The sequence below is a fragment of the Teleopsis dalmanni genome, chromosome 2, assembly GCF_002237135.1.
Source record: "Teleopsis dalmanni isolate 2A chromosome 2, ASM223713v2, whole genome shotgun sequence".
In the NCBI taxonomy this organism is placed as follows: Eukaryota; Metazoa; Arthropoda; class Insecta; order Diptera; family Diopsidae; genus Teleopsis; species Teleopsis dalmanni.
Window position 1 is genome coordinate 190,066,292 of NC_051847.1, and position 72,089 is coordinate 190,138,380.

Below are 72,089 nucleotides of genomic sequence, written 5' to 3' on the forward strand. Positions count from 1 at the left end.
TTAAAATGATTTAGGATTATTTACAAACCAATCATGGAATTGTACAACTTGATCGCATTTTCGATAGTTAGTTGAAGGAACTTAGTCAACCTGCCATTTTCTAATGGCTTATAATTTCAGTACATATTAATACAAACTTTTTGTCTTTTTCTTTAATATATCACTATTTATAAATAGTAAATTTGTAATTTGAATTAAATTTATAAATTTTAATATATATCCATTTATACAAAAATTTTTAATACATTTTTAAAAATTTTACTAATAATATCTTAATAATGTATCTCTTTGGAAGTATATTTCACATATAAAAAAAATTTATTAAATAATATATTAAATTGGTTTTTAACGTCAGTTATGACGAAAGAAACTCTTTTCTTAACATAAACTATTGTTTTCAATAAAGAGGTTTTCGAATAGTAGTGAATTGTAACAATTCAAAATTTAAGTCATGAATTGCAAAGCAATTTTTATAATTTTTACTAATTAATTTTATAAAATGGAAAAATAAAATAAAATTACTTTAAAATTAATTTGTATAAAAAAAATCAAATTTTAATTCTATGATATTATTGTGCAATTATTAAGACTAAATTTTAACACAATATGTTTTCGTAATCCGGATAATTATTTTCGAAGGATCGTCCGGAACACCGAAGTGTGATGACTTTTATTGTAACCAGTAATGTTAATGTAATATATTATACTAATAGGTTTAAGTTAACAAAATATTTTAAATTAAAATTAAATATTTTTATTTTTATATTACATATATAGTTTTTGAATAATATATATATTGGTATCTTCAAAAATTTGCAAGGAACTTTAGCCTTCGGTACAGCGGTAATATGACAATCATTTGTAGAATTTTGTGTAATATGAAAACAAAAAATAGCATGATGATTGTAGTAATGATTTTGATGATGTTAGTAAAAAATATTATTACTATTATTTTTAATTATATCAATTATATCAAATTTCTTTATGAAAGTATTTTTTTCGAACACTTCATTTTTTAAAATGACTTGAATTTTGTGCAACATTTCACAATAATAATTATTAGCTATGAGGAAGATTAACTATACAAAAATCTTTCATACGAATGAGTTCATTATCAATAAATCAGTTCATTTAAAGCGAAAAACGTAGAATGCAACACTTAAAAATAAATTTCTCACAATGGAAATTAACACAATTTAAAATATGTCTCATATGTTTTTTATATAAAATGTAAACAAAGAAATATTAATACAAACGTTTCAATATATTTAATTATATATTGAATTTTTTTGTATGATGTATTATTAAATTTATGAATGTTCTAACTGTTGCATAAAAATCTAATTTATTCTTTCATTATAAATTCATTTATGCAGTTATAAATGAGTAATTACTTTCTGTCATAAAACATCACAGAAAATTATTTACTATGTCAAAACTTTATGATAATTTTAGTATTAAACTTAAAGTAAAACAAATCAGTTGACTGCTTACGGCACAACTAATTCAGTTTTCTTTTATGACATAATCAAAAAGAAATTTAGATGCTTGTAATTTTATTTCTGATAACCAAAATACGTCTAATAGCATTGACAGACGGGAGATAAATTATCATTAAGGGATAAATTATAATTTATTTGCTTTATGGTCTTTAAATGACCGAATTTAACCCAATTTATTCGTCATTTAGGTTTTTAGATATGGTAATGCTGCATATGCAAGTGAAACGAAATAAAAAATGGAACAAATTTCAAGCTATTTGGTTGTCAAAATGTAAACAAAACATATTTGTAAACATTGGTAAATGTAAGTACTCGTTATATTTTTATATATTTTATATTTTTTTTTATATATTTTGTATTTAATTATATGCTCTTTTTTTTACTTAAAGATGTACCCAGATTTTAATATTCAATTTAATTATATATTGAAAATCGTTAATAATCCATTTAATTGGCATGACTATTAACAATTAATATTCAATACAATGTAATAATTAAAAATAACCACATTTTTAAAATCAATTCCATATGACCGCCTATAGCATGAATTACTGTTCTAAGTAGATTGATAAAGTAGATTCATTCGTATGCCTTACGAATGTGAAATTCCGGAATATTTATCCATTCACAAAGAAAAGTTGCTGATATTATTTTGAAAAATGAATAATAAACAACAATTTTATAAATTTTAATATCAGCTATCGCTACCAGTTTGGAAATTATAAGAGTTTGAAATTGTCTCCAGTGACATTGGACGGCTATTTACATTTTGTAATGTCTTAGGATATTATTATTATTGTAAATTTTATGATTTATATATCTGAAATATATTATCTGAAACTATTTTGTAAAACTGTGTTTTCTAAATACTTATTATACCACACATAACCAAATCTAATTTTCGGTATATAAAAAAAAAACAAGTTTGCTTATTTTATATTAGTTTATTAATTAAATTAATAAAAAACAACTTAATTATATAAACTTGCGAATTAAACACTTTCTTTTGAAAAACCCCATACTTAAAGTTCAAAAATAGAAATTAATAAAAATATGTTAAATACGTCATGAGAATGTCGGAAGATGGACCACAAAAGCGAATACTCCATTTCACGCCATACAACGACCGCATCAGAGGTAAATCATGTATTAGATGGCTCGATAACGTGATCGACAACATCAGAAAAATGTGTGTCCAAAATTATAGGTCTTAAACAAAGGAGAATGAAGGAAACTGGTTGATGCAGCTATAGCTCACTCCGAGCTGTAACGCTGATGATGATGTTAAATACGTAATAATATCCTTTTTTTTTTTTAATAATGATTGTTAGCGTTTGAGAAAATTATGTTTTATAATTTTTTTTCTATTTAATAATTTAAATATCTAATCGATAATATATATCAACTTATTCGGTAAATATCAAAAAAAAACTTTAATTTCCTCGTTTCGTCTATTTTTCCATGGAAGATAAAGCAGTACAACTGTCCAATTAAATATTTAAATTGAAAAGTTTTCGGTATACACTAAGTATATGAAAGGTATTTTAAATTTATCAAGATGTTTGTAACAAAGTGACGAAGACATTAGAAATGATGTAAAATATATTAATTCTTGATTAGTTCGGTGACATTTTTTTTTTATTTTTTTTTTTTCGTTTAAATTTGTGTTGTTTTTATCATTGTCTCGAGATCAATATAGGTTCAATGTGAGTTCTAGAGCCAATGTTTGATGCCAAAAATGGAAACCTTTTCATTTTGTATTGTTATTTTATGAAACATTTTATCCAACAATTTATTTTATTTTTTATTTATTTAATTGCTATTATTTAAACTGATATATGTATATTATAAAAATAATCTTTGGTAATAAATTCTTAATACATTAATGCAAAGATATTAAAGCTTTACCAAAACCAAATCCATCCTTCACTTGTTACTTACCTATTTTGCATTAGTTTATAAATTAGGGTTCCATCATTATATATAGCCTCATTTTGCTATACTTTTACATACAAATAATACTTTTTTATTGGATATGCAAAAAAAAGTGTCAAGTTTATTGGAGATATGAAAAATGTGATAAGAATTTATCCATACTTAGATATTTTAATATTGGAAACATATATACGTTGTTTCCTACGAAATGTTTTTTTTTATAAATTATTATTCCGTTATTATTTTTGGTGGTTTTAGCTGGTGCTTTGACCTTAGTTTTTTATTTGAGCTTTATATATACTTTTGTGCTAAGTTTAGCATTGACTTCGTGCGAAAATAAAGTTAAAATTGATATTTCCTAATTAAAATGAATTTCATTTGATAGAGCAAGTTGTACGCGTTCAATATAATGACTTAATTAATTTAATAAAATAAATGATGTTAAGAATGTTTCAAACAATCTAAAAGAAATTATATTATTATATTATTATTACTACATTACTTTATTATTATTATATTATTATTATTATTTAAAAAATATTTATATATTTTAAATGTCTTATATATCTATAGAATAGAGTTAAGTATTATATATTTTCATAGAACTATATAATTTTTTTTGTGAGAAGTTGCTACTATCCGTAGGAATTACATGTAATATGTATATTGTGCTGAGGGCATAAAATTAATGTACAAATAAATTTTTTATTAATTAAACCTAGAAGTGTATGATGTATGAGTAGGCTTATCTTATCTTGCTGTTCTCTAACATGATATTAGCGTACTCATTGTGGGCATCCGAAATTATTTCAATTCCACTTAAACAATTTTATGTGTGCCTTATTATTTAACTAAAGATCCATTATTGAAAATAACTAAATTGAAGTGTGAGACCCAATCTAATATTGGCTCCTGTATATAAGTCATATCACAATATAAACTAGTACTGTTTATCATGGTTTTATTTTATACATTATATACAATATTATATACAATACTATATTATTAAAAGTTTTTTATCACTGCACTATCCTACTTTCGTGTGATAAATGCGATTATGATTAATTAATTAATTTTATGTATTAAAATATATAGAAGCAAATAAATAATTATAATCAATTAATATTTTTAGATATGAAAGGTTAAACCATATTTGCAATTGATGAGTATAAGTTTCGTCCTCTAACCATTTATTTATCAGTCTTGAAATTATTGAAATTGAAATGCACTAGAAATTCTTTAACTTTACTTTACCAGTACCTGAACAGTTGGTTATTTCAATTTAGTAGATAATTTACATATTAGTACTGAATATTATCAGTATTATAATTACAAAAATAATTTTAAATTCAATTTGCAACTTAATTTAAATTTATTTGATTGTCAAATTTGGGTGAAGTTTTAAAATGCAAACAATGACCTCAAAACAAATATTAAGTGAGCTACATTAAGTTTACTAGATTTAGTCAGTATAGTTTTTTTAAATTTAGATTATATAAAATACATTTTTATTTGTATTATCCGATAACAGATTTAAATGCTCGGTGATACACAACAGAAAGAGATCGGAGCCTTTTTTCACCGTTTCCGGAGTATGGAAAGGCTCCCTCCTGTCTCTTCTTATCTTTCTCATTGTCATTGATGATGTTACGAGACAGGCAACACAAAACAAACCTCGTGGTATTATCTGGCATCCTCTACATCTTGCCAGTCTTTAGATTATGCAGATGATAAAAGTAAATTAGCCAATATACGAAGCGACATGCAAGACAAGATAAACTCAATGATCTTGGCCATGAATTCTCGAAGGTTGGCCTTTTAATCAACGCTGCCAAAACAAAGGAAATGCGAATCACCGTAATGTCGAAGAAACCATTAAATCTTAATGGCGCACCGATAGAACGTATCGAAGAGTTCCAATATTTAAAAAGCATTGTAACGTCTCGTGGAGGCAATGTTGCTGTTGTAGATGCAAGAATTAAGAAAGCAGTTGGTGTGTTTACTCGAAACTATAAAGTATGGTCATCTAACTTTTACAGAGAGATGTGAGAGATATAAATATTAATATTTGATTGAAAACTACAATTTTGAAGCAAATAACAATTTCTTTATTAAGATTTGGGTTTAAACGTTAATCAGTCTAATAAGTAATATTCTTCAAATGGCATTTAATGTGCTAGAACGCATCATCATTGTAAACAAAGGCTTTACTCATCTACGTAGAAACTAAAACAGGAATATATGAAGCAATTATTCTTGTAAATATTTTTACAATATATATACATCAATATTACGATTTGAAGTATAGACCTAAAAGCAGAGCAAGTTCGACTGAATTTGAGAAATGGATTGAAAGTTCATTAGGAAAATTGTTAATTCCATAAGAAGAAGCAAGAAGGTACCGAATAAGAAGGTTGTTTTATAAGATATACATTTTAAAGCTCAAATAATGTTTTAAAGAATCGGATGAGTTTGCTAAATAACACATTAAACACCCTAATTATTAACACGTAAATTGTGCTTTAAAATTCCATATAAAAAAAACTGTATGGTGTCTCCGATTTGTTGCCTTAATAAGCTTGAGAACTAATTTGAGACAATATGTTGTCAATGACTGCAAAGCTGTTCAAAGTAACTATAAGAACTTGTACACAATAGATCAAGCTAGTTGTAGTGCATAAAGGCCTAAGCCAAACTCATAATCCATTATCAACTATAAGAACTGGATGAGGGTCGTTAGAAAGCTCAAAGCCCTACTTTAGCTATAATGCCAATTAAGAAGAAGAAAATACATTATTTCAGTCTATATACAATTAGTTTCTAGTACCTCTCTTTAGCTTTAAAATTTTATTTTGAACTAGTAGTGCCGATTTATAATCACCAATGCAACCAACATTTTTTTCGTTATAATTTGTCAATTATTTACTGCACAATTTTTTTTTTTTCTGATCTGCGCTTGTTTGCCTTTGAGGACTTATTTCACTCGCGCACCTACAACAATAAGAAAATAATCATTTTAACTTTGCTCAACTTATTACTAAATTTATTTTATTTATTATTATCATAGTTAAATAAAAAAAATCGTCGTCCCAGAGACATAAATTTTTCTTGTATCACAAAAAATAAAAAAAAATTAATTGTAAAATTTTGCGTCTTTGCACGATAATTAAATTAACACATTTTGGGTTATTGAAATGAAACATATTGCTAGTAAAGTTAAAAGAAAAAAAGACAAAATATTATATGTGTCGATTAAAAAAATAATAAACGGAATATCTGAGTTTCTGAGTTGTTGGATTATTTATTGATATTCAATCAGTTCAACTATCAAGTGAAATCCATGGTGTGATATTGTGACACATAGCGCAAGTAAAATTAAGCCGGCAATGAGTGATTTTTTTAAAATAAAAGCTGAGTCATTAAATATTTAATAAATAAATGAAATTCAATATATATATATATATATAAATATATATGTGTGTAAATCATAAAATTGCTAAGTGAAAAGAAATCTCAATTGGCCAAGAATCTGGAGAGACACCAAAAAATTTCAAGGCCAGAAGTATAAAAAGAAATATCATTTAATATATATTAAATAAAAACCTATGAGTGTTTCTATTGAAATGTGAAATGTTTCTATTATACATATATATCTCATATTATAACATAATAGTAATATATAATATAGTATACTATAATAGATATATTATATTACATGATATTTATACTTAAATGGAGATGCTCATAGAATAGATACTCGATACTCATGTGTCATATAATAAATATATATATACCTTTACATACGAATTTATAATATATATTTGGTATTGATATTAATATTATTTCCCAACTAGGTATAAAATTGTTGCTGCTTTTTATTGTTCATATTATTATTATTTTTTTATAACAAAATAATTAAATATCATCAACATCAAACAGTTCATAATATCATAATCAACTTTTGTAGTTAATTTTGTTTGGATTAGTCTATAACTCAGAATCAAAGACTTGAGAACCATATAACTCGAAATATAATACAAGTAACAACATTCATATATTAGGTTAGCAAACTAGTTTAAGTTTTCAATAAAGCTTAAGGATTTTCTTAGGAGTGTAATATTCTTATTAAGTAAGCGTCTGATTAATGTTCGCAGATGGATCATCCGAAACCTTATCTTTTTCTGCAACATTGTTTATCAAAGATTATGCTGAAACTTTCCAATTTTTTATAACATAAAGATCTATCGTTAAACCTACAATCAAAGTTTGTTATAGAAACTGAACGTTAAGAACATAAGAGCGTTAAACTTATAAAAGGGTGCTTTCAAACAGTTAACCACTCTCATCTATTGTTAAAACAAATTGATCTAGAGCTAATAATATAACCATGTAAGCACAAATATACTAATTAGGTATTCTTAATCTTATTCTTCCTAGCTCCCTGGAATTTTAAAGCGATACTTGCCTAAAATCAAGTATTTTTGTTTTTGCTTTGTAATGTTGAAGATGTCGATCCCGATAAACAACTTACACAAATATCTCTTATATATATATATCTCTTACAAATATCTCTTATATATATATTTATATATATACTCTTTCTAACTACAGTTTTCAGAATATACAATTAAAGGGTGCAGATAGGATATTTGCAGATTCTATGATGTGTAGAGTAAAACATCAATTTATTCTAAATGATGCTATCTTGCTGTCAGGAAAAGGGTCTAGTACCTGTGTCTGACTATAACTAAAACGAATAAGTTCACTTAAGGGATAGCTGTGTCTAGCCCGCTCTGGTGCTTTCCTGGATGTATCCCTGGTGCTACCGGTTTATATTACCCTAGAGACCATTATGAGAAGTACCTTCGTCTACTTTTTGCAACTTGCCAATAACAGATGGAAAGCACTTAAGTCATGTGCAACTTCCAGGTTGGCCCACCTATAAAAATAATATATGCGCGGAAATCATCAAAAGAGACCGCGTGAACACTGCCAGGCTTACTGTAGTTCTTTTTGATCATTGGTGAATAGGAACCCATGCAGAGAAACTGCGCATTTCTCATAATCTTCACTGCAGAAACCCACAGGAAAAAGAAACCATAATACATTTTCTCTATGAATGCCCGGCTTTGGCATTTAGGAAATATAGGTACTTAGGAAGATACTTTTTTGATAGTTTATCAGACTGTTCATCGGTGAAGACGAAAGACCTATTAAATTATCTAAATTTGACAGGATGGATTTAGTATTTACTCTTCTATACTAGGATTCTTGCAAGGAATTTGGTTGCGAAGCGGCGAAAAATCGCTAATTGAGGTACATGGAAGTTATCTAATGGCCTGCCACTGCAACCAACCAACCAAGATCACTTACACAATATGTCAATCTCCATTTCCTTTGAGCTAACGATCTATCATAAGTTTTATTTTATTTAAAACTTTATGTATTTCTATATTACCCAAATATATGTTTTCACTTATTTAAGTACTACCTACTACTAACAGACTTACCAACACCGCGTTATCACATCTCAGAATGGTTACAGGCTCCTCGGCGAGGTATGCAGATCTGAGGTCAATTATTGCTTAGTCTGATGAAGTGATAAACAATAATCCAGTCAAGGCGTAAAGAGAGGTTTTCAAAATACCTCGGGTTAAGAAAGAGTAAAAGTGCTCAAGTGCACTGGCTCAAATAGAAATAAATAAATATCATCTTCATGTCTGTTTACCATGCCGGCTTTATGTTTTTGATAATGTGTAACATTCAGATATGATACCACTTTTTTAAATCTAAATTTGACGAGACAGCTGCAAATATCAGATATCTTTTGTAAATATATCTTATGTTCAGTATTAAAATAATTATTATAAAAATATTTATACATTAATGTAAAAAGTATCATATTACATCTCATTTCACAAAACGAATTTTGCAAACTGGAGTTATTTTAACCGCATTTACATAAAATATAACATGGAATAATATGTCTTTCTCAGAAATGCTCACACTTCATATACATGATAAACAATTACATTCTACATATCAACATTTGTATAAACAATATATTAATAAATAATCATTGATAACAGTAAACAATAATGTTTCAATGTATTTGTTTATATGAATTTGATTTGTCATCCAACAATTCACTTAGCAAAATTTTATGATTATTCTATGGGTTAAAGTGTTATCAATTTATGTCTATCAAATGCGAGTCCCCAATGATATGAAGCTAGAAAAATAAATTTAATATAGTATTATATATAGCACACTTATAGCTTTATATATTTTAATATATATCAATTTTTTATTTATTTCAGAATGTTTTGAAACAATGTGCAGGGTATATTTCTTTGAAAAGATACCATGAAAAATTTAGATTTTATTGGATAATTTCAACTACTCTGGCCCCAATATATAGTGATGCATAACATAAAGTACTGTCTCAAGTTAGCATCTCAATCATCTTTTACGGCTTATTTCTAACAACCTTAGAAAATACTATGAACTAGTGGATTGTAACGTAGAAGACAAATGAGAAATACAAGGCCATTGCATAAAAATTTTTAGAGATCATTGGTATAAACTAGTGGGTATACCAATATACTTGAGTATATTAGTCATTCGATATTGTAATGCAGGTGAGATAGAATTAACTGTTAATTTTATCTCAACATTGCGATAGCAACCCATATTTCACTTAGCCATAATCTACATATTTTTTCCAAGAAACTCTGAAACTCTGCACTACGCTTTTTCGTAGAGTATCGATATTAGTAAAATGAACTGATTTATTCATTTAATTTATTATGAATTTAAGATTATTATGAATTTCAATAACTGCAAAATATATATCAACAATAGATATGTTTCTCTATTTATTTACAATAGAGCAATTATTGTGTAATGGACAATTCTTTAAGTTGGTTGATTTGACTTGGCATTAAATAGTTATAACTTTTAAGCGTGGATGAATATAGATAATAAAATTTCACTGGGTAACCTAAAGTTTTGTATATTATCAGGGGAATATTTATATATCTTTCTTTTATATTACAAGATTTTTGTTTTATATAATTATAAAACTGTATTATAACACTCTTATAACTTTGTACTATATTATAGGATTTTTAATATATATTATAATAGAACTTTATTATAGTACTGTGATGGGATTAATTTTCTTCTTGAGAATGGAAAGCTTTGTATTCGCAGATCTGTGTGTCTATCTACCATTCCGATCTACCATTGAAATTCAAGGATTTTCTTCAACGCTATGCTTACCATCCTTTCAGCTCAATGATGGTTTATTGGTTACTTTACTATAAGCTATGTTGCTATATATTGTAATGGGTTTGCTGATATGCCTTTAGATTCTTACTATGTTTTTTATAATAACTCTATTACTCTATAAGTGAATTGTTCAGAATTTTTTAGTTACTTAATCTCTTACATATGTTTTTCATGTAAAGATCTGCCGAGTGTAATTTAAATTGTTATCCCAATTTGTGTTATTGTTCTGGATCTAAAAAGGGTTTGCGGGATATGAATATTGTATTTTTTTTGTTAAGAATAAGCTAGGTTTTCCCACATTTAGAAGTAATCATAGTGTATTGATATACTTTTGAATTGTGTTTCTGATTTTATTCGCGATTTTGTTTGAATATACAATACAAGTGTTGTTTGCCAAAAGTGAGAATATAGTTCCTTCCATTTTGAATATATCTACAGTGAAGTTTAATTAAGTTTAAACTAATTAAGTGAAGTGAAATTTAATTTACCCATTTTCCAATTACTCCTATTATTATTACAGTTTGTTTCTAAAAATATATTTTTTTTTAAATATTTTTTTTAATTAATGTAAATATTGTATTTAATTAAAAAATATTTTTTTAATAATAATATTTATTAATAATCGGCAATAATTTAGATAATAAACAAAACAATAAATTTAGAAATAAATGATTATCTTTTAAATTTTTTGATGAACTTTGCACACTTAGTTATCAGCAATAAATTTCCCTATACATGAAAATACTGTACTATATTTGCAAATTCATTATCTTAACGAAACAAATTATTAACGAAACTTATGAATCTATGACCGACTAGTATGGGAGCAAAAATATTCATGGACAATAGTAAAGTATTTATTATTAAAAATTATTAAATAATGTCAGGAATATAGTTTTAAAAATTTAAATATTTTATCAAGTACTAAATAAAATAGATATAATAGATATATAAATAAATCTAATTAAATTAAATATTTTATCAAGTATTAAATAAAATAGATATACACATATAATTATAAAAAAATTTGATATACAAATCATTATAACGATGTAAGAAATGAATGCTACATTGGCAAACTTTCTACAGTAACAGCTCTACTAAAGGGACACTCTCAAAAGCACACATATCTTTTAAACGTGCACTGTTGTTAGTCATAGACGAGTAGCAGTTAAGAACGTCATTATGTCCTTTGAAGAGATGTTGCATAATTTCGTTGTAAGTGGATAGGCAATTGATAAGTACTAAAGTCTAAGTCTATCGAGACTATTACAGAGATACAAAATGTATGCTGTTGTTTCTCTTCTTCGTAACAAAGTTTGCAGCTATCATCTCTAGTAATATCTAGATTCGATAGATGTTTTTTTGCTCCACAATGCCCAGTGAGAAACTCTGTGACAAGTCGGATGCCACTTCTGTTCAGCATTAGTAGCTTCCTAGTTTTGACTTTCTTTAGCTTGTCTGCAGGCAATTGTATTACCTCAATCAGTCTGAACTGCTCTTTCTAGCCACTCATTAATTTTAAATTTGAAAAAGCTCAATGAAGGTCCACAGAATTTTTGTGGTCTAATATAATATGAGACCGTCCCTTTTCTGGCTAGTTCCTCGGCTTTCTCGTTTCCCCTAAACCCGCTGTACCTGGGATCCATATTAAGTGAAACCTGTTCTTTTCAGCAAGGTCTTTGAGAAATTGTCCCTAAGACATAGTTCAATTGCGTGTACTTAGGCCTGAAAAACTTTGGTTTTTTTGACTCTCATACCTTTTCTAGTAATTTAATTGTTTAAATACATTAACAAAAACAAGAATATCACTTATTCCGCTTATTCTATCAAACCTTTTTTTCTATCAAACCTATGAAACCTTTAAATTAACAATATACTCGTATATATATTTATGGTATATCTGTAAAGTTATTATTATAGATGCTCTGTTTTCCTGTGACTATTTGAAGAACCCGTGATAAAAATTTTTAAGATTTTATTATCATACATAATATTTACTTTAAACCATTTTTATTGCCAATGTTCCAGCTTTTAGCTTATAAGAAAAAATGAATAAAAAAGCTAAATAAATACAGTTAATTATTATTTAACAATAGAAATCAAGATAAATAAAAAATATATAATTTTGGAAATTTTATTAAAATATTTATTAAATTTTATACAAATATTAAGCCAATTAAACTCCTTTCAGTTGGACAAATGTTGACTTTAAAACACACTCCTATTAAAAATCAATCCTCTTTATTCGTATTTACGTCGATACTGACTCTCTTAGCGCAAAACTTCTCTTACTTTATTTCTGAGTAGATAAGAAAGAAGGCTATTTTAAACAGTCTTACCAGCTGTGTTGGCTTTGCTAGAAATTAACGTCAATCAACAAAATCAACATATTTGAAACGAGTAGTAGTTAAGAGAACGTATGAATGTGGGTTTTTTTTTATCAGATTGGCCAGAGGAACACGGTTTACGCAAACTAAAAAAAGTTTATACAATTTATTTTGGAAGTGATTGACAAAATAAAATTTCTCTAATAATAAAATGATAATAGTAATATGGGTTTTTATATAATAACAGTGTGGGTTTTTGCAATCATATAATTAATAATCAATGTTATAAACAATAAAAGAGTTTTAAAAAATGCAATGGTATATATGACTTAAGAATCTATATTCTACCAGGGAAAAAGACGTATATAAACAGAAATATATAACATATACATGACCGATATATATGGCGCACAATTAAAGATACTATATTTAAAGATATTTTGTTTGAGTTCAGTTGAGTTAAGAAGTATTTTGGAAAGTGTCTTTAGGCCGTATAGGAGTTCGAGTAAATTGATGTAAAGTAAATTTAAATTTCCTAGGGATTTTTTGCACTGCACCTATGCAAATATTTATTTATTTAATTATTGCACTTTTTTTTTGCCGGGCTTTAGGCCGTGATTTTAAAATTTATATTTTTATATAATAACTTGTATTTTATAAAAAACAAACTTTAGATTAAATAAAATATCACAAAGTTTAATTTATGTAATATATTATTTTATTAACAAATATTCCGGTCTACTTCGTTGACCATCTTCAGTGTTATTAAAATTATACAAATACAATTATATATAAAAAATTAGTTAATAAAATAATATATTACATAAATTAATCTTTGTGATATATTATTTAATCCAAAGTTTGTTTTTTATAAAATACAAGTTATTATATAAAAGTATAAATTTTAAAACCACAACCTTAAGCCGGGCAAAAAATTTTAAACATAAACATTGAGGTCGACACCAATACGAACTATTTATTATTTTTAATTAAAAGTTTTCAATTTTATTTATTTATTTATTAAACATCTTATAATATTTTCACAATGGTAACACCTTATTTACTTAATTTTTATCTAATTTATCCTACTCGAAATTCTGGTAAATACCAACATTCGCTGCCATATCGATATTATTTACTATTTCCCTTAATTTACCATTAATTTACTCGTACTATTTGTTTGTTGAAAGCTATGAAGATAGATAAACTATCAAGCTTCCAGTTTATTTGTTTTTGCATTAATTAATTGCTGTTTCAATTTTAAAAATAATAATTAGTTGCAAAAAGACAAGTATTTTGCAATGTCACCGATCTCTTATATAATATTATCAATTCTATTATTATCTATAATATATAATTCTATAATTTGTACTTATTTTTTTTTATCTATTAGCTATATTGTATTATCTATTAATTACTATTAGTTATCTCTTATTTATTATATTATTATCTTACTAATATCTATAATCAGTTCTATTTGAAAATGATGTGAGTACTGAAATTAGTTAGTTATTAATATTATTTATTAAATTTCTGCCATTATCGCTTGAAAAGTACAACGCAAAAATATCCCTAAAAGTAAAACTTTTCTAATTTTCTTATACGTGTAGACAGATTTTTGCATATTTCATTAAACTTAGTCTATTAAATTAATTTACTTAATAAATTCTTTTTTATATCTTATTATGTAAAATAAAAAATTAAAACCTTTCTTATTATTTATTTTATTATTTACTGGCACCCATATTTACAAACCACGCATACATAGATTTCCACAATAGTAAAAATAATAACAGTAATAATAGTGATTTGCTTACTACTTCTTAAAGTAATTTGATATTTATTTACATTTATGCTTACCTATATTACTTAAATAATAAAAAGTAGTATTAAACCTACTTTACAGAGTTTTATTGCCTCTTCCGTAAGAATTTAAATTTCCAGGAGCCTATTCCGTATATGCATTAGCGCAGGGCATTCTAACAGCACATGTTTGGCCGACTCCACATTCTTTTCACGACTCCTCCTAACGCGGTATGAAATTAAATATACACAATGGATCCAACGTTAATATTAAAGAAATTCTACTGCTGACATTTTAAGAAGAACGGGAAAATGTATCTTTCTATACCTATGTCTATGTCTATGTTTGTGATTTACATAATAGCACAAAATAAAAATAAAATAAAAACGATTTAAACATTTTGATTTCAATGTCCAGCTTATACAAAATTGGTAAAACGTTCAATTAAATTTTTTATATAAAAATGCTAAACTTGTTAATTTAAAATTTTATTGTCTTATACTAACAATTGTTTTGGGGTGTATTAGGTTATTAGTATAAAAATCCAAACACAAACTAAAACCTCACAAACGAAGCGATTGTAGAATAAAGTCAAACACAAAGTTTCAGTCGATATTGAACGTGGGTCGGAGTTAGTTGTGCAGAAGACGGGAACTTGTGGTGAAAAAAGAATTGACCGCCTGTGGCACGCTAATCGGCAGAAAAATATTAAAAAAATACCAATAAAACTTAATCAAAACATAGTGTGCGTTAAAAATTAAAAATAATTGTGTACATTTAATCAAAAATAATTTAATACTAAAATTTATGATTTTAAAACAAAAATTTAATATTTTTTAATGTTAAACCTTGAAGAAAATAGTTTTTTTTTTGTTGTTTTTTAAAAGAATATCTAAAACCCAAATTAAAAAGTGAAATAAATAATTACAAAAAATTTGTGCTCCGAATTGAATTTTTAACAAATTCATTCATAACAGTAAATTGTGTATATAAATTTGTATATAAACAAATTTAGCGATTTATTTTAATTTGTTATTTGCTTTTTTTGTTGAAATTCTGATGATGCATAAGTGCGAGATGATGATAGCGGCTTCAATGTAACGGTTTGAAAACGGATCGTGAAATCATTTAAAACGTTCACCAAAAAACAAAAACAAAAAAAAAACAAAAGAATACTTAACCTGCTTTGACTTTTGATTATTTTTGGTTTAATAAGAATTTTTCATTTTAACATTGAAAAAATTAAATTTGTTTAAAATTTAACAAGAAATTAAGGTGGTTAGCGTTAGCTAAGAAAAACCCAGCAACTGTGAAAGAAAAGACCCATCCCAAGTTTATTTCTTAAGTGCAAGAAGTGTTTAACGATCATTAGCCTTGCAAAATGGATTATATTGTTAAAGCTTATAAAGACTGGAAACTACACTCTCAGGTAAGGAAACGATAACTTAGTCAACAAAAAAAAACCACAGAAAAACTTTACCAATAAAGAATATTGTTTAAAATAAAAATCAAATAAAGATTTACCGATCCGAGAAAAATGAATATTTAAAAGTGGTTTTATATTACAAATGGGGGAAAAAAAATAAATATTTAAAATAAAAATAATATAGCAAATGGCAACAAAAAATATAAAGAATTGTACAAAGTTGCACAAAATCTTGATGTTTTGCTGATGACTAACTTGGCTTGCAATACTAACGCCAGGTTACTAGACATACTAACGTCTAAAACTGGCTTAAATATTTTTTGTTTTTGTTTTTGTTTTTGCAATTATTAATTTTTATAAAAATAACTCAAGACAATGTTAAAACTTCTACAATAACAACAACAATGACGACAACTGATGTTAAGAAATATGGCGGTTTCTGCTTGCTAATTGCTAGCCTGTCTTAACTTAACCCCAAACCAACTATCGCAATATTAAAACAAAAGTCTGTCGGGTCGCGGGTACTAGTACGAGTATCTTAAGCTTGGTTTCTTTTTTAATGGAATGTGTGAAAAATGTATAAAAAGGGAAATAATACAATAGTATATAAAGAAAAATGAAGAAAATAAACATACAGTAAATGCTCGATAGTTTACAATGATATTAGAATAATAATTTCTCATAAAATAAATATGGCTTCTTTTTCCAATATTAAAACTAAAACAAAAACAGCATTTAGATTTAGTTATACCGGTAGTTATTACATATGGGTAATATCTGACTTTCCATACATAATTAATAAATCTTGTAATTAGAAATTACAGTGAAAACTGACGAAAACATTTGCTAAACAGCTATAGTTGGACCGGTAGTTATTATATATGGGAAATATATGACTATCCATACATAATTAAGTAATACTAAAATTAGAAAATAAAGTGAAAACTAACGAATACATTTACTGAACGGAAAATCCTCTGGGGTGGACAACATTTTTGAAATTTTATTTTTTATTGATTTTTTTATTGATAAGATACCTATATGACCTCCAACGAAAAACTGTACTGGTTGTCATATTAATTCAACATCAGCATTGATGTGATGAAAAGAAACTGCGAGTGAATGGAACTCCTTAGAGAATATAATGAAATACCATATGTTACATGTATCAAACCCACAGCGAACTAGGTACAGTTGAAAATCTGGTATAACTGTTAACTGGTATTACATATGCTCCATAGAGAATCTGATATAACTGTTAAGATACAAACTAACAAATCGTTTAATGGTTTAGAAAAACTAGCTAGAAATAGAAACGGCTGTAAACAATTTGAAAAATTCAGAATCTTGAACAAACTTAGCTTTTTTAAGTTGCTAACTTAATTAAAAGAAATATTCCACCAATAGTGACTAGCTTAAAAATGACAATTACTGTTATTGCATTACTGTTAAGACGGATACTGACAAATTATTTAATGGTCTAAAGAAACTAGATAAAGGTGATGGAACATAGTAAAAAGAAATATTCTACCAATAATGATTAGTTTAAGATGGAGGAAGAGCTAACAAGAGTGGCTAGAATTAATTCAATAGGGATTTCATCAGAAATAAAGAATAATATAATACTTAGCAAAGCAGCACGTAATTTTCGGGTTGTGATTGACAAATATAAAGTCTATAATATGTCACAGTAAACCTGGGTGATCCGTGTTATAGACAAATTTCTGATATTTCTATAAACTTGTATTGTGATGCATGTAATGTAATAAATCACTTAAAGAGAAACTATAATTGTGAGCCTGGATGATCCGTGTTATAGACAAATTTCTAATGTTTATATTCTGATGTATGTAGTATAATAAATCCCCAAAAGAGAAATTAAAATTGTCATTATATTATCTTTGTAACGATGATAATTATACTTAGAAATACAATGAATAAGGAATACATTATGTATTAAACTCACTTCCTACACTCTTTTAAATTTAACTAAATTTTAGAGTAATCAAATAATCGAGTCCGCACTGTCATAACCAGAAGCAGTTCATTGTATTCTATGAATTATAAATACTAAGTATCGTGTTGCCGAGTGTGGGGAATTCATTCAATTTTTTCTCTGTTTATATGCACACAATAATATCATTTTTTTATTTTTTACACCTTTTTTTTAGTCATATATTTTTTTTTTTTTTTTGTAATATTTCATATGCTGGCAGTTGTGTAGCCTTTGCTTGCTTGTTCTTGCGCTTATGAGAGGTTGACGCTGTTTTAGTTGTTGATAGTAACTAATCACTAATTAAAAAGAAAAAAATTACTACCGTCAGCAGCAAAAGCAGTAACAACAACAACAACAACAACAACAAACAACAACAAAAGGCAAAACTAAAACTAAAAACCTGTTGAAGTAATCAACAAATTGTAATTTTGAATTTATCAATATTTGTACGCAAACATGGTGCGCTCAAGCAATTGCACTCGTTCCAACTGAAAACTATTTACCATAAACACTCATATGAAAAAAACTCATTACTTTTATTTTTATTTAATGTGATTTCCATTTGCGCATGAGAAAAGTAATTTGTATGTTTTAGTCATTAATTAAAAGTAGCCTTTAAAATATTAGTAAGAAAAAAAATTTTAATTAACTTGGTAAACCGATTAAGTTCTAGTGAACCAACCTAATTTGTGGGTAGCTTGAAGTGAAGGGAAATCCACTAATTTTTGTAAAATATTTTACGAAAGTATCAGGGGAATACAAAAATCAATCATTTTTATAACATATAATTACGTGATTAATATCTTTTGAATTGGAATGTACAACATAAAAATTTTTATTACTCATATATGTTACGACTGAGACTAAAACAAAGTTATAGAAGAAATAATTTATAATTTGTTTACATTTACTTACTTACTTACTTAGATGGCAATAAGTCGTCCTTAGTCACGTCCAGTAGTCTCCGTTAGCCAGCCCGATCAATTAGTTGTTGTCGGCAGTAGATAGTACCGAGTACCTTCATAGCGCTGGTCAGCTAGTTCTTCCAGACTACCTCTACCACGTTTTTTACCTACGGGTACTGAATCAAACACTTTTCTAGCCGAAGCATTATCTTCCATTCCCACAACATGGCCAAGCCAGCGAAACCATTAAATTTGTTTATTTAGAAAGATTATCACCATATTGAAACGTTTTCTGTGATGATGCCTGTGAGTAATCCTAAATTCTAAAATAAACACAATAAATTAATTCTGCTGTTATTAATTTTATTATATTTGAATTAAATGATCAGTAACTTCCATTTATTTTCTTTGACCAATTTATATACAATATCTAAATATTGTATATATTTGCTAATTTTGTAATGACACTACGATCCATTGTTATCATTACGAATATATAGACGTCCAGTAGTCTCCGTTAGCCAGCCCGATCAATTAGTTGTTGTCGGCAGTAGATAGTACCGAGTACCTTCATAGCGCTGGTCAGCTAGTTCTTCCAGACTACCTCTACCACGTTTTTTACCTACGGGTACTGAATCAAACACTTTTTTAGTCGAAGTATTATCTTCCATTCCCACAACATGGCCAAGCCAGCGAAACCATTGAATTTGTTTATTTAGAAAGATTATCACCATATTGAAACGTTTTCTGTGATGATGTCTGTGAGTAATCCTAAATTCTAATATAAACACAATAAATTAATTCTGCTGTTATTATTAATTTTATTTTTGTATTTGAATTAGATGATCAGTAGCTTCCATTTATTTTAGTTAAAATTTTCTTTAGGCTACTCTGGTCTTATTACTAGGATGCAAATAAAATTCCAATTCCATTTATTTTCTTTGACCAATTTATATACAATATCTAAACATTGTATATATTTGCTGTAATGACACTACGATCCATTGTTATCATTACGAATATATAGATGGTTGTTATTATTGTTTTTATGTTTGTTTATATATTATGTACACTTGAAATTGAATATCAAAGTAAATTGAAAGGTATATTTATTATTCTTTAATTTAATTGTTTTAATAAAAAAATGCAATGTATTGTTTACAAATTTTATAATTTGAATTCAGCAATTAAAATATGAATAAAATATAAAATTATAATAAAAAAAATACAATAAAAATGTTATCCAATGTGTGGTTCGAACTGTGGACCTTAGTAAACAGGTAACCTCAAGACAACATTATAAGACATTATAAGATTTTGCTAACGAAATCTTATCTTATATTACATCGAAGTACAAAAACTTTAGAGTTTTGCGAATTTTATTTTATATAATTAAATTATATATAGATGTAAGTCAGTCTATTTTGCATTGAAGACATTTTCAAGATATGCCTTAATTACAATTATAAAATTAAAATGACAACTTTTTTCTTCTATCGAAAGAATTCTAGAGCAACGAGGATTTTACCTTGTATTTTTAGATTGTGTTTACCAAATAATTAGAGATATATTCTTACTTACTTACTTAGTTGACCATTACAGACGTGAGTCGCTCTTGGCTGCTTCTATTAGCCAGTTGGTAGTACCAAGTGACTTCTTATCGTTGGTTACCTGTTCCTTCCACCGAAGATGTGAGCATTTTCCACCAAATGTTTCAATTTTCTACCGCATTAAAATTTTATGCGTTTAACTATGTTATTGTCGCGGTATAGCTTGAACTGCTCATGGTTCCATATAATTCGATACTCGTTGCCAATGTTGTTTAAACTGACACTCAACCCCTATGTTCTTAAACTTAAAATTTAGAGATTTGGTGACTAAATGTAGGTCGGGAACGATGATCAAAATATCAGAGAGTCGATTACTTCTGATGATTTTTATTAATATTTCTGACATGTAATTCTTACAAGTTCAAAAAATTCTGCTTGTTTTTAGCAAAAAATTATCAGTTCACGTGGACACAGCCTACGATTTGATTTTTATTGAGAATTCTTTAGACAACCTCTGAAATTTTAAACATATCTAAACATTAAAACATTTTTTTCAACTTTATTAATTATACGAGTAAATAAGAATGAATCAACTCCTTTTTCTGCAATCAATTCTTTCGTTTTTAATTACTCATAAATTGTTATCAAAATTTTAAACTTCTTTATTCTTTATAATATAATTTAATAAACAATTAAATCAGCGTATATTACAATAAATGGTATTTTTAATTTGATATTTTGTTTTATAAATAAGAGTTTATACTTTATATAAGATTTACTGTGACGTAAGCGTTCAGATATCATTATTATCATAAAAACCATTTCAAACTTTTAAAAAATTTAATAAAATGATTATAATTATATTATATTATATAAACGTCTAATATTAACATAATTTAACCATCATAAAACTATTAATTTCGAACTTTATGCAGTAATGTTTGTATGTAGTTTGTATAAGACTCCATAAAACACTTTTACAATTTATATTTCAATATTTTAAAAGAAAATATTTAATTATATATAAAGGGTATGACAGTAATTCTCATTACTGTATTATTCTCATAATATAAAAATGGTTAACTACATTGTCTACTTCTATCATTCTATAATTTATACAATATATAATTATATAAATAAATACTGCATTTACATAGTTAATAGATAGTTTTTGTTCTCTTCACCTTATTCAATAGACAATGTAAGAATCAATCAGTTCATTGAAAAATCTCTACCTTAAAATTGTTTATATATATTTTTAATTGTTTATATATATATTATAGATTTTTTCTTTTTATTTTGTTTTCTGTATATTTTTTTTGCAGTCTTCTAATTAAATGCGGCGTTTTCAATACTATATAAACTTCATTCTGGTCAATGCCTATTCTTTCAATACTTAATAACTCTTAATAACAATTAATGCAATATTACAATGATATTATTACTGATCTTGAGTACAGGTTATTTAAATGGTGGTATATCTGATATTAATCACAAAACCAGAATGAAGTCACTACTTTTTTCTGCAATCAATCTTTTTCCCTTGAATTATCTAAAAATTGTTATTAGAATTTAAATTCACTTTATGCTTTATACTATAATTTCAAAAAAATTTTAATTAAGATAGATGGTATTCTCAACTTAGGTAATTGTTTTTGCTCATAAAAAATATTTAATATATAAGTTCTGCTCCGGCGAAAAGACTCTGACGTTTTAATAATATTTTTATAAGTTAAAATGATTTAAAATACAATACATAATAGAAACTATAAATACAAAATATATATTAACTTCAACATTAATATACTCATGAAATAAATAATAATGCCTGTGTGTAGCATATATAATGACTTATAAAACACTTTTTTAATTTTTATGTCATTTTATTTTAGTTTATTTGCTAAAAATTTGTTTAAAAAAAATCTCTGGCACTTCTTGATAATTCATTAGTAACTAATAAATTAATACATTCTTATAGCAAGAGTTTAACAATATTTTAGAGTTTCTATTAAAGAAAATATATTTATTTGTTTGAGACAAAAAGGTGAGAACTAATGGAAACACGCCAAACTGTTTCTCAATAAATAAAGTATTTACATTTATTTGTAAAATTACTACTTCTTATATGATATTATGTGATATATATAAGTATAAGGAGCCATAACTAAAATTTCTAAGAATCAAATTAATGGTATGACTGAGACTTTTACTTGTCAATATGGATATAAATGATATAAATATGGTTTAATATTGAAATAGAGTACGAGTAGTAACTAAAATATTATATGATTTATATATATCAGAACAGCCATAACCATCCATACCATTATTTTAATTTCTTGGGCTAATGAATCGCAACTCAGTAGTATGGCACATTAATATAGTACACCCTGTATTAATATATATAAGATATATATGTATATGATATATCTCTTCAAGTATTTTAATTGATTTTAATATTAGCACTATTTTATTATATGTTTTTTAAATGCTGTGGTGTTTGTTATAAATTGATTAGCTTTCGTTGTGTAGAATATTAATAATAATAATAACTTAAAAACCAACTGTTATATGAAGTTTTTTATATTTTTAAAAAGTAAACAAATTTACAAAGAATGTCTTTGTTAAAATGTATAAAAACTAAAATAATAAGATAACGCATACGCTGTGTGGACCCTCATTTTAACAGACTTGTTATATACATTATAATATAAAAAAAATATGAGTTTTAATTTTTATAAAATATTTACGTGTCATGTTAGAAATTCTATTAGAATTTCTACTATTAGAAATTCTAAAACAATGATAACAGTTATTTAATTGATTATTGTGTTATGTTATTTGTTTATAATAATATTTGCTTCTATGCACACAAGTCTTTATTCTTCCTTAAATGTCATGAAAAATAATTTTGGTATAAATCGTTCAAGTAATCTGTACTATAGCAACTATCATATGCGCAATTCAAATTTCTAATATTTAAATATAATGATTTATTACTTATTGAATAGTACTAGACTTATGTTAGTCTAGATTCTATTAGAGTGTGATGCCTTTAACACTTATAATTTTATATATTCAAATATGATTATAATCGGTTTTCCTTGTTCGATATGCCCAGGTCATATGTTAATAAGTTGTGTCCATTCCTCCTGCTTTCTACTCCATGTAATATATGTTACTTTTAATAGTATTTTCTCAGATTTTCAATGACCTGGCTCTCTCTCTTTATATTCTTCATATGCAAAATTTGGCTCACTACATCGCGTTCTCCTATTTCCGGTCAAATCTATTTTTGTGGTACCCTTCGTACTTATAATTTTTATATTCAAATATAGTAATGAAATATTTATTCGTTAGTTCTTTATATAAACATATTTTTTTATCATGGCTTTATCCTTTCTCTTTTTGTTACCTTTTTATGCAGAGATTGCCTTACCACAAGGTACTCTGAACTTCTCATTACTTGGCGGTACTAGTGCAGTCCCATTATATGATACTTTGTACAGTTATGCGACGATTTTATAGTGAATTAAGTTGTTTATAATATACTCGTATTAGTTCCCGTAGATTCTATAAGGAGTATAGAACCATATATGTTTATGTATATTTATATTATTGCCCAAAATTGTCATTTGCAGTTCTTACTCTTGAATTTGTGGTGCAATCCAGTACGGAAATGTTGATCTGCTCATGGCATAAACTAAATATATAAAGGAGACTTAATAAAGCTATATTCAGTAGGGCAATAAAATCAATTTAAAGAATCATGATAAATTTTTGTTAACTTTATTTTTCAAATTACTACTAATATTTTATTAGATTATCATTTAATTACAAAAAGTTTTATTTCATTTTCAATTGATAGTAAGAACAAATTAAAGAATAATGTTAAAAAATCAACAAAAAAACAGTTTGTTTGTTTGTTGAAAAGGAATGTACGATAGAAAATAATAATTTAATAATTAAATCCAAATAAAAGTGGATACATTTTTAGTATGTATAACATTTATACCACGTATTTCCAAACATTGCATGTAAATATAAAATCTTATATGTATTCTAGTATTTATATCTCTAATCGCTAACATTTTGTATTGTTTTTATGGTCTAACTCCCAACCCATTCGTGCTATTGTTTCAATAAAAAAAATATGTTTTCTGGATATTTAGCATGAAATACTAACTAATTGCAAACCTTGATTTAATAAATAACACACCTTTTATATATCGTATAGACCTTTCGCATTCTTTATTTCAACATATTAAAAACAATATTTTTTAAATTGTTTAAATTTATTATTAGATTGCATTTTTGATAACAGTTTCGATTGCATTGTGAGTTTAAAATATTGTTTTAGTTTATATCGGTTAGATATATATATCTGTTTCCTGCTGTATAAGCTGATGATTTTTTTCCTTGTTATTTTGTTGGTCAGTTACTCATAATTCTAAAAGCTGTTTTAATGACAAACCATATTTTCATATATTTGATATGAACAACTTTTTGTTTATGGTTACATTTTGGTTTTTATAGATACATATTTGCTTTAGTTGAATTATTATATATTTTTGATATACGTATATGATATATAATTGCATGTAGGTACATATGTATAACAATACGAACATGCAGTTAACAATGTATATTAAAAATAAATTTATAATGCTTTGTACTATTTTATTGGATTTTTTGAATAAAGTCATTGGCATATATCGACACATTATCAAGGTTCAATCAGCCATCAAATTGCTGATACACAGATACAATCATAGGCAACCGAGTAGAGTAATTCATTATCAAATCTTATCTGCTTTTAAAACCATACAAAAATATACTAGAATCGCTCGAAGCAATCGATTAAAAAAATAAATTATATACACAATGAGTGTTCGGTTTGTATGTAAAATAATATTTTTAATTAATTTATTAATACCTTAAGCAAATTGGATAAAAATTAAACTTTTGTATTTTTACTTTACGCCATGACATAAGAATATATTATTATATATAATATATACAAATACGTATTTACATATAATATGTATTATATAAATATATTTTTATTATACATGATTGATTAATAAATTATTGTTTTAAAGCTGTTAGGCATAATTTAATAATTATAAGAATATACGTTAAAATTTTACAACAGTAATTTTTTAATTATTAATATCCGAATAAATTGAATCGTAATCTTAACAACGACATATGTCATATGATTTTTTTAATTACTAATAAATAGTTATTAGATTTGCACAAGGTTTTCAAATGAAAAATATTTATATATGTATAATTTATAATTAATTAATAAATAATATAAGTATCATTCAAATCAAAATATTATTTCTTACATATAATTACGATTATTGATGATCCCACTTAAATATCTTTTTAAAAGTTTCAAGCTAATTTCCTGTTTTAACGAGTAATTTGCAGTCTTGTAAATAGCAATAAGAATCATATTTGATATTAATAATAATATATATGTATATATAAATACATATATATAAACAATTCACAGATATTTGGTTAGGCCAACCGGATATGAAAAAAGTTCAGAAGTTATAAAAAGTGTATCTCAAAAATTAGTAACATTAATATTAAAAAAGGGAAAAAATAAGAAAATATTAAATATTAATACTTAATTAATTGAGACATAATTTGATTCGCATTAATTACAAAATTCTAATATTTAATTTTTTTTTTATCCTATTAAAAAAAATAAAAAAAATATATACTATTAAAAAAATTATATAATATCTTATATTAATATAAGATATAAACATTCATATGACCTGATTTGATGACATAAAATTTTTTTAATTAATCCGTCCTGTATCGTTCTACGTAAAACCTAACGTAATATCAAAATAAGTTACATAGTACTCACCATAGATGTATGTACAGTCTACATCTATATGAATATATATTCGTATTATATATACTTTAGTTATTTTTCTTTTCGTTTATACTTATTATGATTTACGATTGTTCCCAATATTTGAATGCTATAAGGTTACATTTTTTATATGATTATAGAAACATTAAGTACATATTTCTGCGATTTATGTCTATTTATAGACATATTTCTGGTTATGTCTATTTATATAAGAGAATACCTTAATTACTGACTTTCAACTTATGTGCTCTGATACATGGTAAATAAGCCCTGGCTTATTTGGCGCTTTATTCAGACGCCTTTTAAAATAATTTATATTTATAATTCCTTGTAGTATGTATATATAAAATAATTTCTAATGTAATGTTTTTAATTTTAATTTTTAATTTTTAATTTTTTTAGTTGGTCTTTACAGATGTTTATCATTCTTGGCCAATAATATTATTATAATAAATATTATTTATTATATATTAAATTCAATTATGGGAGCTGAACACTAGTACAGTAAACCCACACACGTATTACTTAATATCTATTAAGTATAATTCAGCAATTGTAATAAATTAACAAATAGTTAAGATTGTACTATTCATATCCAATAAAGGATGTTTAAAACAAAAATATTAAATCCAATGCGAGGTAGATTTCGCATTGTTAAATTTGGTATATCTTATATATAAAATTATTAATAAAGTGGTTTTACGAATAATGAATTACAACAACAACAATTCATTTTATATTATTTTAATTAATTGAAATTTTGGCTGACTATACAGCTGTTTCGAATATTGCCAAATACCCATCATCAGTGGTCTGGCAAATAATTTTTGTATTTAATTATTCGTAAATAATTTTTTGTGACTGCAAGTACCAAGAATTGAACTCGTGTCCTGCCAAATTTGAAGCTCAGAGTCAGCGCTCCTTAACCAACTGACCCAAAGCCGTACTTGACTTTTATGTTCGCAAATTTTCCGCACATATATTAATAATGACATATTCATTTAAATATTATTATGAATTAGTTATTAAAATAAATAAATTATAATTATAAATTATAGTACATTAATTAATATTTAAATGTACGGATTTGCCTAAAAAGCTTACAGACATTTCACAAGAATGTGAATGATATAAAAACTCAGTCCATTAATCTTGTTATCTTGTTATTGTATTTCAGTTAACTTAAGTTTAATTTAATAAAAGCCAAATTCCAAAAAAATTGTTTTTTATATTGTTCAATTTATATTATAAGCGAACTGAAATAATAAAAAGTTTTTGTGAACTGAAAGTAATTTTTTTTCTGATATTAACACAATTTATTGAGGTTATTTAGTAAATTTACTCGTAATATAAATTTTAAAATTTATGATGCGTTTTTGTGTTTTAGTGGTGCAATCAATTATTTTTTTTTTACTTAATAATAGTACATTAGTATTAACATGAAGGACAAATATAAGACCGAATTTTATATAAAGTAAAACGTTTCAAATACATGTACTAAATAATTAGAAGCAGAAATACACTTTAATAAAAAAAACAAAAAAGAAATATTGATAACGATTATTTTTGTATGGCAAAGAAATTGTTTTTTGTTTATTTAAAATATTTTTTTATTTAAAAATAATTCAACCCACGACACAAAACAGATTTTTAACCTTAATTTTAAAACTCAACAAATGCCAAAAAAGTCTTAAGGTGACTTAACGTTAAAGTACTTTGAAGTGTTGGCATTTTGACTGTTTAATGCCGCTTTTAATTGATAAGAAGTATTTTTAAATAAATTTATTAATCATATTTCATATGTATTAAAAGAAAGAAATCTATACACTCATAACAACACCAACGCGTATATGATGAATTGTTGATATTTAAATCGAAGGCAAATATTGCAAATGCCCGCTTGAAACTTTAATGCCTTCTCTGATTTTATGTATTTTGATTGAACGAAACAATTTATCATAAATTTCCACTATTTACTATGATTATTTTAAGTTTTACTGATAAACGTTATTTGTTTTTAATATTTTTTTTTTTTTTTTGTAAATATCTTTAAGAGCTCAAGTACGTGACTCTAACAAAGAGATTTAGTTATTTGAAGGTAAATCAGAGACATGCCCAACTTAATATTATTCTTATTAAAAAAATCATACAGATTGCATTCACAAATACTATGAATGTTTATATAACTTATGTGTATAATTTAAAAAATAAATTTATTGAAAAATTAAATAACTATAATTAATACTAATACAAACATACTAAGCTGTGTATACTTTATTTAATTTATTTTTAATGATTTACGAGTATCTAACCATGCTTTTTACAAAAGATTAAGACGTTTTAAAAAATATGCGGTTTATAGCTAGTTTTTATTTCCGCATAATTTTTACACCATAAAGTTGTTATCTTAATAAATAATTATAATATGATTATAATTACAGTATTAACTATAATAATTAATACAATATTCAGTATAAAATTACCATGCCATGCCTTTGATTTTTTGCAAACATTTTTAGAAATACAATATTTATCAATTTTATTATATATAATATTTTTCTAACCGCATCTTAAATACAAACTAGGAGAAAGAGATTTATACTATGTTCAGACACACCTTAATTTCACAAAAATCTTTATTTCATTATTGTTTGAGCGAAATTAAGTTGATTTTTCCACACAAAATTCAATTTTTAGTTTAAAACGAAATTAAGGAAAATTACCTTAATTTAGTTGAAATTAAGGTACATTTCAAATGCAACTATGAGTAAGATACATTTTTTAGCAAAACATCATTTGAGATAACGAAAAAGGGACATTTTTTTAACATAAATGTCAGTGACAGTTGACTTTAATAAAACCGGGAAAATATTTTGAAAGTAATGCAAATTTTGAAATTGCAAAAAAATTGTAACTGTTTTAATTTAAAATAGAGTGAAAAATAATAATTCACATACCTGAAATTCACTAATTCTAATAAAACTACTGAATGCTATCTTTTATAGTTATAATAATCAAAAATATATGATTTCCTTAATTTGGGGCAGTCTGCACACTTTCGAAATTAACTTAACTTTATTTTTACGAAATTAAGGATATTTGATTGTCTGAACATAATATTACAATAAATGAATTAATATGAATAAGTATAGAATAATAAGAATAAAATTTGTAATATATCCTGATGACATCTTAAACATGACTTCTGAGAGATAGTATATAATAATTGTTTATTGTGTTGTTCTAAGAAAAAATATATTAAATGTAATATGTATGTGCTAATTATTGTAAACAAATATTGTCGGGAAGGTGTGACGAAACAACAATCAGAAAACTTACTTTCTATATGGATACTATTATATGAACATAATAGTTTTTTTTTATTTTGTAGACGTACTCGAAGTTTGTTAAAAAAAATTTTCTAACAGTGGCGTAAGCAGGATTTTTCCAATGGAGGAACGTCAACTTACTATTACTTCTGTTTATAGAAAATTATAATTTTCCATTAAAAATTTAAGTTACAATAGTATTACATATTGTATTTTTTAGATTGAATCTTGTTATCTCTTGCTAGGTATATTGGAAGTCAGTATAATTTATCTAAGACAAATCGCACGCTTAGTATCATTCCTGTATCATTTAGTATTCTTCTTGTATTTTAAAGATCCATACCCTTAAAACTCCTATAGATATTGCAATAAATGTATGTTTTCTTGACATTTAGTTATTATTCAACTAACTTAGTTTCATACTTAATCTTCCATTTCAGATATTTGTTATGGCAGTTAGTCGGTAATAATAATCACAAATTTTTAAATAGCATACTTTTAGGGATGTAAAAATGAATATAGATGTACTTTCTTCTCTATGTATAAACAATAACAAATTATTACTAGAGAAGGAGAAAAGTTTTTATAACATAGAGAAGTGGGGTTAACGTACGAAACGATCAATATGCAACGCTTATAATACTAAGATAAGCATTTTATTTGAAAAGCATAACCAATTTGTTTTATTATATTTTTTTATTAAAAATTTTAGAAACGACGTGCTCGAATCAATTGTCTTTACTATCCATAGGATTTTAAATTGATTATCATCTATTAGAATGTTTTTTCATTTGATTTTTTATATTTTTTTTAACGATATTTTTTGTGTTACTTTTTTTTCAATTTATGAGTAATAAAATATTTAAATATATATAAATTAAATTCGCGTATATTTTACAGAATTTCCTTTGTTTTAAATTAACTCATCTAACAACTTTCAATTGCGATAATCGGTTCTGTTAATTGTTATTTACACCTATCGTCGTTTTCTTTTAAATAAATACTGACATTAGTAGATATAGTACAGACGCTAATATTTAGTTTAGTGACAACGACTAACTACTGCTAATTGATAGCAACAACAATACTAATCGCATTTTCAGTTACCTAGGAATTTGTATCTGTTTTGCATAGGTAAAAATATTTATTACTTCCCAAGTGCAGACACAGAATTACAATCGTTCATATATATGAGTAATATATTAATTATTTTTATTTTTACTAACAATTTGGTTGTGTGATATTCCACAGTTTTTTTGCTTTAGCATTTCATTTTATTTATTATTACAATCAATATGAATATTTTTATTTTTTCATTACCCTTTATTTATTAATTTATTTACTATATGCTAGATTATACTATATTATAATTTTTGTTGTAATTATTATTTTATATTTATTTTAATATATTATAATTCAATAATTCAATTATCATGAATGTATTTCGCATATTTTTATATTCTGCTACTAATAAAAAAAAATAAATTACATAAAAAGTAGTCACTAAAATCTTAATCTTATCATTAATATTATTAATACTTTATTATAAAAAGTAGTTATAAATTTTATTCTACAAAGTATCTTTGTATCTAAAAACAATTAAACTGACAGCTACCGCATCTTTATTTACCTACTGAGGCAGGTTTGAACAAGAAAAATGTGCTCATCACGTGAAAAACTTGCAAATAAAGATTGTGCGACTAAAACATTTAGCAACAAATAAAAAACGCAAGATCTACAAGTATTAATAAAATCATAAATAAATAAACAAAAATTGTTTATAAAGTGATTAAGTCAACAAAAGCACCAGTAAGATATATGTATTTTTTTTAAAGTATATGTCTCTTTACCGAAAATACTGTAATGAAAATAATTTCAAACAAATACCTTTTTTGACTCAGTTCATGTATATATATTTTTTATTTTTTTAATTTATCAATTAATATATTAATTAATATTATCAATTAAAAAAATACATACTATTACATCCTTTTATTAAAGATAAACAATAAAGACAGTCATTAATAGCTGTCTTTTAGTTTGTAATGAACAAAAATACAAAGAACTAAAGAACTAAATGGTTTGATCAAGTAGTATTGCCACATAGTGAGAAGTCCATGGATGCAAAGACGTGTTCTTTTCTGTATACATGAGTACTGTTTTCATCTATTAATGCTTAGTGTAGATAAACTTCATAGCAAATAGTTTCTAATATCACATTAATTATAGATGCGATAATGTAAAGTTCAATTAATCTAGCAAGCGGCATAGGACAGTAGGACAATAGGACAATACCACATATAGGGACTTCATATAGGGAAACGTACAACAGAATAGTTTTTTTTAATCACATAGGCAGCAGAAAATAAGATTGAATTTGGACTTGATTTACTGTATTGATTTATACACTTTAAACATTTTTTCAATAGCATCAATAGAGCAAATGAAAAAGCTCTACAAGTTTTGATCATCATCGATAGTACAATAACTGAAACAGTTCTATTGATACGTTCCTAGGAATAATATCAGAATAGAATACAAGAGCAAAAATATATGATGTTAATCTCTTGAAATCAACTCAGTTGTTATCAACAATAATATTTAATCACGTTTTAAATTTCGCGCTATCAAATATAGATATCAAGAAAAAAAATAACAATTCCAGAACCTATATGGTTATATGTTTTCTCTATTTTCTTGCCCTATATCTTTATTCTTAATAATTCCATTTTACTTTATGATCTTTTTTTATCCATATCTTTATACATAATTATCCATAATTAATAGATCTCCATAATTTAATAGTTCTTCCCGCCCACCTAAGTTTCCGAAGTCATTGAAACACATGGTTAGCATTGGTACAACAATAAACACACAAATATTCATTTTACGTTTATCTTAAGTTAAAAACATGTTCTGAACATTAAACGTGTTTTTTTGAAATTCAATTCAGTTGACCATATGTTTTAGAAACTACTAACAATTTATCCTAAGTGACTTTTAATTACAACTGCTTATTCACACAAAATAATAGACAGCACTTTTCACGCTGTATATATTTAAGGTGTATTAGATTTAAACTGTAACTTATATCATAATAAATATAATAATAAAAGTAGTGTATTCTAATGAATGTCCTTTATTTATAATCAAAAAATTATAATATTACTTACTTACTTAGTTGGACTTTACAGACGTGAGTCGTCCTTGCTCAGATCGGTTAGCTTCCGCCAGTCAGCCCGATTAGTTGCTTGCTATCGCCAGTTGGTAGTACCGAGCAATCGCAAATTGTTGGTCACCTGCTCATATATATATATACCTGATTTATATATGCATATAAAATAAACTGTTGAATTTTTCAACGCATTTTGACATATTCTTTGGAAAAAAAATATTTTCTTTATTACAATAACGAAAAAAAATTTTCTCTTTCTATGATGATTATATGCAACTCACAAATAAGCTATAGTAGTTGATTGGCAACTCTTACTGTAGTCCAATTATATTGAATACATTAGCCAGTGGCTGTTGCTTAATCGTTGGCAGTGCTTTGAGAATGCATTTGCTCAACTACATTTGAAATTTGTAACTACTCTAATATAGTCAGTCACTGCGATTTAGTCGTGCATTGGGTAGTAAACCGCCATATTACTATTATTGCAATCGGCAATAAATAACTTTAACACTAAAAAAATATTAATAGTGGCTTAAGAGCTAGAGTGTTTTTAATTAAAAAAAAATCAGCACGGTTTGAAATTGCTTCAGATAAATTAATAATTAGTTCTTTCCTAATTGATGATTAATAACAATATTAAAAAAATTATTTCTATCTAAAATTTATCATTTCCGCTTCACCTTTTAAAAAGTTCCAAACGATGTTTTTATAACACAATAATGATCATTTGGATTATTTTTAAGATAATTAAAATACATTTACCTTCACACATATTATAAGATTTCTTACATCTTAACTCAGTTTTGATGGGTTTGTTATTATAAAAATTATAATCTCAAAATTCGTGATCATTTATGTCATGCAACGTCAAACTTGAAAATAATTACCAAAAATATGTTAAAATTTAATTTATGATTAACATAGAAGTTTATCCGTGCCAGTTGACAATATATTTTGTGTATTATTTTTACAAAACTTCATTATATTTTATTTACTCATTAAATAAACAATACAAATAAAAATATCAACCAACGGATTAGATCATTTTAATAAGCGATGAGATTTGTCAATATTGTGATTATATCTTTTAATGGAGATTTTTTTCGATTTTTTTCTAAATGCTTATATTAAACAAAGCACATTTGTATGTGCTTCAGATTACAAGTAAACAAATTATTTATTAAATAAATAAATTAATGTTAATTTGTTTGAGAGTAAATAAAGCACTGAATACAATTTAATGAAGATCAAAATGTTTAAAGATATTTATCAAGTTTAGTTTTGAGAATATTACATTTTTAATATATATGGAATATATAAAATATATCAGATCGATTAGAAGTGATTAGATTAGTGCACAGTATTTATTTTTTTCAATATTTTTAAAGAGGTTTTTTCGAACAGTAGTGAACTACAACAACGAAAATTTTATTTTTTTATATTATTTTAATTCAATTAAAATTCAATTAATTTTTGGCTGACCATACAGCTGTTTTGAGTATTGCCAAATACCCATCATCAGTGGTCTTGGAAATAATTCTTATATTTAATTATTCGTAAATAATTATGTTTTGAGACTGCAAGTACCAGAATTCAATATTTTTAAAAATTTTATTTAACAACTATATATTAAGTAATTAAATATATATTACGTTTACGCGCGAATTGTAAAAATAGTTTTAAAACCAATTTTAACATAATTTTTTAATATTAAAAGCAGTTTAAAGTTGGTTTTAGTAAGAGCAAACACCGCGTAATTAATTGAAAATCCAATTGAAATTTTGAAAACCAATGTTTAACTGACAAGTTCTTTAAAAGCACAAGTTCAGTTTTAAATCTGTATGAAAATAGATTTTATGACTGGTGTAAACATTGTAACTGACTATTTATGATTTAACAGTTGAAAATCTATAAGTCAAGATACTAAAGATTTGTGGTTTTAGTTAAAGAACTTTAAGAACTTTTAAAAAATATTATAACATTTTTAATATTTGTTTAAATAAAACGCGTCAGTTATGTTCTTAAGTTTATTTCAATCTAAATCTTACATTCTTAAACTACCTTAAAGTATAGTATGCAAAAGCGCACATGTGTATACATAAACATATTATTATATACGGAGTAGCATAGGTAGATGCATTTGTAAACATACAACAGCATAACTTCGTTGCGCAAGCAATATTGTTGCTTGGGCGATAAGCGCTAGAAATATGCCAGTTAAGCACATTCCATGTCGCTGTTCATAACAAAGTATATTTGAAATTAGTTACTTTGATGCATATACGCTACAATATATTACTATTGAAGTAAAAAATTACATCTCACTAAAATCTTTAAAAAATCTAAAACTATAAACATAAAATTATTTTAATATATTATTATGTAGAGGCTAGTTGAATCAGTGCACTTGAGCACTTTTACTCTCTATTAACTGCGAGGTTTCTTCATAACCTCTCTCTATGTCTTGACTAGATTATTGTTTATCACTTCATCAGAGTAAGCAATAACTGATCTCACATCAGCATTCTGAGATTCGATAACGCGGTATTGGTAAGCCTGTCAGTTTTCGTAAATAATTTCAGAGCTCTATCTTGTATTTTTTGATCGAATCAATCTTTAGGTCTCAGAAGATGTCATTCGTCCTAATGTACCATGGTACCTTGAAAAGACTTTCAGAGCCTGGCTTTGTACAATTTCTAGCTAGCGAATAGTAGTGTTTGATTATATATAATCTTCCTGGTGTAAGATAAAGATTTACACATTATATACTTAATATAAATACTTAATTTTATATAACGGATTATCAAAATATTATGTACATATTTTACACAACACAATTAATACGATATTTCATGAAAAAAAAATTTTGACTATAAAATAATTGTTGCTATTTCATAGCAATTTTATATAAACAAAAATAAATATATATAAATTAATCCTTTTGGAAGCCGTCATTTCTTTATATTAAGATTTAAAATTGTATTTTTACAATGAGTTGGCAACACTTTTAAATAGAAATACTTGCTCCGTCAAAACAAATTGAGAGCAAATCCAATCAGAAAAAACTGAGCTGCTGTTGTGGAATGTTGTTTCTGCAGCTGTTTTCGTTTGTAGTAAATTAAAATGTAAATTATTTGCTTAAGTTTTATAAAAATATAAAATAAACTATCATCATGTGAAACATTTCAAACCAAAAAAAAAACGACTAAACTGCAAATATTCATCAAAAAACAATAAACAAAAACTTGGCAATTAGAAAACTAAAGCAACTAAACAACAACTAACAGTGGTGAAAGGCAAAAAGTTAGTGAATGTCTATTTTATTCATAATATTATTGTGTAAACTTTTTGCAAAATAAATATTACTTAAAGCTATTGCAAAATAAATTAAGAACAAAAAATGAAATTTACATTTTAGGCAATATTAATTAAATTTATTTTATTCATTGCGTGCATTCTTATGACGTCACAAAGGTTGCACTGATTTATTTGTTTTTGTTTGTGAATTGCATTAAATTTGCATAAATTATATTAATTAGATTTGCAAGTGTACTTAAAATTTTAATAAATAAATAAATATCATTATCATTAATTTTGCAGTTTCAAGAAATAGTGCCCGATATGGACGACGAGTATTTGTTTAATGAAAAGCAATCAATACGCGAATCTTCGCGTACGCTGAAGAAATCATATGGTAGTACCACATGCTGCAATCACATGAGAAACAATGAAGCGTTGATCCGGCACGAGATTGAGAAGACGGATACACTGCAGGGTATTGCACTAAAATATGGCTGTACGGTGAGTTACCAACTTAATAAATTAATTATTGTTGCTAATTAAATTTTTGTTTTTATATTTTTATAATCAATTTTATTTTCATGGACATGACTTTTACGCACTTAACGCATTTAAAGCTTAAACATGTTTTCTTTATGCTGTCATTGATTTTCTATGTTAATTGTATATATATATTTACCAACTAATATTTATAATGTATATACTATATAATTCCTGTGGACCTAACTTGAAGTTAGAACTAAAAGTAATTGTTTGAGGATCATTTAATATTCGTGCCAAATGCAAGCGAATATCGAACTACTCGAAAATATACTCGAACTATATATTGTACTTTATTATTTGCTATTATACATATTTGTATAAAATGAAACATAACATAGACTTGTTGTACAAGTACCTCGAATATTTCCAAGCTTCAATATTGCTTTATAGTGTTCGAACTTTAAACTGGTCAAGTTGTTGCGTGTATAGTTGAATTCGAACACTTCAAATATTCGTAACTATTCTAGCCGCACAAATATGCTCGGGTCACTCAAATAGTAAATTCTGCTTTGCGTTTTATTTTATTTTTCTTTTAATATAACATATTCAACCGGCTTACTGTCCTCGATCCAAATCCTCGAGAATTAAGATACTTGAAGTTTCAAACAGCTCGAATAATATTAGACGCACTAATGATAATTCTCGAACACTTACAAGTAATAAGCTAGGAAATAATAATATTATTTTTTAGTAGTAGTAAATTAGTTAATAGTAAGTTAGTTCTTTTATTTACGATTATTAACATATTTACAGCAATTTTCACATATAACTTATTTTACATATTTATAATGTGTAACATAATAACTACATATTATTTAAGACAATAACTATTAAGTTATAAACTATTAATTTCTGAAGTGGATTGTTCAAAAGCAATTTATCTGCAATTTCGCACTAACGGTTAAGCAGATTCATAAAATTGAAGCCAATTACACTAAAAATGTGGTCAAAACCCGCAAGGATATGCTTGTGTAGTCCTTATAAGTATTGCGAACGGCACTTCCCCGTCGTACTGACGAGTGGCTCTGGAACATAGAGCCGGCCGTTCTTAGAATCACTTTAAAAAATCGCATGTTTTGTTTCAAAATCGGTTCGGTATGCAGCCATCTTGGATTTTTACCGGTTTTAAATGAGTTAATAATTTCAGGAAAAGCTTAATACTTATATGAACCTAGACTTCAAAGTAAACTATAAGCAAAAATCCTGAAATGTTCGAGTAATTTTGTTATCAAGTCTTAATGTTTATAATAAGCAATAATTTATATTATTACTCAATAACCTGCTATATTCGTTATATGAAATAAATCTTTAAAAATATGTAAATAAAAGTCTAGTCTTAAATTTTGGTTAATTCTTCTTAAATATTTTACATATTTAGCACCATTTCAATGTCCCAAGTTGGTAATTTCATCAAATGTATATTAAACCTTGTACGTGATGACTTTTGACCTTAACCATATAACTTCCCTAGAACTTTAAAATGTTACTCCTGCCATGGTAACACAACGGGGCGTGTATTTTACTTTAAATTATCGATTCAACATTTTTACTTTGTAGACAACTCACATGCATTATGTAAATAAACCCCATTCCCTTTCTCTTAGCCTACTTTTAAATAAAAAAAAAACGCTTATAACCATTCTAATGCTTCATGAAAAATAATACTTCACACATTTGTTCATGAAGAGTCAAGTCAGAGGAATGTGAGAGTAATATAGAGAAAGCTAATTTGTATAATTATTTTTCTAAAACTTTAAGATAAACATGACATATAATATACATATACATATTTTTTTAGATAAGATTGTTTACCGAAACCTGACAAAATGACATTAACAATTTCAAGTTTTGTTGCTAAACGCAATGAATCCACTGCAGATTTTATAATAACGACTTTTTAAGTTCTTAGGTTACAAAACGATTTGAATTAATACAAAAAACAATTCTGCTAGAAACGTTTTTGTTTATTTTTTTAATATAGATAAAGCTATATTAATGCTGAGACAAGTAATGTTAGCTTATCAGTCAAGAATGCAGTTCACATTTTGTGGAATATAAATAAAATATTTCTAGAAAAAAAAAGACGTTAGTATAAATATAAATATTATTGTCAAAATATTGGTTAGCAACTATTAAAATATTTCTAATATTAATATGTAACCAAAAGTTGAACAGATTTGATTGATAAATAAATTACGATTATCTGAAAATATTTTGAATATAATAATTATTCATTCTGTTTCACTATTTATATAGGTTTTTGAGTATTTTTAAATGTATGCACAAAATTAATTTAGGGTTCCAAAGGATCTCAATTTCATAAAAAATTGCATTAACGGAGTTAGAGATTCAGGATTTTTTTAATCAAGAATCGAAAATGAAAAATTGAAAATATTATTTAACTACTTTAGTAAGATATAAAAAGTAAAAAGTATTATCAAATTAAAGTACATTTAAAAAACACAGTGATTGATTAATGACTAAAATAAAAATTAACCTAGACAATCTTTTTTCATCTGGCAGAACCTTTCTTCTCTTATCTTTTCTTATCACATAATCCATTGTAACTCATTGTAATTTTTGTGATCCTTTTATGCTTCTTGTTCTTAAGTTCCACGGTGCTTACAACATACAATAATAGCAACAAAGTATTTTGTAGTACAATATTTACCTTCATAATAATAATTAATCTAGGATTTTTAAAATTTTCTATTTTAAAATAAGGAAACTCTTGACTTATTTATACAAAACTTATAATTTTGACTGTGCTCAATTACCATATCAGGATTAGTTGTTGTTGTCCCCGTATCGTTCCATCGACACTTGAATCTAGTAGATAGGTCAAGCAGTCAGATTTATAATCCAGATCCATCTGTCTGTACAGATGCTTAAGTGTTACCCACCACTACCATCAGGATTTCAAAAAAGTCGCCTTTCTAAGAAACAACAACATTATATATTGATGTGTTATAATCACAGAAAAACGCTTTCTTTATCTTTTCATTTCGATTAATTAGTAATAATTAATATCTATTTGTAATTATTACTAATCAGTAAATTATTATTTATTAGGTTTTTTTAATTCACATTTGCAATTCTATAACATTTGCGATTTTATATACTTCAAATCGTTTTGAAATACATTTTGTACAATAACAGATTTAAATAGTTTTTAAAATTTATTTTTTTTCTATAACAGATTGATTGATTAAAAATATTTGAATATTAATCAATTATTACTTAATTACAGACTGAACAGATACGCCGCGCCAATCGCCTATTTGCCTCCGATAGTTTATTTTTACGTCAGTATTTATTAGTGCCGGTTGAGAAAACATCACCATATTATCCAAAACCAGATGAAAATAACATCACACACACAACAGCAACTACTCCAGCTGAAATAGAAAATAACACAGCCAATAACATCACAGATGCAACGAACAATCCACGTCCAAATGCTTTACCCGCGCGTCCATATTCAATAGCTGGGGAATTGCTATTACAAAACAGTGATGATGATGCAGCACTGAATAATCACAATGGTACTACTGGTGGCAGCAAACAGAGTAAATCATTAGATTCTGTAGCAGCAATGACACCTGATGAAGAGAATCGAAAATGTATAAATGATTTTTTAAATAAAATTGATACAACCATATCGGAATCAAGAAAATATGTTGAGAAATCGAAAGAGTAAGTGAAAAAAGTCTATAAATAAATTTAATAATTATTAAATGTTAATTATTTGTGACCAAAGAATTTTAATAAAGTGTTTTTTTGTTGTTAAAAATATAAATAAAAATTAAGAAAAAAATCACAATTTAATTTTGCAATAATTTTTATTTTTTTCGATATTTCGACTTTAGTCTAAAGTCATCATCAGGAAATTATTTAAATTAATGTTTATATAATAAATTATATACACTTTTTAAATAATATGTAATTTATCTATTTAAGATATACATAACAAATAATAAATTGTAAATTAATATTAAAAACAATTATTTTTTCAGAATGATAACAAGTCAAAGCGACAATGACCTGTTTGTAACCACCGATTTTGTGGAGCGTAGACGCAATAATAACTTAAATAATTCATATAAAAATGATCGACAGAATCATCAAAACCATCAACGTCACAGTTCAACTGGCAGCACCTCAGATACGGCGCAATTGCTGAATACCACGCAAATGAGACGTGTACAGAATTCACTTAAACGACTGGAAAAACAACAGGATGAATTCTTTGAATTGTAGCATAAGGCAATGAACGTTACTTATTATGATTTTATAAGAACTAAATACTTTAATACACATTACAAATACAAAGTAAAAATATGCTAAAAACAAAATAAGTGTAAACACTAAACAACACACTCATTGTTTTTAGTTGCAAATCACATAAAATTTGCCTTTAAGAATTATTTATATATTATATACCATTTAGTTTATAAACTACTGGCAACTGTGTTATTTTGTCAAAATTTACACTTAAAAAAATGAGACAATTTCCAAAAATTTTTCAAAATTCAATTGTACTTTTAAATATCATAATAATAATAAATTTAATTTATTTTTTTTTTCTAAAAATAAATAATGCAATTAATTGCATTATTAGTAAGACTTAAGCAATTTGTTTAATAAAATATAATTTTAGTTGCCCAAAGTTTAATTTGTTTTTTTGCCAATAAATTAACAACCGAGCCAGTTTTATGCTTTAAAATTTTTTAATTTTGCTAATAAATTAAGAAAAGAATTGACCAAAAGCATTGTTTACAAAAAAAAAATAGAGTTATTAAGTTTATACAAAATTCTAAAATTAAACATATGAAATTGTAAAAAAAATGTTTTCTTATTTATATTTTTATTATACATATATATAAATTTGAAAATTTATATACGAAACTATTAGACATAGCAAATCAAAAATACTTTAATGCAGCTGTTCAAAAACTCAGTGCTTACCAATATATATTTTATAAATTCATTTGTTATTATTACAAATAGAAATAAAACATATGTATTTATATTATTTTTTATATATTTAATTATAATTTATATATGTAATAGAAGAAAACTTTGCGATTTTTATATTAAAGCATTCGCCAAATAAAATCACTAAATTTTAATTATACAGTTATAAACAATAATATACCATGTTCAACACTTATAAGTATTAAATTAAATTTTTATTTAAATAATTTTTTTTATTTTAAATTCCCTTTATTTATTTCTGTTATTTTTTGTTCCGCTTAATAATGAAAATTTATTTAAAAAAAGAAACGTTAATACACTTTTTATATAAAAATTAGTAAACAATTCAATATAGTATCTGATGAATAATCTGCGTTTCTACCTCTCTACGTTTAAATGATATATGTTATAAAGTCAATAGTTCAGGCATATCATATAGAGATAAAAACAATAGTTTAATAAAACAGTTACAACTTTTGTGAATACATATGGAATATATGTACACCTAATATACAAAAATTACTAATGAGATAGTTTACATCACATATAATAATAATAATAATTATAAATAATAAATAATAAATATTTACATATTTATATGTAAATCAAAATAAATCGTTATTTATAATTAATATGCAACTTTGATGACATTTTTCATTGTGATACACAATTCTAATTATTCAAAATTAAATTCCGTAATAAAAACAAAAAAAATAATGTCTATTAACTACATATAATCTACAAGTACCTAAAGAAATGTTCGACTAATTTTTTATATGTATCATAAATAAATATTTAAATTAAATATTTAAACATCTGCATCAATAATTGTAATAATATTTATAACTTTATATTTATGTTTATTCAATTCACACAATCTTAAATGACTATAACGATATATAATGATTTCTGTTCCAAATTTATTCATGTTTTTCTAAATTACACAATACTAAATATCTGTCACAATTTATAATAATTTCTGTCCCAAATTACATAATTTTAAATCATTGTTACGATATATAATTTTTGTCCCAAGTGAAACAATTTTACATGGCTGCCATAATAAACAACTTAAGAACGATATTGTATCTTGATTAAAGTTGTTCGTGGTTTGACCCAAAAGATCCTTAAGAATTATTATATACTACTAGCGCAGCGTGCAGGTGATTCGTGAATTGGATCAGCAAAGTTTTACTTTTTAAATATTTTATGTCTACCATTTTTAATTAATACAACTCTTTTAAACAAATAATCAGGGCTTCAAACCAGATTTCATTTCGGTTAGGGCTTTCGTTTCGCAAGTAATAACGGTTTTTTGGGTCTCAATTTAGTTCAGTGTGATTAGCTTTTATAAATTTTAAACTATAAATTAAATTTTTCATCATAACTAAAATTATTTTAGACATTTTCATACATTAAATAAACATTTCCCTACATAACACATTTTCATACATATACTTTAAAATTCAATGTTCTTTAATGATTTTGTTCAGCTTCATATCATTTAGTTTTATTATCTTTAATTCAAAAAAGACTTAATATCATAAATTAGTTATATTAATTAGTTATTATTTATAAATGAGATTTAAAAAACTTCTACTGAAGACGAATGCGTGTGAATAAACAGGTACGGAAATAACCCGATATATTTTTTCGATTTGGTTCAGGTATTCGCGCCAGCAGGATTATTTATCTTTTTCAGTTTAGTTGCGGTTTGAAGCCTTACAAATAGTTGAAAAAAAAATTTTTTGTTTAAATACATATTTAAATTAAAATATATTTAAATCCTAACGATAATTCTACGCCTAAAACTAACTATGAAATAATAAATTTTAAAAAATTATAGTTAGTTTATATATTGTTAAAAAATATTCTTCACATTTTATAAAAATTACAAAATAAGAAAAATTAGAATTTGCACTAAAAATTTATTATTAGGGAAAAGTTTTAATACATGTCTATATAGACTTCATGAGTGAAGCGATTAAATATATCGTAGTTGTGATTTTTGTTTTATGAACGAAGAATAAATGATATGTATATATAGTAAATATATAAATTGAGAATGTTAAAAAGTATGTGAAATTTTTTTTAAATATACATAAATTATTAATAAAAAATAAGACAAAAAATATGCTTTAAAAAATTCAATTGCAATTGAATGGGTTTTATGCATAAATAGCAGTTATTTTATTTGTGTTTAAATTTAATTCGCAAATATGGATGGCTAATACTATAATCCCTGTCAACAGGTTTTTGTGCAATACTGTTAGCAATCTTTTAATTTATGTATGGATAAATATCAAATGACAAATGATCTCCGGGTAATGAGTGTTGATAGATTCCAAGAACGGACCGGATTAACTCGTCGAGTTTGACCACCAAGTGTCGTTCACCTCACCCAAAAGGGAATATACAAGCAGATCCTCACGAGTAACAACAACAATATAGAGTTGATATACAGTGTTGTGCAAAACAAAACCAACCAAAATGAGCACATTAAATAAGTTTTTTATCTACTTTTTACTTTTCAATTATTAGCAAAATTTATGGATTCCGTTAATTATTAGTGACAAAAATTTATTGTACAAATTTCAAAACATTCGTATATACTTTTTATAACATAATTGTATATAATTGTATATATAATTAATATATATAAAATTGTATAATTGTATATATAATTAATGTATATAAAATTATATAATTGTAAATCAAAATTAAATAAAAAAAATTATATAATTGTATATATAATTAGTATATATAAAATTATATAATTTTATATAATTTTATATATACTAAATAATTTCTGTAAAATGCACATATGTCATTTTATTAATAAAAATTGTTTTGTTTATTTTTGATATAGCTTTTATTTATTATTATTTTAATCACTATACAACGTTTTTAAATATTTTATATAGCAAAATTTGTTATTAAATATACATACGTAAATATTTTTTTAAAAATGAAATATTTAATTATTTTTTTTTGAGTTAAACTGCGATTTGCAGCTGTTGTTAAACACTCAATAAAAGAAAAGCTGCCCTAAATTCTTACTGTACTTGTTGTTATAAATTGTTGAGCAAAATTTGTTTAAACAGTTATTATTGATTTTGTTATTTCGATACGACAATAATTCATTGTAGAAATTTTAAAGCAGTCGTAAATTACTTGTGCTAAAGTGAAGGTCTCCTCGGAAGCAATTGAATGTGACGGGTTTTTTTCGCAGGGTTTTTAAATTTCTACACAAGATCTATTAAATTTTACTGACTATACTTAAAGAGTTTGAGTGTTATATGTATATACTTATGTATATATTTGTAAGCCACGATTTTTGTACGGTGTCTTGTTTAATAATTTGTTAAAAATATTTTCTTTTTAATACATTCAATTAAAATTTTTTGTGAATATGAAAAAAAAAAATGATTTTGATTTTAAAGAATTAATGAATTTGAGCGTGTAATGTATAACTGTATGTATATATTTATAATCCGCGAATTTCTTACGTTATTTTATTATTTAATACGTTTGCAATATTTGTTATTTTATTGAAACAATTTTTTTTTAATTTAATAATGCATAAAATTATGTATTTTATGTGAATATGAAGAAAAAAATGATTTAATTTTAGAAGATTATTTAATTTGTGTGTCTAATAGATATAGATATATCTGCGAAAATCGTAAATTTTTTTATTTAATAATATATTTAAAAACTATGTGAATTTATTGTTAAAAAACTGTTTGTGTTTGATAATACGCAATTTAAAAAAATATATTTGAAGCTTTGCTGTATAAGAATCCGTAAGTACTATTTTTATATTCTATATTAAATTATTTTAAACAAATATTAAACCATAGTAATTAAAATAAATTGTTATATATTTTAAATGATTATTATAAACAATATTATTATAATATTTGTTCACGTTTTCATACTTTTGAATTTGATATTAATGAAAACTTCGACCAATACTAAATGTGTAAACGGTACTTGCACCGGGAAAACCAAATTTCGAAGCAAATATTGTGTTTGACATAAGTAAAAAACGAACAGCAACGTTGATTGTGTATGACGTATTAGAACCGGTTACACAAATATTTTAAATGCTAAAAAACAATTACTTGTTTGATTATTTGTATTGATAGTTGAATGATTATTTTTATTTATATATTTATTTTACCTAAATATATTGCATATTATAAATTTATTTTTCTTGAATGCTAGACAAACAAATTCCCAACAATAATATAAACAGAGAAATAAATAATATATAATTTACAATGTTAAACAGCAATTCAGTTTTCTTATTTAGTCCACTGAAATATTCTCCACTATGTATTGTTTTGCTAAATGGAAAGTAATTGATTCCAAGCATACATTTTGTAAGATCTCACTATACTGTTCTTTTTTTTGGAAAAGTTATTTCTTTTTGCTTGAGGTTTTACGATTCTTTATTAACATTTTTTTCCACCCAAAATAATAAATATTTATTATTTTTAGATGTAAATGTATATAGAAATTATATTTATATTCATAAATATAAATTTTTGTATAAATTATATTTTTATTCATACATATAAACTTATATATAATATATTTATATTCATAAATATAAATTTATTTTTTTTTTGACAACGAATATATGCGTTGAGTTTACTTTATAATTGACATCAAATTGTTGTTATTGTTTATTTGTGTATACGTTTAAAATATCAATTTCAAAATTGGCTTAAAAAAAATATTTATTATTTTTAATTTTTATTATTCATGTGATTCCGGAATTTATTCAATTTTTGTTTTTAGATTTTATTAAAAATAGATATCATTCGTAATTTTTAATTCCACATATTTGAATATAGTCTTGTCAATGCCTTTTGTTTGGCTCTTAGCTTTTGACCTTTCAGAATATAGGTAAGTAATTTACATCGTTTTCATGTTCCATTCGAATTAAGTTTTCAATTTTTTAAAAATTATTAAGTCTATTCTTCTTTGTTTGAAAATTATTTAGCGAATTTCGTTTAAGCAGCTTTTATCGGATTTTTCAAAAAACCATTTAATTGTGGTGAAATATTTAACAATATATATTGATATAGTATAACAATGTCAATACTATAGCACTTATTTTAGAAGAAAAAATTGAGCTGAAGATGTATGAACTTCCAGTTTATTAAATGAGTTAACTCTACTAATAGATATGGTAATTTATATCTAACGAAATAAATTAATTAAACAATTCTTATTAATTACATCAAGAATTCACAATATAATAATAAATTATATTTCTATTACATTCGATTTTATTAATTTCAATTAATTATTTAAAGCACATTGACCCAAAACAAATATTTCTAATTATCTATACTAGATCAAAACTGAATATCTACACCAAATGAATTATTAAAATTTACAACAAAATTAATAGAAAATAATTTACAAATAAATATTAATACATTGATAGATATTAATAATACTTGGACAAAGTTTTTTGAAATAAATATTTGCAAACTCAAAAGTTACTACAATTGTTATATATAATTTTATATAGCAAATTATGGCATATAAACAAATGTTACTATTACGATAAACATTAAATATTAAAACCCGGCTATAAATGCACTGCATTTACATAATTACCTTTTTTACAGATAATGTTTTAAAAAAATATCTTTATTTAAGCATGTTTCAATCGTTGTCATCATTATCCAATACAAATTTAATCACATCATCAATTGGATAATAGTTTAAGAGTTCCAATATGGAATCATTATGTAAAACAACACTAAAGAGCAATTTTACATACCCACGCATGCGTGTTGCATAATCACAATCAACATAGCTTGTCTTATCCTTACTTAAATCATATCCACAATTTTCTATTACTCTGCAAAGTACCTGTTAAAGAAAAATCAAATAACTTAAAACAAAAATTAAAATTACAAATTATCTAAGAAACATACATATTCTTCAGTTTCTTGTGGCCAACCAAATTTTGTCAAAGTAATTCTATCCACTAAAATATCCAATAGTTTCCGAACGTTACTTTTTATTTTTGTCTCATCATCACTTTTTTCTTTTTCTTTGGTCGTAATTTGTACTTTCTCATCGTCAGATGCAGGGTCTGTAACGGCAGCAACTAGGCTTTCAGCTAAAGATTTAATATAATTATTTTGTTTCGGTAAATTCTTCAGAACAGTAGTTTTTGACTGCGTTACTACTTTCTTATTTTCTAGTGTAGTAATAGTATATAATTCATTGTTTAATAATAATTGCTCTGTTGTTGCATCAGATACTTCATTTTTAATATATTTTTGTGCAATACCTTCAACTGATGTTCGATCATTTGTAAACGCATCAAACTGACTTTCAAGAACATCTGTTCTCTGTTCCATTTTTATACTCTGGCTTTCTATTACAGTACATATTTCTTTTTCTAATAATAACTGCTCTGTGGAAATTTCAGGTGGCTCATCTTTTACAAATTTGTGTGCAAAGAAGTTTTCGTTAACCGATGTTTGATTGTTTGTAATGCGATCAATTACGCTTTCAGAAACAGCACTATTCGGTGTGGTTTTTATAGTCTCATTTTCTGAAGCTGCAACACAGTATTCTTCATTTTCTAAAAATTTTTCTATGAAAATTTCAGGCAAATCATCTTCCATAAGTTCTTGTATAACAGCATTAACTTTAATAGATGCTTGATCGTCCACTATAGTATCAAGTGAACTTTCAGGAACAATAGTTTTTGGCTCAAATTTCATACTCTCATTCATTGACTTTACAAAACAGCAGTCTTCATCCATCAATAATTGCCCAGTGTAAGCTTCAGGTGGTTCAACTTTTATAAATTGTTGTACAATGGCATCACCTTCACCCAATATTTGATTCACTTTATTTGTATCAATTACGTTATCTGGAACACTTGTTTTTGGCTCAATATTTGTAGACTTCTTTTGTAGAGTTATAATATCGTATTCTTCATTTACCAATAGCTCAGTAGACGCTTCAAATGGTTCATCTTTTATGAATCGTTGAACAACGGCATTACCTTCGATTGATGTTCGATCCTCTGTAATACCACCAACTACAACTTTAGAAACAGCAGTTCTTAGCTCGGAATTCATAGTCTTATTTTCTTGAATTATAAGACAGTGTTCCTCATTTTCTAATAATTGCTCAGTGAATTGTTGTACAATGGCATCACCTTCGACCGGTGTTTGATTCTCTGTTTTACTATCAACTACAATTTCAGGAACAGCAGTTCTTGACTCAGTATTCATAGTCTTACTTTCTTGAGTTATAACACAGTATTCATCATTTTTTAAAAATTGTTCAGTGGAAACTTCAGGTGGTTCATCTTCTATAAACTGTTCTACAACGGCGTTTGTAATAGGATCAATTAAACTATTAGAAACAGACGTTCGTCGCTCATTATATATAGTCTCATTTTCTAACGTTATAACACAATATTCTTCATTTTCCAATAACAATCGATCTGTTGTATCTTCTTCGGCTGCAATCATTTCTTTTGGTAATGTAGCCTTATTATTTGTTGTAGTAAAATTATCATTGAAATCATCAATTCTATAAATCTTTGTTGGTAACGAGTCGTACTTATCCAATTTTACTTTTTGTGCTTTTTGTTTGGTTTTATGGAAAATCTCCGATTTCTCTTTATTTAGTTTAAGTATATGAGAGTTTAGAGTTTTAACTGAATCGAATTCTTTTACATAAATTGTACAGTTTGTTTCTTCTTTTTCTGAATCTTCGAGCCTACTGTTGGTATATTTAGCTAAAATCAATATAAAAATTAATTCTCATTAATAATAATTCCATTTTATATTAAAATTTTGCTATACACAAAATAATACAAAAACAAAACGAACTCTTTTACTGTTACGGTTCCTGGGTTTATGTTAAAAAGCAAAACACTTAAGTTAACTTATAAGTGAACTTACAAGTTTATCAAGAACATCTTTATTGAAATTTAATATATCTTAAAAATAACTCACGTATTTGAATTTTTACGTTGTAGTCTTCCGGTTCTGCAGAAGCAGTTTTGTATTCATAGTATTTAAATTTGCTCTCCTGAATTTTATTTTTTCCTTTGAACTTTAATGTATGAAGTTTGGTATGGTGCTCTAATCTGCAAAACCATGTTATAAAATATTCAATTCATTTTATAAAGTAAAAAATATTTACTTACTGTTGAATTGTTTTAAATCTTTCTTCACACTTATCGCAGGCATGTGGATATATATGAGTTTTAATATGATAGCGTAACTGTGTAACTTTTATGAAATGTTCCCCACATATGTTGCAAACATGCCGCATTAAATGCCGATTTAGTGCCTTCTTATCAATAAAACAGTGATTACACTATAAATATATAAATATCTATAAAATTAATCATTAAAAAAATAATTGAAATAATTACTTCAGCGCATGTGTAGGGTTTCTCGCCAGTATGCGAACGACGGTGGCTTTTCAACGCATCCAATGACGGATATTTTTTCTCACACAAATCGCAAGCAAAAGGGCGCTCTCCCGTGTGTGTACGTTTATGTCTACTGCATATATCATAGTTTACAATTAATATTTTATAATTATCAATTAAATTAAAAAATTAAATTTACTTCAAATTCCATAAACTGTAAAAACAATTCTTACAAATGGGGCACATAAATTTCTCTCTTTTTGTTAGTTGTATACACAGGTGATGCTTTAAGTGCTTTCGCAAATTATCAAGACGGGAAAAATCTTTATTACACACCTTACAACTAATGGTGTCATTAGCACTCGCTGAGCAGGCTGTATATTTTTGATGCCGTTTCAAGTGGTCTATACGTCCAAAATCTTTACCACATACTTTACAAGCGAAAAGCCTTCCACGAGTTTTATGCTGTTTTTCGTGCAGCTTCAATAGGTGATCTGACCGCAATTTTGCATTACATATAGAACAAGGAAATTGATCAAATTCCGAATGTGTTATGAAAACATGTCGTTCGTAACTCATTTGTGTTTTAAAAGATTTTGGGCAATGATCGCAATTTATTTGACCCAACTAAAAAAAAAACAAGAACAAGATTTAAAAAATGTGAACATTTTAAAATTGTTTGTCTAATAATTGATAAATATTTTTTTGAACTTGTATAAGAATTTTATGATAACACTTAACTTCTTTACCGTATATTTAAGAAAGTATAAAAGATTGAACAGTACTTTTAAAGCGTGAATATTAGTCAAACGATCTGATAGGCTCATTTAATAAATTTATTACTTTTTTATAACTCGAATTAATCCTAATATCTCTTTTCAAACTGATATATAAATCAAAAATATATTTTTTGAAAAATTAATGTAGTAAATAATGTAAAAGTCGCATTTACATTACAGATATATTAATAAAATTATCACGTTATATTGATGTTATGTATGATTATATGATAAATAATTAATAGTAATTATAAAAATGCCAGATATTATGCGTAGATAATTAATTATATTTAAATATCTACATCAAAAAGAAAAAGATACTGTACAAAATATTCTTTACTGTTGTAAACTCATAATTGGTTTACAAAATGTTAAAGTTTAGTTAATTCATTTAAAATCTGTACATATATATTTTAGAAATATACTTTGTGAGAGAAATGTTGCAACTGATTCCAGTATGGCCTTATTATATTAGAATTAATGAATTTAATTATAATTAATGAATTAATTAGCATTAATCAAAATATAATCCTTATGGTAAATTTTATTTAACTGTAAAAAACAGAAATACTTGGTATATAGTGATCATTATTGAGATATCAGTTTTATGGTTTCACCAAATAAAGTTTTGAGATTTAAATAAATTATTCAAATTAGATAAATTGAAAGAACGTTTGTTTGAGATTTCTAGCTGGGAACAAATGCAAATATTATACACTATACACCATATACAATATACGTAGAAGAAACTAAATATAAAAATTACAATATTGATTTAAAATTACTAATATCGTCATATTTTTATATTTTTAAAATATATATTGTCATGAAATTCTCACGCAGTTTTTATCATTAATAAACAACTTGAGTATGTGAATTATATTAATATTTTCATTGATACTATCAATGAATATTATGTTCGTTGAGTCTAGTACCTTATAAAAATGTTTATATTTAATTTTTTAAAAGGTTGTGGATATACATTTAAAATAGAAAATACATTTTTTTTTATTAATTTTAGCAAAATACTTAAATGACCTACATGAAATGTATCATAACTTTCTCCACAACAAAAGCATATATCATTGGTCTCCATATTAGTTGCATCTTTCTCAATTTTCTCAATATTTTTCAACATTTCTGCTTTCCGTAAATGGTAACCGCCTTCAAAGTGACAAAAAGCCAAATGATTCTTAAGATCCTATTTAAATTAAAATAAATATATTTTTAAAATAATAAAAATGTTAAAACTTACATTAAACTGACTAAATGGCTTATAACATTTATTACACATATGTTTCTGAGAACGACAATTTTGATTTTCCTCAGCACTTGGAGGTAATGCTTCGGGAATGTGTTCATTAGATTGAAGTTCAGAATTGTTTGTACTATTGTCAGCTAGCTTAAAATTAATAATATCTGTTATAGGACCACTTTCGCCTCTAATCGAAATGGTTTGTAGAACGTAGTGACTCATTTTCTTTTGTTTTACCTGCGGACAGTTACTCATTGCTGTGTTCAAATATATTTGTAGGGATGGTGCAACTGGCAAAATCGTCATTATTTGTATTGAAAATGCATTAGTGTGCAAGTGATACAAACCCTAAATTTGAAACAAAAAAAATTTCGTAAGTTAATTTTCAAGTATGTAGTTTAATTATTTATAAAAAAGCGTAAGTTAAAGTTGATACCGAATAGTTAAGCTTAGGTTAGTTTCGGAACTGATACCAATTCCAGCGCTTTTCTTCTAAATTTGTATATTCCATTAATGTAAATTTTTAATATATTTATTATTCATAGCATTTGGGAAGGATTTGATATTTTGACCCATATATGAAAACACTTAGATTTATGCTATGCGTTACAACGAACAATCTTAAAATTCTTGGGGTATCCAGAATTCGAAAAATGAGAGAACGTCTTATGAATGGAGCTGTAAGCAGGTCTTGGATTTAAAAAATAACATTAACATCCTATTTATGCTTATAGTAAACCTACATAGAGATCTGGTATCACTAACAACCATTGGATCTTTGTGTGGCTTACCGCCAGCCAGAATAACCTTAACTTTCGCTTTTATTTAATATCATAGGCGTTTAAAATTGTTAAGCCATTTCCTTAGTCTTTATCCATTTAATTTTTAATAGAAACACTGAGTATCTCTTATAGTGCATAAACTAACGAAAAATGAGTGATAAAATAAAATGTATATTGTCAATCTCGATTTAAATCTTATTATGTTGAGGCTAGTTGAATCAGTGCACTTGAGCCCTTTTACTCTCTATTAACGTTTCTTCATAATCCCACTCTACGCTTTGACTAGATTATTGTTTATCACTTCATCAGACTAAGCAATAACTGACCTCAGATCTGCATACCTTCCCGAGGAGCCTGTAACCATTCTGAGATTCGATAACGTAGTGTTGGTAAGCCTGTCAGTTTTCGTAAATAATTTCAGGGCTCCGTCCTTTATGAATTTTTTTATCGGATCTTACGCAGGTCAATTTAACTTTACGTAAAATAATTGATGATAAATAAATAAATATCAGTTTTTCATAAAAAAAACGGCTTGATGAAAGTTAAAACTCAGGTGATTTTGTGTCTCTTGTTGTAATTTGCCCGAGTCACAATTTGCGAATAGTGTTTACTATAAAACAATTTATTTCATAATAAAAATATTTAAATATCTCCAAACAAATCAATTTAATATTTTTATATTGCTTCATTTGCAATTACCTATTTACATACGAAGCAAAAACAAATATCTAAATCACTTTTAAAACATATATTATTAGTCGAGAGAAAAATAATTTTAAAACATATCAAATAACTATTTTATGAACAAAACGAATATAATTTATTGTCAATACAAAATTTAACATTTTTAACACGATCATCTATCAAACATTTGTTGTCTTTTCCTTATCATTGACATCTGTAAGAAAAGAAAAAATTCTTGATCTTGCACGACAGGGATGCAATTAAAGCAGTCAGAGAAACTCATCTTTACACGAAGCCTATTTATGTGCAATAATGTTCCAACAAAACTTGATGTTTTTTTTTTATTAATTAATTTTTATTAATTAAATGTATCCGCCGTATCTTGAAAATATAGTAATAAAAATGTGTATATATACACGATCTTTTTCGAGTTACGACGTTATGGAGTACATTTGAATACCTTTTTATATGCATAAAATCATATTTTTGAATTACAACAGAATATTCTATTGTCTTTGTAAGTGAATTTCTGAGAATGACTGTTAGAGACAAGCTTGAAACATGATGAGTTCCCTGGCCGCCCAATAACATTTGTTACTGTAGAAAACATTGAATCGGCGAAGCAGATCATGTTGAAAAATCGTTGTGAACCGATTTGAGAGATTGCAGTGTTGTTGAGCATCTCATATGGATTGGCCGTACACATTTTAACTGATGTTTTGGGTTTGAAACGCGTCGCTTCTCGGCTGGTGCCAAAAAAACCTGAATTTCATTCAAAAAAAAGCATCGTTGTGATGTGACCAAAGAAATGATTTCCAACGCATATAGTGACTCCACATTCATTGAACGCATCATAACTGGTGATGAGACATGGGTGTATGAATTTGACATGCCCACCAAACAACAATCGACTGAATGGTGCTTCGAAGGTGAGCCGTAACCGAAAAGAGAACGCCAAAGTCGGTCCAAAATCAAGGTTATGCTAACTGTTTTCTTCGATATTCGTGGTGTGGAGCACTATGAATTCCTTCCGGATGGTCAATAACGAGTATTATTTGGCCGTTATGCGTCGTTTGCGTGAGACTATTTGCAATAAGAGGCCATATTTATGGAAGGAAAACTCTTCGATATTACATCATGATAACGCACCGGTTCACACATCGTTGGATGTGTCGTAGTTTTTGGCCAAAAACTGCATCAATATCATCAAACAAGCACCGTACTCTCCAGATATGGCCCCGTGTGACATTTTCCTCTTCCGCCTACTCAAATTGCCATTGCGAGGAACGCGTTTTTAGACCATAAAAACCATAAAAGCCATAAAAAAGAATTCGCTCCGTGAACTAAAGGCCATACCTTCGGCGGCCTATAAAACTTGTATGGAAAATTGGATCAAGCGTTGACATGCATGTATTGCCGCAGGAGGAGAGTACTTTGAAGGCGTTAATAAAGAAAATTATTAAAAATTAGAATTTTACGTTTTTTTTAATTCTCGTGATCATACCATAAGTCCGGCAAAAAAATAAATAATATATATATATATTATTTATGTAATCACGATTATGATAACGATTATGTATGACAGAGAAGATTTCGATACATGTGACAAAAATTTTTAAAAATAAATTTTCGTAAGTTTTCACTGATGCAATATTTAATTTATTTATTTATATTAACAATTGTACATTTGTTAATTGTACAAAATTAAAACTTGTAAAAGTTTTAAGTTAAGTATTCAAAATAAAAGTGTTTCAAAAATAAAATCTCGACATAATCATCGTTACAACTAATAATATGAGAGATGAATTTTGTAATTATATTGTAACAGATTTCTAAACGATGATTTTGTGTATTCTCGCAAGCGTCTTGAATAATCACAATAATCAGCATTCTCCTAATCATAGTCACAATTTTCCACAAATAACATAATATCAGCAAATTTAACATACTTCTAAAATTTCATAGTTATAATCCTTTAAAATTAACTAACAAAATATATATCAACTAATATATACTGTTAAACTTAATTCCAAAGTAAATTTTCGGATATTACTTTTTATTTTAAAATAATTTGTAATCTTCATACTTTTTATTATTAGAAAAATCGTTTATGATGGTAAAACCATGTTTCCTTTCTAGCTGTTGATTCTTTGAAGGAACAATACTTTTCAGCTTTGTTGATATATCATTCCTTTCTTTTAGTTTTTTTATACAGCAATGTCACCGCCGACTGATCGATTATCTGCAAAGACATTTCTTAAATACTCGAAAAAAGTTTTTGGTGTTTTTTCCATTTTCTAATAATAAGTTCTATGTATTTGCTTCATTAATTTCTGATTTTATATATTCTAATTCTGCAACGCCACTTTTGAATGCACTAGCTGGAGTATCGGGAACAGTGGTGTCCGGCTCGGTTTTTATACTCTGATTTTCTAGTGTCATAGAATTGTATTCTTCGTTTTCTAAAATTATTTGCTCTGTGCTTATTTCACATACTTCATCCTTTATAAATTCTTGAACAATAGAAGAATTTTCTTCACGATATTTTACGGGTAATTTAATTTTTCTTTTATGTCTTGTACTATTTTCCATTGAATTTTTATCGGAACATGGCTTAAATTTCTTGTCATAACTCGCATCGTCTCTACGACGTTTTTCCAAATCTTTAAATTATAAAAATTTTATATAGAAAAAAATTATTTAAAATAATTCAAAAGATTTATGTTATAAAATATATAGATATAAAACCTATTATAAAGTTTGAAAAACTCAGTTTTTTTTATTAAATATTATTTGAATTGATATTTAGTTTACGCTTACATTATCAGAATTAATTCGATATATGTGCAGTAATAAATGCTGTATATTTATACTTAAATTAATTCAAAATTATGGCGATTAAATCTTAAAACCGTAACTTCACGTTTTAGTGAAATACTTATGGAAAACAATTAACAATTTAAATAAAGATTTCTAACCTCAAAAATATCTATTATTTAAATAAATAATTAATCATATTATAATTAAATTCTTAAATCATAAATATTTTGCACATATTGAAAATACTCTACCTAAATGAATTCCCGTGTTATGATGAATTTTCAACTCATCCTCTGTCGAATATACCGCTTCGCAATCTTGGCACTTGAATTTATGTCCCTGGGGTTCATTTTTCTGTTTGTTTTCAGATGAATGAGTTTTAATATGTTGTTCAAGTCTGCAAAGTTAAGCTATTAATAAATTTATTTTTTATAAATATAAATAATTATTTACTTCTTATTGGTTTTAAATTTTTCTTCACACTGATCACAGGCAAATGGGTGTAAATGAGTTTTTCTGTGATAACGTAGCTCAATTTCCTGTAGAAAACACTTCCCACATTCATTGCAAACGTGTGGCTTCTGGTCTGCATGTCGCTGCATATGAATCTTTAGTCTCTGCTTAGACGCAAAACTTTTATTACACTATAAAAAATATAATCACGTATTATACTTAAGCTTAAATATAAATAATTTTAATATATACTTCAGTGCATGAAAATGGCTTTTCACCTGTATGTCGCTGCATATGAATCTTTAGTCTCTGATTAGACGCAAAACTTTTATTACACTATAAAAAATATAATCACGTATTATACTTAAGCTTAAATATGAATAATTTTAATATACTTCAGTGCATGAAAATAGCATTTCACCTGTATGTTTCATCATATGAATATCGAGTCCTTGCTTAGACGCAAAACTTTTATTACACTATAAAAAATATAATCACGTGTTATACTTAAGCTTAAATATAAATAATTTTAATATATACTTCAGTGCATGAAAATGGCTTTTCACCTGTATGTCGCTGCATATGAACCTTGAGTCCTTGCTTAGCAGTAAAACTTTTATTACACTATAAAATATATAATCTCTTATTATATTTAATCTTACATGATAAAAAATGGAATACATACTTCAGTGCATGAGTAGGGCTTGTGTTTACTATGACACTTCATATGATTATCGAGTAAGCTCATGAAAGCGAAACTTTTATTACACTATAAATAAATGTACTTATTATATTAAAATTTAATTGAATACGTTTAAAATGTATACTTCAGTGCATGTGAATGGTTTTTCACCTCTATGCTGCATTATATGAATCTTAAGTTTGTCCTTAGAATAAGCTTTATTACACTATAAAAAATTTAGTTCTTATACATGATATTAAATAAAATAATTTAAACATATACTTCAGTGCATGGGTAGAGTTTTTGACCAGTGTGTTGCTTCATATGACGATAGAATGTGGTCGTGTAAGAGAAACTTATATTACACTATTAAATATGAATATATTTTTATTTAAACTTATATATAAAATAATTAAAACATATACTTCAGTGCACGAGTAGGGCTTTTCACCGGTATGTCGCCTCATATGACATTTGAGTGAGCTCATTGTAGAAAAACTTTGATTACACTTAAAAATTATATAATTATTATTTTTAATTTTATATAAAATAATTAAAAGATATACTTGAGTGCACGAGTAGGGCTTTTCGCCAGTATGATGCCTCATATGAATATTGAGTGAACACTTCATAGAAAAACTTTTATAACACTAATAAAAATATAGACTTCTTATATTGAATCATAAATTAAAAACAATCAAAATATATACTTGAGTGCATTTGTAGGGTTTTTCGCCAGTATGATGTCTCATATGAAGCTTGAGTCCTTGCTTAACAGCAAAAGTTTTGTTACACTATTAAAAAAATAGATATAATTATTATATTTAATTTTATTTGAAAATAATTGAAAAATATACTTCTGTGCATGGGAATGGTTCTAGGCCTTTATGTCGCATCATATGAACATTGAGAGAACTCTTAATTGGAAAACTTTGATTACACTATTATAAATATATATTTATTATATTCAATCTTAAATGAAAATAATTACAATATTATACTTCAGTGCATGAATAGGGCTTTTCACCAGTATGTCGCCTCATATGACTTTTGAGTGAGCTCATTATAGAAAAATGTCGATTACACTTCAAAATTAAATACTTATTATTTTTAATCTAATATAAAATAATTATAATATGTACTTCAGTGCATTTGTAGGGTTTTTCACCAGTATGTCGCCTCATATGAATCCTGAGTGTACTCATAATAGAAAAACTTTGATTACACTGTTAAAAATATATATTTATTATGTTGAATCTTAAATGAAAATAAGTATAATATTATACTTCAGTGCATTTGTAAGGTTTTTCACCGGTATGTCGCCTCATATGAATTCTGAGTGAGCTCATTGTAGAAAAATGTTGATTACACTTAAAAAGTTTAAAAGTTATATAATTATTATTTTTAATATTATATAAAATAATTGAAATATATACTTCAGTACATATGCATGGTTTTTCACCAGTATGCTGGTTCATATGAAGAATAAGTGAGCTCTTAACAGTAAAACCTTTATTACACTATTAGAAATATAGACTTCTTATATTAATAGGTAAATTGAAAATAATTAAAATATATACCTCAGTGCATTTGTAAGGTCTTTCGCCAGTATGTTGTCTCATATGAATATTGAGTCCTTTCTTAGAAGCAAAAATTTTGTTACACTATTAAAAATATTTTTACTTATATTATTTAAATTTAAATAAAATTTATTAAATTATATACTTCAGTGCACGTATTAAGTTTTTTACCACAATGATACCTTATATGATAATTCAGTGACCTTTTGAGAGAGAAACTTTTATTGCACTAGAATAAAATAATAAAAATATACACTTATTATGTTTATTTTTACAACAGTAATTATTATATTCACTTTAGCACAGGAGTATGGGTTTTCACTGTTGTAAGAACGATTAAGGTCATTCTGTACACCCAATTTCAGCAATTTCTTTTTAAAAGAGTCGCAATTGATATATGGCTCATTTGTGTTTTTACTTTTATGAACACTGCAAAAATTTAAATTATGATATTTAATTTCTTTATTTATGTATATATCACTTACTTGAGCACAGTTGATTCGTTTTCCATAATTAATTGCTCAGTAACTGTTTCAGTTTCTTTATCTTCTATTACTTTTTGTGAAACTCCGCCATATTCGAGAGGTATTCGATCGTTTATAATTGTACCGTTTGGAGTTTCATTAACAGCAGATCCTGGTTCAGTTTTTATAGTTTCATTTTCTATTGTCATATTATTGTACATTTCGCTTTCTAATAGCAAATTCTCTGCAGGTGCATCGGGTACTTCTTGTTTTATAAATTGTTGCATAATAACTTCATCATTGATGAATATTTTTTCATTATTACTCATATGTGTCGGCTGTATCCTTTCACTTTTCTTTTCGTTATTGAATAATAATTTTTCTGTGGTTGTTTCAGTTCTTTTATCTACTATACATTCTTGTTTAATAACTCCATTTCCTATTGACGCAAGTTCTTCATATTTTAGTGATGGCAAAACATTGTTATCAGTTGGAGTAACATTTTCAATAGGGTTTTCGTTGGAATTATCACTTCTGTAATGCTTTTCTGATGACGTGGCGACATTATTTGGTTTTAAGTTTTGGGTACATTTAGCACTGAGGAAATTCTGTGGATGCTCTCTATGTATCTTAAGTAGGTGAGAGTTCAAAGCTTTCACTGTATTAAATTTTTTGTTACAAAGCGTACAGTTTCTTTGTTTTTCTTTCACATTTTTGGAGCTGTTTTTGGTGTATTTATCTGATATTTATATAAAAACGTGCATTACATTTAAAAAACAATCATTTATAAAATATATTTAAATATTTAAGAACTATTTGTGATATATCTACATAACGATAAGAAAAAAGAAAAATTATGGAAACTCAGTTTGTGAATAAATACAACACCTGCAGTTAACATTTATAAGAATATGATAATATATGTGTCAGATTTAACTTTATCACCGATGCAGATGACGGATTAAATAATGTGACTCCTTCTGACACATATCCTTACGTTTCCAACTACCTGACATATTCTTTCACAATATTTGTTAAATAAACTATTTTGTTCATTTCTGTAACAGTGGATAAAATTTTGTAGATTTATTTGTAGACATGATGTGTCTGAGTAAAATAATTCTTGATTTTCAAATTTAGCCAAAAGTTTAAATAAAATTAAAATTTTATGATTTTTTCTCTCATACAAATCTACAATCTATAAAGCTCTAACTATCGATAACCATTGTGAATTTGCAATCAGCGTTAGCACATTAGCACATTACTACACAACAAAACTACAATAATTTTACAACATAATGACGACGTAAATACCTGCTGGGCAACCTAATCTTCTTGAACTTGTATCATTCTGTTCTTAATATTCTCAAACTTCATATACTTCATATACAGTAGACTTCTAATTTAACTAATACTCGATATAACAAGCGATCAAATGCTTGAAAATACTAAACATAACAACTGTTTTTCTGTGTTTCTAAATAACACATTTTTTATACAACAAAATTCTATTGTGTATTAAAAATAACTTACGTATATGAACTTCTGTATCATAATGTGTTTTAAGTTCTTCTTCTGTTGCATAAATTGCTTTGCATTCTGTGCATTTGAATCTTTGTTCTCGAGCCTCATTCGCCAACTTGCTTTCAGACAAATGAATTCTGACATGTTGCTCAAGCCTGTAAAACCAAACCATTAATATATTTATTTTTTCAATGTAAATAGAATTACTTCTTATTAGTTGTAAATGTCTCTTCACACTGAGCACAAGCAAAAGGACGTACATGCATTTTACTGTGGGAACGTAGCTGATATGCTAGCATAAAACGTTTTCCACATTCGGAACAAACGTGTGGCTTTTCCCCACTATGTCGCTTCATATGAACATTGAGTGCTCCTTTACGAGTAAAACCTTGTTCGCACTATAGAAATATGTATACATATTTTATTATATATAATTTTAAACAAATATAATTGGAATATTTACTTCAGTACACGTAAATGGCTTTTCACCTGTATGTCTCCTCATATGAATTTTAAGTTCGCCTTTAACGGAATAATTTTTATTACACTAAAATAGTATCTTAATATAATGTTATTCTTCAATGAAATAATTCAAATATTTACTTCAGTGCACGAATAGAGGTTTTTTCCAGTATGCCGCTTTATATGTCTATTAAGATTCAGCTTAACCGCAAAACTTTTATTACACTATAAAAAATATATTATTAAAATTATATATAATTTTAAAATATTACAATTAAAGTATACTTCAGTGCATGTGTAGGGTTTTTCTCCAGTGTGCCGCTTCATGTGATTATTGAGTGCATATTTGGTAGTAAAACTTTGATTGCACTATAAAAATGAATGCCTGTTATATAATATTAAACAAAAATAATTGATATATTTACTTCAGTGCATATATAAGGGGTTTCGCCAGTGTGAGAATGGCGATGGTCTTTCAATTGACACCCTGACAGAAATTTCTTGTCACAAAAGTCACAAGTAAAACGTTTTTCTTTATGTCTACGTTTATGCTTTCTGCAAAATATTAAAAATTAATTTCAATAGACTTTTTAAATGTATAAATCATTTATAACTTATTACATTATAACTTACTTTAAAATCGACAAACTGGGAAAACTATTTTTACAAATAGGGCACATAAATTCTTTAATTTTTGCAAGTTGTGTGGCAAAATGCCGTTTTAAGTGTTTTCGCAAACTATCTACACCAGAGAACACTTTATTACACACTTTACAAGTGATGGTTTTTTTTAAGCTTCCTGCGCACGATGTGTACTTTTGATGACGTTTTAAATGGAAACTGCGAGTGAAATCTCTGCCGCATATTTTGCAGGCCCACAATCTTCCAAGACTTGCGTGTTGCTTTTCGTGTAACTTCAATAGGGTAGCTGTCCGTAATTTTGCATTACAAATAGAACAAGGAAATTCATCGAATTCCGAATGAATTATAAAAATATGTCGTTCGTAACTCAGTTGAGTTTTGAAGGATTTTGGACAATCAAAGCAATTTATTTTTCCACGCTTCACAAGAACAATATGAGTTAAAAACAATTTCATTAGTAAAATAAAATATTGTTTCATATATAAGGTCTGTTCCACGAGCTACTTCTAGTAACTTTGAGTAACACTGTGTATACACAAGTGCGTTCCACAAGCAAATTGAGTTTTACTATGAGTAGCTCGTGGAACAGACCTACTCTATAAGAATTTCGTGATAATCAATAAATATTTTATGAAGCGATACTTAACTAATATTTTTAATAGTTAGACGTATTTTTATATATATATAATAAGTTAAACCAAAAGAATTAATTATTTTTTATTAATTATATATTATTAATATTTTCAGTAATTTGCTAATGTATCAATAATAGTCATTATTTTATTAAAAATAAATAAATTTATAAAAAAGAAAGCTTAGTTTTTTTACATATTTAGATATAATTTTCTTGTTTTATGAACTATTCGTACATTTTCAAATGATATGGCTGGAGAAGGCAATGGAAATTAAGATTGATTGTTCTTACTATACCAATTTGTAAAGAAGACAAAGTATGAATTAGAGTATAGACAAAATTACAAGAGCTACCACAATATAATTTTAAATATTTTGAAAAGACCATAAAAACTGTCTTAATAATACGTTATATGTATTTAGAAACTACTTTGGATTAACAGACATAGACAAAGAAAGTTAATAATTTTGTGTTAATAGAACATTTTAACTTTGGACATTTTGAACGAGTATATATACAAAAATATTTAATTGTATTTGCAATTGAAAAAAGAGTTTTTTATACAAACGGCAAGATCAAAATCATAATTTTATTCTAACTTTGGTGAATATTAAATAATCCTAATTATATACATTTATGAAATTATCAGATTATGATAAACTTACATGAAATGTATCATAACTTTCACCGCAACAAAAGCATATATTCTCCTGCTCTAGTTTAACCGCATCCTCTTCGATTTTCTGTATGTTTGTTATCATTTCTGCTTTTCGAGTGTGATAACTACTATTCAAATAGCACACAGCTAAATGTTTTTTAAGCATCTGTAAAGTATAAGCAAAGTATAAGACATAAATAAAAACTGATTTAAATAACAATTACAGTACTTACACCAAATACTTTAAATGACTTAGAGCAATTGTCGCATTTATGTTTTTCAGTACGATCCTCAACTGCTTCTTTTGTACCGTCAGTATTCAAATGGTCCCTATCATTTATATTAGATATTTTGTCCTCCGATTTCACTATATCATTATCCGTTAATGAAAAACCAATGTTTGGGCCTACTTCGTCTTTAATGGAAACGGTTTTTAAAACGTCGTGACTCATTTTTTTTTTATTTTAGCTGTCCTGGTCAACTTTTCAATTTATTCATGAGAGTGTTTAAATGGAACGAATACCATTTAGTTTTAGCAACAAGGAAAGTCAATCATTTTCAACGGTGAAATTTCTTATTATTATTAAAATAATCATACTTTAAATTATATATTCATATTTCGAAAGTGAAAATTTTAATTTGTAATATAACTAGTTTTATGTATTCGACATAGGGTTAACATAGGGTTAAAAGTTGAGGCAGTTTATTATTGGATTTTATTCAGTACATTATTTACTCGAGATTATACTGAGAAACCAAATAACTTATTGATGATATTATTTGCAATTTATATTTATGTAAATGAAAACACGAACAAATTCGAAAACTTCTTATGTAGTACAACTAATATTTGTTACTTTTTTAAAATGTGTCAAAAGTGCAAACAAAAAAAAAACAAACTTCAGAGTTGCAATTTACGCAACGAGATAAATTTATATACACACGGAGAAGATTTATTTTATACACTTATTCAACCGCAGCGGATTTCTCATTCTTAGTGACGTTCAATGAATTTAGTTATATTGTCATTACGACGTCAAACAATCGTAGTTAACCAATCCGAAGCATTAGCTCCTCCACCAATCCTTTAAATGTTTTTTTCTTAGAAGGGTTCGAATAAAAATGAAAAGACAACATAAATTTTAGTTAATTTGTTGAAATTTGGCTGACGCTCTTTCGCGTATTACCAAGTACTCATCATCAATGGTCTTAGGAAATATTCGAATTTTTTAATTAGTTTATAGTCGGTATACAATTTGTGACTTTTTTTGTGTTGGAAAAAGTTCGTTATGGCCCAATGTTTCCCTGGGAACAAATGAATATAATTTGTGCGGACTGCAAGTGCCAGGTTTAGAATTCATGTCTGTTAAATTAGAAGTGATAACTAATCGTTTTTTTCCACAAGTAGCCAAAGCTACACAAACTTACAATGCTCAAGTTCCTTAGAATAGTGTCACTTAAAAAACAAAAACTTAAGTATTTTGATAAGTATTATTATTTCTAACACTTAAACGGCAAGACAAATGTCTTTTAGGAAGTAGTAGTAGTATCTTTTAAAATATATATTTTTCATTGATTTCATTCAGTAAAGCGATAGTGTTATTGATTGCAATGATCATCAATCAATTTACCTGTTAACTTATTTATTTTATTATCTTTATTTAGGCTAATGTGGTCAGATCTAATACACAAAAATAATCTGCTTATTTGATTTAATTAAATAATTATTTTAAAACAATAAATTTAAGTGAAAAAATTAACTTTTGTATTTATAAATTAAATAACATTTATTAATTACTTTAAATTATTATATATGTCTTCTATATAACTATATCATAAATTGAAGTATAAAAATTATATTTTATATTATAATACAATAGAATTGTTATATAACAAAATAATATTTGTAATTGTATTCGTTTTTTAGTGGACTTTATGTTATTTTTATATTACTTTAAATAATATATATATTATATTACTTTAAATATATATATTATATATGTATGTAATTACGATAAAGATTATGATAACGATTGTGTATGACAGAGAAGATTTCGATACATGTGAAAAAAATGTTTCAACAAATAAATTTTCGTAAGAAAACTCTCGGTTTATTTTTTCTCTAATGTCTGATTTTATTTAGGTTGTAGTAATATTTTCAATTAAAATTACACTTAAATACTTAAGCTAAATTTATTTATTTTTTTTTTAAATTGTAAAAGTTTTTAGTATAGTATGTTTCAAAATAAAAACTCAATGTAATTATCGTTACAACTAATAATATGAAAGGTGAATTTGAGCATTATATTGTAACAGATTTCTAAACAATGATTTTGCATATTCTCGCAAGCGTCTTGAATAATCACAATATCCACGTTTTATAGTCACAATTTTCCACAACTTTTCAAATTACTTAATATCAGCAAATTTAACATACTTCTAATATAACATATTTATAATAAATTATTTATTATAATTATAATCAAAATTAACTAAGAAACATACATATTAACTAACATATACTGTTAAACTCAATTATTCCAAATAAAATTTTTGAATATTACTTTTTATTTTAAAATAATTTGCAATTTGCAATAGTTTTTATTGTTAAAAAATCTATTATGATGGTAAAAGCATGTTTCCTTTCTAGCTGTTGATTCTTTGAAGGAACAATACTTTTCAGCTTTGTTTATATATCATTCCTTTCTTTTAGTTTTTTTATACAGCAAATGTCACCGCCGACTGATCGATTATCTGCAAAGACACTTCTCAAATACTCGAAAAAAGTTTTTGGTGTTTTTTCCATTTTCTAATAATAAGTTCTATGTATTTGCTTCATTAGTTTCTGATTTTATATATTCTAATTCTGCAACGCCACTTTTGAATGAACTAGCTGGAGTATCGGGAACAGTGGTGTCCGGCTCGGTTTTTATACTCTGATTTTCTAGTGTCATAGAATTGTATTCTTCGTTTTCTAATAATATTTGCTCTGTGCTTATTTCACATACTTCATCCTTTATAAATTCTTGGACAATAGAAGAATTTTCTTCACGATATTTTACGGGTAATTTAATTTTTCTTTTAGGTCTTGTAATATTTTTCATTTGATTTTTATCGGAACATGGCTTAAATTTCTTGTCAAAACTCGCTTCGTCTCTACGACGTTTTTCCAAATCTTTAAATTGTAAAAATTTTATATAGAAAAAAATTATTTAAAATAATTCAAAAGATTTATGTTATAAAATAAATGGATATAAAAGCTGTTATGAAGTTTGAAAAACTTATTCGTAAACTTAAAAAGAATAATAATAAAAATTTAATACATAATATTACATGGTTCATTACGAAATGGCATAAATCCAGGCTATGATCACTTGATTCAAAAACGAAAAATTATCGTGTGGGAAGATATACAAAGATATATTTTTCTTAGTAGAAATAGTTTGTTCAAATGCCTTAAATTATAAGTCAGTTTTTTATTTATTAAATATAATTTGAATTGATATTTAGTTTACGTTTACATTATCAGAATTAATTCGATATATGTGCAGTAATAAATGCTGTATATTTGAACTTAAATTAATTCAAAATTATGGCGATTAAATCTTAAAACCGTAACTTCACGTTTTAGTCTAAAACTTATGGAAAACAATTATAAATTTAAATAAAGATTTCTAACCTCAAAAATATCTATTATTTAAAGAAATAATTAATCATATTATAATTAAATTCTTAAATCATAAATATTTTACACATATTGAAAATACTCTACCTAAATGAATTCCCGTGTTATGATGAATTTTCAACTCATCCTCTGTCGAATATATCGCTTCGCAATCTTTGCACTTGAATTTATGTCCCTGAGGTTCATTTTTCTGTTTGTTTTCAGATGAATGAGTTTCAATATGTTGTTCAAGTCTGCAAAGTTAAGCTATTAATAAATTTATTTTTTATAAATATAAATAATTATTTACTTCTTATTGGTTTTAAATTTTTCTTCACACTGATCACAGGCAAATGGGTGTAAATGAGTTTTTCTGTGATAACGTAGCTCAATTTCCTGTAGAAAACACTTCCCACATTCATTGCAAACGTGTGGCTTCTGGTCTGCATGTCGCTGCATATGAATCTTTAGTCTCTGCTTAGACGCAAAACTTTTATTACACTAAAAAAAATATAATTACATATTATACTTAAGCTTATATATAAATAATTTTAATATACTTCAGTGCATGAAAATGGCTTTTCACCTGTATGTCGCTGCATATGAACCTTGAGTCCTTGCTTAGCAGTAAAACTTTTATTACACTATAAAATATATAATCTCTTATTATATTTAATCTTACATGATAAAAAATGGAATACATACTTCAGTGCATGAGTAGGGCTTGTGTTTACTATGACACTTCATATGATTATCGAGTAAGCTCATGAAAGCGAAACTTTTATTACACTATAAATAAATATACTTATTATATTAAAACTTAATTGAATACGTTTAAAATATATACTTCAGTGCATGTGAATGGTTTTTCTCCTCTATGCTGCATTATATGAATCTTAAGTTTGTCCTTAGAATAAGCTTTATTACACTATAAAAAATTTAGTTCTTATACATGATATTAAATAAAGTAATTTAAACATATACTTTAGTGCATGGGTAGAGTTTTTGACCAGTGTGTTGCTTCATATGGCGATAGAATGTGGTCGTGTAAGAGAAACTTATATTACACTATTAAATATGAATATATTTTTATTTAAACTTATATATAAAATAATTAAAACATATACTTCAGTGCACGAGTAGGGCTTTTCACCGGTATGTCGCCTCATATGACATTTAAGTGAGCTCATTGTAGAAAAACTTTGATTACACTTAAAAATTATATAATTATTATTTTTAATTTTATATAAAATAATTAAAAGATATACTTGAGTGCAAGAGTAGGGCTTTTCGCCAGTATGATGCCTCATATGAATATTGAGTGAACACTTCATAGAAAAACTTTTATAACACTAATAAAAATATAGACTTCTTATATTGAATCTTAAATTAAAAATAATTAAAATAAATACTTGAGTGCATTTGTAGGGTTTTTCGCCAGTATGATGTCTCATATGAAGCTTGAGTCCTTGCTTAACAGCAAAACTTTTGTTACACTATTAAAAATAGATCTAATTATTATATTTAATTTTATTTGAAAATAATTGAAAAATATACTTCTGTGCATGGGAATGGTTCTTGGCCTTTATGTCGCATCATATGAACATTGAGTGAACTCTTAATTGGAAAACTTTGATTACACTATTATAAATATATATTTATTATATTCAATCTTAAATGAAAATAATTACAATATTATACTTCAGTGCATGAATAGGGCTTTTCACCAGTATGTCGCCTCATATGACTTTTGAGTGAGCTCATTATAGAAAAATGTCGATTACACTTCAAAATTAAATACTTATTATTTTTAATCGAATATAAAATAATTATAATATGTACTTCAGTGCATTTGTAGGGTTTTTCACCAGTATGTCGCCTCATATGAATCCTGAGTGTACTCATAATAGAAAAACTTTGATTACACTATTAAAAATATATATTTATTATGTTGAATCTTAAATGAAAATAAGTATAATATTATACTTCAGTGCATTTGTAGGGTTTTTCACCGGTATGTCGCCTCATATGAATTCTGAGTGAGCTCATTGTAGAAAAATGTTGATTACACTTAAAAAGTTAAGAAATTATGTAATTATTATTTTTAATATTATATAAAACAATTGAAATATATACTTCAGTGCATATGCATGGTTTTTCACCAGTATGCTGGTTCATATGAAGAATAAGTGAGCTCTTAACAGTAAAACCTTTATTACACTATTAGAAATATAGACTTCTTATATTGATTGTTAAATTGAAAATAATTAAAATATATACCTCAGTGCATTTGTAAGGTCTTTCGCCAGTATGTTGTCTCATATGAATATTGAGTCCTTTCTTAGAAGCAAAAATTTTGTTACACTATTAAAAATATTTTTACTTATATTATTTAAATTTAAATAAAATTTATTAAATTATATACTTCAGTGCACGTATTAAGTTTTTTACCACAATGATACCTTATATGATAATTCAGTGACCTTTTGAGAGAGTAACTTTTATTGCACTAAAATAAAATAATAACAATATACACTTATTATGTTTATTTTCACAACAGTAATTATTATATTCACTTTAGCACAGGAGTATGGTTTTTCACTGTTGTAAGAACGATTGAGGTTATTCTGTACACCCAATTTCAGCAATTTCTTTTTAAAAGAGTCGCAATTAATATATTGCTCATTTCTGTTTTTACTTTTATGAACACTGTAAAAATTTGAATTATGATATTTATTTTCTTTATTTATGTATATATCACTTACTTGAACACAGTTGATTCGTTTTCCATAATTAATTGCTCAGTAACTGTTTCAGTTTCACTATTTTCTATTACTTTTTGTGAAACACCGCCATAATCGAGAGGTATTCGATCATTTATAATTGTACCGTCTGGAGTTTCAGTAACAGCAGATTCTGGTTCATTTTTAATAGTCTCATTTTCTATTGTTATAATACTATACATTTCGCTTTCTAATAGTAAATTCTCTGCAGGTGCATCGGGATCTTCTTGTTTTATAAATTGTTGCATAATAACTTCATCATTGATGTATATTTGTTCATTATTACTCATATGTGTTGGCTGTATCCTTTCACTTTTATTTTCGTTATTGAATAATAATTTTTCTGTGGTTGGTTCAGTTCTTTCATCTACTATACATTCTTGTTTAATAACTCCATTTACCATTGACGAAAGTTCTTCATATTTAAGTGATGGCAAGACATTGTTATCAGTTGGAGTAACATTTTCAATAGGGTTTTCGTTGGAATTATCACTTCTGTAATGCTTTTCTGATGACGTAGCGACATTATTTGGTTCTAAGTTTTGGGCACATTTAGCACTGAGGAAAGTCTGTGGATGCTCTCTGTGTATCTTCAGGAAGTGAAAGATCGAATCTTTAACTGAATTAAATTCTATGCTACATAGCGTGCAGTTTTTTTTTCTTTCTTTCACATCTTTAGGGCTGCTTTTGTTATATTCAGCTGAAATATATATGAAAACGTACCCTAAGCTTAGAAAAAATAATTTCATTGAATCTTGGTTCATATATTATTTATATTATTAGAAAAATCTTTTGGGCATTAAAGTTCTCAACAAATTATACAAAGAATATGATAATATCGGATTTAACTTTGCCGCTGAAATAGAAGATGCAGACTAAACTTTTATTAGTATATTTTGCGGTATTGGTAAATTCCTTTATGCTCTCTTGCATTCTTAACTAACTGCGTTGTTATTTTCTTATCAGTTTGTATAAAATTTATAAAATAAATTAAATGATATATACGTGTAGATTTAACATTATTAAATAAATGTTATATTTTTTTTTAATTTCAAATTCATTTTCAAAACAATTACTAATTTCTTCATATATACTAAAATATTATATATATTAAAAATAACTTACGTATATGAGTTCCAGTTTCATAATGAATCTTAAGTTCTTCCTCTGTCGTATATATCGCTTTGCAATCTTTGCATTTCAGTTTGTCCTCCTGATTTTCATTTTTACTCTTGCTTTTAGATGAATGAATTTGGATTTGTTTTTTATGTCTATAAAATTTAACTTATATTAAATTTATTCTTTCAGCCTAAGTATAATTACTTCTTATTAGTTTTTAATATGTGTTCATACTGTGACTTATCACCAATATGACGCTCCATATGACGATTGAGTGCGTGCTTAATAGCAAAACTTTTTTCACACTAAAAAATGAATGCTTATTATTAAATATTAAATGACAATAAATGAAATATTCACTTCAGTACAAGTGTAGGGCTTTTCACCTGTATGCCGTCTCAAATGTCGATTAAGTGAGCTCTTAGTAGAAAATGTTTGGTTGCACTAAAAAATTATACATTTATTTTAATTAATCTTATATAAAAATAAAATAAATAAACATTTACTTCAGTGCATGCGTAGGGTTTTTCACCGGTGTGACAACGACGATGTATTTTCAATTCACCCGGTGAAAAACATTTCTTCTCACAAAAGTCGCAAATAAAAGGTTCCTTTCTTGTATGTGCACGTTTATGCCTTTTGCAGAAATTAAAAAATATATATTTTGTAATAATAAATTTATAATTGTAATTATAAA

The 72,089-nt window shown here is 26.0% G+C and overlaps 5 protein-coding genes across 15 annotated transcripts in view; 1 reads left to right on the forward strand and 4 right to left on the reverse strand.

Moving 5' to 3' along the window:
* Window positions 1-115, reverse strand: part of LOC119682265 (transcription initiation factor IIA subunit 2-like) — a 713-nt gene extending 598 nt beyond the window's left edge. The window contains exon 1 of the mRNA XM_038095651.1: window positions 1-115. This exon is cut by the window's left edge and continues 208 nt beyond it. The gene's annotated coding sequence lies outside the window, so the exon portion shown is untranslated.
* Window positions 116-16,060: 15,945 nt separating this feature from the next.
* On the forward strand, window positions 16,061-41,485 carry LOC119682266 (lysM and putative peptidoglycan-binding domain-containing protein 2-like). Of its 2 annotated transcripts, none has more exons than XM_038095652.1 (4): window positions 16,061-16,293; window positions 36,748-36,948; window positions 40,241-40,686; window positions 41,007-41,485. In XM_038095652.1, the coding sequence occupies exons 1-4, from the start codon at window positions 16,246-16,248 to the stop codon at window positions 41,248-41,250; spliced, it is 939 nt and encodes a 312-aa protein (XP_037951580.1). In that variant the 5' UTR covers window positions 16,061-16,245; the 3' UTR covers window positions 41,251-41,485. The 2 variants fall into 2 exon arrangements, with proteins under 2 accessions (XP_037951580.1, XP_037951581.1); XM_038095653.1 differs by lacking the exon at window positions 16,061-16,293 and adding an exon at window positions 36,187-36,450 and having other exon boundaries at window positions 41,007-41,483.
* Window positions 41,486-47,556: 6,071 nt separating this feature from the next.
* LOC119682270 (protein suppressor of hairy wing-like) lies at window positions 47,557-54,123 on the reverse strand. 2 transcript variants are annotated; one of them, XM_038095665.1, is made up of 10 exons: window positions 53,185-53,552; window positions 52,878-53,131; window positions 52,442-52,789; window positions 52,229-52,387; window positions 50,607-51,034; window positions 50,408-50,540; window positions 50,177-50,349; window positions 49,983-50,116; window positions 47,931-49,762; window positions 47,557-47,865 (listed from the first exon to the last, which is right to left on the reverse strand). In XM_038095665.1, the coding sequence occupies exons 3-10, from the start codon at window positions 52,745-52,747 to the stop codon at window positions 47,656-47,658; spliced, it is 3,375 nt and encodes a 1,124-aa protein (XP_037951593.1). In that variant the 5' UTR covers window positions 52,748-52,789; window positions 52,878-53,131; window positions 53,185-53,552; the 3' UTR covers window positions 47,557-47,655. The 2 variants fall into 2 exon arrangements, with proteins under 2 accessions (XP_037951593.1, XP_037951594.1); XM_038095666.1 differs by lacking the exons at window positions 52,878-53,131; window positions 53,185-53,552 and adding an exon at window positions 53,923-54,123.
* A 1,823-nt stretch (window positions 54,124-55,946) lies between these two features.
* On the reverse strand, window positions 55,947-64,428 carry LOC119682267 (zinc finger protein 658B-like). Of its 6 annotated transcripts, XM_038095655.1 has the most exons (30): window positions 64,060-64,428; window positions 63,834-63,992; window positions 62,526-62,953; window positions 62,318-62,447; window positions 62,178-62,261; window positions 62,034-62,117; window positions 61,894-61,977; window positions 61,638-61,828; window positions 61,440-61,585; window positions 59,928-60,645; window positions 59,739-59,871; window positions 59,588-59,671; window positions 59,443-59,526; window positions 59,299-59,382; window positions 59,149-59,232; window positions 59,005-59,088; window positions 58,864-58,947; window positions 58,720-58,803; window positions 58,573-58,656; window positions 58,429-58,512; window positions 58,288-58,371; window positions 58,145-58,228; window positions 58,008-58,088; window positions 57,866-57,949; window positions 57,721-57,804; window positions 57,576-57,659; window positions 57,433-57,516; window positions 57,181-57,371; window positions 56,979-57,124; window positions 55,947-56,570 (listed from the first exon to the last, which is right to left on the reverse strand). In XM_038095655.1, exons 1-30 carry the CDS (start codon window positions 64,276-64,278, stop codon window positions 56,218-56,220), a joined length of 4,407 nt encoding a protein of 1,468 aa, XP_037951583.1. In that variant the 5' UTR covers window positions 64,279-64,428; the 3' UTR covers window positions 55,947-56,217. The 6 variants fall into 6 exon arrangements, with proteins under 6 accessions (XP_037951583.1, XP_037951585.1, XP_037951584.1 ...); XM_038095657.1 differs by lacking the exon at window positions 59,005-59,088; XM_038095656.1 differs by lacking the exon at window positions 57,576-57,659.
* A 2,194-nt stretch (window positions 64,429-66,622) lies between these two features.
* Window positions 66,623-72,089, reverse strand: part of LOC119682268 (zinc finger protein 184-like) — a 6,779-nt gene continuing 1,312 nt past the window's right edge. The window contains exons 4-26 of one of the 4 annotated variants that reach the window (XM_038095661.1): window positions 71,899-72,028; window positions 71,753-71,836; window positions 71,597-71,697; window positions 71,399-71,544; window positions 70,256-70,973; window positions 70,067-70,199; window positions 69,916-69,999; window positions 69,771-69,854; window positions 69,627-69,710; window positions 69,477-69,560; window positions 69,333-69,416; window positions 69,192-69,275; window positions 69,048-69,131; window positions 68,903-68,986; window positions 68,759-68,842; window positions 68,618-68,701; window positions 68,475-68,558; window positions 68,338-68,418; window positions 68,196-68,279; window positions 68,051-68,134; window positions 67,801-67,991; window positions 67,599-67,744; window positions 66,623-67,001 (exon numbers count right to left, since the gene is read on the reverse strand). In XM_038095661.1, the coding sequence (XP_037951589.1) occupies window positions 66,649-67,001; window positions 67,599-67,744; window positions 67,801-67,991; window positions 68,051-68,134; window positions 68,196-68,279; window positions 68,338-68,418; window positions 68,475-68,558; window positions 68,618-68,701; window positions 68,759-68,842; window positions 68,903-68,986; window positions 69,048-69,131; window positions 69,192-69,275; window positions 69,333-69,416; window positions 69,477-69,560; window positions 69,627-69,710; window positions 69,771-69,854; window positions 69,916-69,999; window positions 70,067-70,199; window positions 70,256-70,973; window positions 71,399-71,544; window positions 71,597-71,697; window positions 71,753-71,836; window positions 71,899-72,028 (3,175 nt within the window). In that variant the 3' untranslated portion in view covers window positions 66,623-66,648. The remainder of the gene's footprint in view (window positions 67,002-67,598; window positions 67,745-67,800; window positions 67,992-68,050; window positions 68,135-68,195; window positions 68,280-68,337; window positions 68,419-68,474; window positions 68,559-68,617; window positions 68,702-68,758; window positions 68,843-68,902; window positions 68,987-69,047; window positions 69,132-69,191; window positions 69,276-69,332; window positions 69,417-69,476; window positions 69,561-69,626; window positions 69,711-69,770; window positions 69,855-69,915; window positions 70,000-70,066; window positions 70,200-70,255; window positions 70,974-71,398; window positions 71,545-71,596; window positions 71,698-71,752; window positions 71,837-71,898; window positions 72,029-72,089) is intronic. The other 3 variants (XM_038095662.1, XM_038095663.1, XM_038095664.1) reach the window with 3 other exon arrangements.

What these genes read in the sequence shown, in the direction of transcription:
- LOC119682270 (XM_038095666.1), bottom strand. Translation starts at nt 52,747, where the DNA reads ATGACGATTTTGCCAGTTGCACCATCCCTACAAATATATTTGAACACA. An exon ending in TACAGTTTATGGAATTTGAA is followed by an intron (nt 50,541 to 50,606) that starts GTAAATTTAATT and finishes TGATATATGCAG; the next exon opens with TAGACATAAACGTACACACA. An exon ending in CAACGTAAAAATTCAAATAC is followed by an intron (nt 49,763 to 49,982) that starts GTGAGTTATTTT and finishes TATTGATTTTAG; the next exon opens with CTAAATATACCAACAGTAGG.
- LOC119682266 (XM_038095652.1), top strand. Translation starts at nt 16,246, where the DNA reads ATGGATTATATTGTTAAAGCTTATAAAGACTGGAAACTACACTCTCAG. An exon ending in CACTAAAATATGGCTGTACG is followed by an intron (nt 36,949 to 40,240) that starts GTGAGTTACCAA and finishes ACTTAATTACAG; the next exon opens with ACTGAACAGATACGCCGCGC. An exon ending in TATGTTGAGAAATCGAAAGA is followed by an intron (nt 40,687 to 41,006) that starts GTAAGTGAAAAA and finishes TTATTTTTTCAG; the next exon opens with AATGATAACAAGTCAAAGCG.
- LOC119682267 (XM_038095655.1), bottom strand. Translation starts at nt 64,278, where the DNA reads ATGAGTCACGACGTTTTAAAAACCGTTTCCATTAAAGACGAAGTAGGC. An exon ending in AGCCATTTACGTGTACTGAA is followed by an intron (nt 61,829 to 61,893) that starts GTAAATATTCCA and finishes ATATTTCTATAG; the next exon opens with TGCGAACAAGGTTTTACTCG. An exon ending in AACCATTCCCATGCACAGAA is followed by an intron (nt 58,657 to 58,719) that starts GTATATTTTTCA and finishes TTTTTTTAATAG; the next exon opens with TGTAACAAAACTTTTGCTGT.